Genomic DNA, 72,089 nt, shown 5'->3' with positions numbered 1-72,089 from the left:
CAGCTGAAAGCAGAATAAAAAATAATTGCTTTATAATGATGAAATATGAGTTTCGTTAAACCTACCAGAAAGTATCGCTGTTTCTTTTTTCCAACCACTTAGGTGAAAACATTTTAAATCCTTGGACTATTAAAAACAAAATGAAACAATACAAACAAAAACAAAAACCACAGACCAACTCAACAGTAGTTTGCTGAGCCAAAATCATACCCTGCAGTGAGCTCATTTATAGAATTCAGATCATTCCATTCTTGAAATTAAGTTGTGTGTGGTGTAAGGTCAGAGAACTTCTCCATCTTACGCTTGCCTTGGAGGGAGAATTCCGGAGTTTTGGGTTGTTTTGTTTTGTTGTTTTTGGTTTGTTTGTTTGTTTGTTTGTTTTTGTTTTGTTGGAGGTTTTTTCCCCCTGCTTACATGTCGAAGTTGGAAATGATTATTGCAGCTGATTTATTCAGCAGACATCTGCTATTTCTAGTAGCAGTGAGCAGTGTTCTCCATGCTAGGAGTTCACTGGTAAACATGACACATGCTTCCTGCCCTTCTGACACTTATATTCTGGGGGAAGGAGAAAAAAGAACTAATAAGATGAAAGGGGAATTTATAGCTTGTTGGTTAGTGATAAATGCTAGAAACAAAGTTAGGGGAGGGGTTGAAGGGCAAGACATAGCTGTGGCTCTAAACTTTGGAGACAGTTAGGGAAGTGAGGATGGACTGTGAGTGAAGCAGATCTGAGGTGGGAGCCAGGGCCACATTAGCACATAAGCGTCAGTGAAACACGGAGGGAACACCAGAGAAGCTGAACTATGACAGGAAATCAGGGGGCCATGCACTTTGTGAGCCTCATTTCCATGAAAGGAAAAGCCAGGAGAAGGGAGAGGTCACCCCCAAACTAGGTTGTTCATGAGTGAGAAGCCTGCACGGATTTGTACCATGGAAGTCTGTGGTCGTCTTGATAGCTGTGGTAGATGAGGGAGGTGAAGGGTTGAATAAAGAGTTTCATGAGTTACAGAGACATCAGGAGGATATAGGCCAATGTAATATAACAGAATATCATCTTAAAGGTTTTTCCTTATAAGGCAAAGGTTTTTTCTCATATAGACCTTCACAATTTTTACTGGGAGGGAAGTAAAGGGGGCATGGGAGGGGTGACAGCATTGTTTGTTAATACAAAAATGGAAAAGATCCACCAGAGAGGGTAGAATTGATACTAAGAGGCAAAGTTACTTTCAGGACCCCATGATCTTCTGTGTAGATGGTAGGAAGGCTGCCCTTGGGCCAGGAGAACAGAGAGAACAGCCCTAGTAACAGGAGTGGGGCCGGAAGAAACCGGCCTCTTGATGTATGTGTGGCTTGAAACTTCCCAAAGAACTTTGATACTTATTTCTGTTTTCTCAGTTAAACTCAGTTCCTCTGGGGGTGACAATGGGTGCCTGGCACTGGAGGGGAGAAGAGATGTAGGAGTAACAATGTACTGTGGGTGGTGGACAGAATCCAGGCTGAGTTCCTGACATGCAACACACTGGAATAGACTATGGGCAGCTCTTTAGGTGTCCATAGGTTCATTACAGTTCAGTAGTGGTTTCTTCCAAATACACATTTTTCTGCAAAGGATTTCTTAGTGTGCTTTAGTTTAACTCATGGGTTCACAACCAGATCAAAGAGACAACAAAATCACAACAAACAAACTGCTCAAGAAAGTCTGTAGTCCCAACTGAGTCTGGAGGACTCCTGCTTCCTATATGGCTGGCAGGGCAGGCACAGAGCCGTCATGCCTGGATGGGTGCAAGAAAAGGAACACTGGCCAGCACCCCAAAGCTAAGCTCCATAGAACCATTTTCAAGATGAGTCTTAGGTATCAAGAGTTGCCAACTCAAACAAGAACTGTGAAAAGGCCAGCCCAAGGGAGGAGGTAGAAGGATGGACCAAGCAATGGCTCAGACCTGTTCTCTGGCAAAATGCTGTCTCTATACCTGCTCCCCAAACGTCTGCTACCTTTGGATGTAATCAGTGAAACAAGCTTCAAGTGTCAAGCTCAGGTGCCATTAAGAGGACTTAGGGATAAAGACACGTGTTGCTGAGCCTGATTATCTGAATTATTATCTCCAGAATCCACATCTTTGAAGAAGATAATCACCTCCTATAATTTGTTCTTTGGCCTCTACATACTAGTATCCATGTATTTACACAGGTGTGTGGACACACAAACACACACACTCTGAAATAAATTTTCTGAGTTGCCATTTGATACATTTAAAGTTTTCATTATGACTTTTAATGTTTTCATGCTTGTATTTCCAAAAGGTATGTTATAACTGCCATGTAGATTGGAATAAAAATCTCATTCATGATGATGATAAATCATGTCACACGTCAATAACTCTGGGCTTAACTGCAGTCTCTCTCTAAAACTAGAAACACAATGATCACGAAGACTAAAGGAAAACAGCTTAACCGATATTCAAGAAGGGCAAAAATAACTCTGGAACACCTTTCTCTGTGACTCTGGAGCAATCTCCATAGCATTTACTTCAAAGCTAAGGGGGCGGGGAGCTGGTTCGCCTGATTTTGCCTTTGGTAATATTGAAAGGTGGGGCAAAGGTCTCTTCCAGACAGGGAAGCTATTTACCAAGCCGAAGGCCAAAGCTGACCATCATATCCAAGTTATAAAGCCTTGTAAAAACAGGGACTTAGGGTGGAAATTCTGACCCTGCTCTGCCTCTGGTGAGCAGACACGATTCAACAATAAGAACAATAATAATAAATCTGGTTTTCCTATACCCCGCCTCACACCACATTCTCTCTGAGAGGAAAATCAATTTATATTTCCAGGCAGGAATTCCAAAGTAGAACTGGGTATTTATCATGACTGAGCTGAACTGACAACCTCTTTGCATTCTATTTTAAAGACTTTTCCTCTGTGTTTATGTTTGAGAGGGTTAAAGCAACCAAGGAAACTAAAAACACTCCATGTGAAACGGGCCTTTCTGCAGAGCCCGGGAGTCACCCATTCTAATCAAATTAAGGTATGACTGCAATTTGTTTTATTAAATATTCCATTAAAAATGAACTCCTACAAAGTATGCACTTGCTTCGCTCTGGAAGCTGCCTTTTTAGCTGCCGTCATTGGGTTGAAGCATTTTCTTTGAAATGCCTGCCAACTATTTTTGCCCCATACCACAGTAACAATGCAGTAATGTAGGAGTGATTTATCCAAGTGAGTTTATAACTGGGGAAGGAGGGGGTCATGGAATGCTCTTTGAATTTCAAACAGGCTCCTAAATTACAAGTGAACCCTTATATGCTCTGTGCCCTTTGCAGGTGGAAGTGCCACAAAGCAATTAACTGCTTTCACTGCAAACAAAATCAGAGGTTGGAAAACACATATGTAAGTACAGGTCCATCAGCTGCTAGCTCTGCCTGAAACTACTTGTCTATGCCAATCACTTTCCTTTTTTTTTAATTTATTATAATTTATTCACTTCGTATCCCAGCTATAGCCTCCTCCCTCATCCCTTCCCAATCCAGCCATTCCTTCCTCTTCTTCTCCCATGCCCCTTCCCCAGTCCACTGATAGGGGAGGTCCTCCTCTCCTTCCATGTCACCCTGGTATATCAGGTTTCATCAGAACTGGCTGCATTGTCTTCCTCTGTGGCCTGGTAAGGCTGTTTACCCCTTGGGCGGGGGGTGATCAAAGAGTCAGCCACTGAGTTCATGTCAGAGACAGCCCCTGTTCCCATTACTAGGGATCCCAATTGGACAATGAGCTGCCATGAGCTACATCTGTGCAGGGGTTCTAGGTTATCCACATGAATGGTTCTTGATTGGGGTATCAGTCTCAGAAAGACCCCTGTGTCCAGATTTTTTGGTTCTGTTGCTCTCCTTGTGGAACTCCTGTCCCCTCCAGGTCTTTCTATCTCCTCTTTCTCTCATAAGATTCCCTGCACTCTGCCCAAAGTTTGGCTACGAGTCTCAGCATCTGCTTTGATACCCTGCTGGACAGTCTTTCAGACGCCCTCTGTGGTAGGCTCCTGTCCTGTAACCTGTTTTCTCCATCTTCTGATATCTATCCCATTTGCCTTTCTAAATGAGGATTGAGCATTTTACCCAGGGTCCTTCTTGTTTAGCTTCTTTAGGTGTACAAATTTTAGTATGATTATCATATATTATATGTCTGATATCCACTTATAAGTGAGTATATACCATGTGTGTCTTTCTGCTTCTGGAATACCTCACTCAGGATGATCTTTTCTAGTTCCCACCATGTGGGAAAATACAAATTTCATTATTTCCTTGTTTTAATTGCTAAGTAGTATTCAATTGTGTAAATGTGCCACACTTTCTGTATCCATTCCTCCACTGAGGGACATCTGGGTTGTTTTCAAATTTTTGGTATTATGAATAAAGCTGCTATGAACATGGTTGAGCAAATGTCTTGGTTGTATACTTGAGCATATTTTGGATATATGCCTAGGAGTGGTATAGCTGGATCTTAAGGTAGCACTATTCCTAATTGTCTGAGAAAGAGCCAGATTGATTTCCAAAGTGGTTGTACAAATTCACATTTCCACTAGCAATGGAGGAGGGTTCCCCTTTCTCCACATCCTCTCCAGCATGTGTTGTCACTTGAGTTTTTGAGCTTAGCCACTCTGATGGATATAAGGTGAAATCTCAGGGTCATTTTGATTTACATTTCCCTGATGACTAAGAATGTTGAAGTGTTTCTCTGCCATTCGATAATCCTTTATTGAGAATTCTCTGTTTAGCCTGTACCCCATTTTTTAATTGGGTTACTTGATTTATTGCTGTTTAACTTCTTTAGTTCTTTATATATTCTGGATATTAGCCCTCTGTCAGATATAGGGTTGGTGAAGATCCTTTCCCAGTCTGTAGGCTGTTGTTTTGTTCTGTTGACAGTATCCTTTCCTTTATAGAAGGAGGTCCCATTTATTGAGTGTTGATCTTAGAGCCTGTGCTGTTGGTGTTCTATAGGAAGTTTTCTCCTATGCCTGTGAGCACAAGTCTCTTTCCCACTTTTTCTTCTAACAGGTTTAGTGTGCCTGGTTTTATGTTGAAGTCTTTGATCCACTTGGGCTTTAGTTTTGTGCAAGGTGATAAGTATGGATCTATTTGCATTTTTCTACATGTACACATCCAGTTAGACCAGCACCATTTGTTGAAGTTGCTATCTTTTATCCATTTTTGTGGGTTTGGAATCTTTGTCAAAGATCAGGTGTCCATAAGTGTGTGGGTTTATTTCTTCGTCTTCTATTTGATTCCATTGACCCACCATTCTGTTTCTATGCCAGTACCATGCAATTTTTATTACTGTTACTGTATAATACAGCTTGGGTTCGGGGATGGAGATACCTCCAGAAGATCTTTTATTGGAGAGGATTTTTTTTTAGCTCTTCTGGGTTTCTTGTTATTCCATGTAAAGTTGAGAATTTTTCTTTCAAAGTCTGTAAAGAATTTTGTTGTTAATTTGATGGGAATTGCATTGAATCTGTAGATTGCTTTTGGTAAGATGGCCATTTTTACTATGTTAATTCTGCCAAGCCATGAGCATGGGAGATCTTTTCATCTTCTGATATCATCTTCTATTTCTTTCTTCAGAGATCTGAAGTTTTGTTTTTTTTTTTTTCATACAAGTCTTTGACTTGTTTGGTTAGTGTTACACAAAGATACCTTATGTCATTTGTGGCTATTGTGAAGGGTGTTGTTTCCCTAATTTCTTTCTCAGCCCATTTATGTTTTGTATATAGGATGGATACTGATTTTTTTTTAGTTAATTTTGTAACCAGCCAGTTTGTTTAAGGTGTTTATCAGCTGTAGGAGTTCCCTGGTAGAATTTTTGTGGTCACTCATATATGCTATTATATCATCTGCAAATAGTGATACTTTGACTTCTTCCTTTCTGATTTGAATCCCCTTGATTTTCCTTTAATTGTTTTATTGCTCTAGCAAGGACTTCAAGTACTATGTCGAAGATATACGGAGAAAATGGGCAGCCTTGCCTTGTCCCTGACTTCAGTGGGATTGATTTAAGTCTCTGTCCATTTAGTTTGATGTTGACTATAGGCTTGCTGTATATTGCCTTTACTATGTTTAGGTAAATGCTTTGGATCCCTAACACTTTCCTGTTTCAATTCAGGCATTTATTAAGGACACACTTTAAAAGTGAAGTCAACACAAGTGGCTTTGCTTCCACAGTTACACCCTGAATTTCTATCCACATCTCTCCATGCCAAATAGCTTCGCTGAATTGCCTGACAATCAGACTTTACTCAAAATAACTACATGAAGGAGGCTTTCGCTAATTTGTCTCTGGTTTCACATCTGTGTGTGGCTTTTTCTTTTCTTTTCTCTTCTTTTTTAAAGACCCACAACAAAGCGGGGAAACTGCTGTTTGCTGTGGCTGCAGAAGCTCGATGCTCATTTAGAAAGGCCACTGTGTCTAAAGGACAGGTTGGCAGCTCTTTTGAGTTTTCCTTACTTGGGCATTCTGTGGGAAAGAAAGACATGAGTCATGAGGCAGTATAGGTAGGGACCACCCAAGATTGAGCTTGTTTAGTGGAGGTGACCTACTGTTAAATGCTGCAGGGCGGCAAGGAAAAGCCCCAAATGCAGTCCCTATGGATCCTGAAGGATTTTCTGCCTCATCCTGCTCTGTGGGGCCTTCAAGAACACAGAAGGGGCTGATTATTTTTAAAACAATGGGGGACTACACTGGGCCTGACCCTGCACAGAGCCCCAGCCGGTTTCTTCTGACCTCCTTTCTCCTACGTTCCTCTTCTTTTTATGGAGGACTATCATCAGTTTTCTTTTCTGAAAGACCTGTCAAGAACGTGGTCTGTGGGAAACAGTCACAAATGCAGGCTTTTAAGACATTAAAGCGCATGCCTGGGCCACCTCTGTCCTCCAAGGCTAGGACCGGCAAACAGCAGCGTCCACTTGCTGCAGAGACTTTACAGGGCACAGGGGAGAGCTCAGACTTGAGCTCCCTTTGTCATCTGAGCCACTTCTCACCTCAAGATGAGGGGACACCAGGCCAGGGAGGTGACTAGACAGTTAGAGCGGAAGTCTGGCTCGAGAGTTTGGCAGCACCTTTCACAGTAATAAAGCAATTGGGTGATTGCAAACACATATATTTCCAGACTGTTTTTGCAGGGACAGTAAAAACTTTGGTTCTGTGTGTCTGTGCTAGTAGCGACGTTTAATTTTTTCTTTCCTATCTAGTCCAGAGCTTAATAGACTTCTTTGTAAAGGACTGGCTTGAGGTGAAGAATTAATTAATAATACAGAAAGGAAAAACTTGGAGGGAGGGCAAAGAAGGAGCCATCAGATCAGCAGAGTGTAAAACCATTCTTGGGACTTGCTGACAATGCAGAGGAAGATGTTTATGTTACACAATTTATTCGCAACAGGGCTTGAATACTTGACTCTAGTTAGGTTGGATAAATGCTCAGAACTTCAAATCTACACAAGATGGAGTCTCTGTCTACAGAAAGACTTGAGTCCAATACAAAAGATCTGCCTAGAAATCAGTAGATGAGTATCTTGAATGCAGTTAATACCTACTGCCTATTAAGTGGCCTGGAAAAGAGTAGGTCAGTAAGAAATGCTTGTTGGATAAATGACTGGTCTTCCACAGTGCTGCCCTCAGTAGACAGCTAATATATGTGCTCTCCAAGTAGCTCAATATGTGTTTTGTAAATTATTTCATGTGTGGTTCAAAAGTGCTTTCATTAGCTGTTTTGTTGTTGTTCCCACCAGAGTTGACGAGTTCCCTGAAGCCCATTTCTTGTCTGGGGCTTGGCATGGCCACTGAGGCCTGGAAGGGAGGGTCACATCTTGGAAAATGAGAAGCCTCTTGTCCGTTTCACTGTGTGTCTTGAAAGTCATGAAGGTTTTGTAAAAATGACTGTTTTAATATGAAAATATTTTTATTGACAGCGGAATGCTGAGTGAGCCGTACGCCGTTATCTTGTGTCCTTTGATTTGGAAAATCAGGCAAAATTAAAGCTCACTAACAGTGTGGATTAGACCCGGCGTGAGCAGTTTTCCTTCCTGGATCTCCTGCGTCTACAGTTAGGAATTCAAGCCTGCTCAGCAGACATAAGCAAGGCATGCTCCTTTACGGCTTTCTCAGGCTTCTGTGGAATCACCACACACTTCCGGGAACGGACCCAGATAGCTCGAGGGGAGCGTTTAAGAGTCCCCAGTGTCTCTTCTTACACGGGCACCAATTATCAGATCAGGGCCCATCCTTACAGCCTTGCTTAGCCTTCATTTCTTACTCAGAATACTCAGATTGGAGGCTGAGGTTTTGACACATGAGTCCATTAAACCCATAAGCATTAATTGAGAAACTTGTGCCACCTGAAGTTTGTTCCCTTAACATGGAAACATAAATGAAGCAGCATCTTTTCGGGATTTTAGATTTATTTGGAAATTAAGGAAAATAAGGTAGTTTGAGAGGGTAAAAATTCTTTATTCTGAGGTGCATTATGACTGGCAATACTTAGGATACACAAAAATTTTATCAATTTACTAATTTTTAATTTTTTATTTATTCTTTGTGAAGTCCACTCATGAATAAAACGCATTTTGATACTATCATCCTTCATTTTCCCCATACAACCCCTCCCAGATACCCCCATATCTTCCTCTACACTTCATGTCTACTTATGTTTTTTTAAAATCAAAGAGCCTAATTAGTGTTGCCTGTATACTTATGAGTAGGACTGACCACTGACACATGGGCGACATACCAGGAATCATATCATTGAAGAAAACTGATTCTTTTTCCCCCAACAGTCATTTACTGCCCTTAGATCCTCACGTAGGAGTGAGGATCCTATCCATGCAGACAGAGAGTGCTGACTATTTGGTCCTGTGCAAGTCTTGTGAAGATAATCACAGAAGCTGCCAGTTCATGTCTGTGTAGCATGCCTGCCATAACCCCTTGTTATTACAGACCCTGTGTGAGGGTCCCACTGTGGATGAGTTCTCTGCAGCCATTATCTTCTGTACTTTGACCAATTCTGAGCCTTTGGATTAACCCTTATCTACTGCAAATAGAAGTTTCTCTGAGCAAGTCTGAAAGCAAAACTAAGCTATGGGGTATAAGAATAAGAATTTAGAGAGCTGACTGTTGTGTACTATGTCAATTTGTCAAAATGTAGTTATAGATTCTCCTCTAGGGTCTATGACCCATAAGCCATGGTTTGGGGCCACTTAGATAGTACCAAGCATAGGTGCCCTTCTAAGGAGTTGTCTTAAATCCACTCAGACAGCTGTTGTTTACTCCAAAGACGCTTGTACCACTACATCACCACTAGGTGTCTTTATTGTAGCTCACAAGAAGTTTATGATTTTTTGCTCTTCAACAGTCTGCATAGTACTTTCTGCACTACAGAGGCTAGCTGTCAGGGGCAAGAGTTTCAGTCAGGAGCAGCTTCTTAATCTCTTGAGACTCTTTACCTGAAGTGTGTGCTGTCTTCAGAAATAGGGTCTTTCCCTCAAGTTCTGTCAGCAACCAAAAGCAATAGCAACAACTTGTGTTGTTTTAGGGTCTCTTGAAGCTTCATCTCCTGACCAATAACTTGGATGGAAGCTGACACTGGATTTTTTGTCAGACAGTCTATGAGTCCCGAGGAAAACAGTATCCTCCAATTTAAGGTGGTTCCGATTAAATTATTTCTTACAATTTTTTTAGACCATACAGCTTTTCAAGCATCCTTAGCATTATTTACTCCTGCCCAAACCTGTCTGCTTTACGCTCTCGCCAACCTCTCTATTTAATCTTCCCATCCCTATTTTTCCCCTTTCTACTTCATGCCACCACTGCTCTGTTCTTTCCCTCCTTTAAACTATTTCTCCTTTCATCCTTGATGGGTCTTTCTATTTCCCTGCCTTCTCCAGGATCTCCAAGTGATACACACAAATTGAAAGACGCGGAGCTTGGATCTGCACAGAAGAGAGAACATGCAGCATTTGTCTTACTGAGTTTCAGCCACCAAACTTAGTGTAACTTTTTTCATTTCCATCCTTTCACCTGGAGAGTTCATGATTTCATTTTTTTCTTTACTGATGAATAATATTCTACTGTGTATATGTACTGCATTTTCATTATCTGTTCATCAGTTATTGGAACTTCTAGGCTGTTTCCATTTCTGGCTCTTGTGACTAAAGCGCAATGAATATGGATGAGCAAGTGTTTCTGTAGTAGAATATAGTCTTGAATGTAAATGCACAAGAGTGGCAGAGCTGTGTCATATGAGACATATGGGTCAAACAGAGCAGATCTATATCCATTTCTAGCTTCTTGAGGAACCTCCACGTTGATTTTCATAATAGCTACACACATTTGCATCCTTACCAACAGTGAATAAGGGTCCACCACATTGTCATCAGCATTAGTTGTCATTTGTTTTCTGACTGGGTCAAAATAAAATCTCAAAATGGTCTGAATTTGCCTTGCCTTGATTGTAAGGATGGTCAACATTTTAAAATGTATTTTTTAGTCATTTTTATTTCTTCTTTTGACAACTCTCTGTTCATATCTAAAGACCATTATATGATTAAATTGTTTGTTTTATTGATGCTTTCTTTGGGGGGTTGTTTTATTTTGTTTTTGTTCTTCTAAATAAATCTTCTATAGGATGTATAGCTGGCAAATATTTTCTCCCACTTTGGGCTTTCTCATCACTTGATGTATTCCTTTCTTTGTTGTACTGAAAAGGCTGTTTTGTTTCACAGGGTCCCACTTGTCAACCTTTGGCATTAATTCCTGAGTGAATAGAGTTTTGTTGAGAAGTCCTTTTCTGTGCCCCAGTGTATCCCCTATGTTTTGTCTGCTAATTCAAAAGTTCAGGTTTTACATTGAGGTCTTTGATCCATGTGGATCTGATTGTTGTGCAGGATGAGGGATAGTGGTCTAATTGGCATGTTCACTCTTCCACATGTGAGGCAAAGGCAGAGGGGCTTACTAGAAAAGCCTAGAAGTATCACTTGTTGCTGAAGCTAAGTTCAAGGTGAAAAGCTGTGTCATTTTTACTTTTTTTAGGTGTTGAGGGTGGAAGCCAAGGCCTTATGTATGCTAGGCAATTGCTCTTCTAACTGGTGTCTAGGCCCAGCCTCTAGTTTTCTCATTTGTGAAATCAGAGATTCCATGCTGAATAATTAGAGTAACAGTAAGGATGACCGGGGATCTGAAGGTAAAGAGTGTATGTCAGCTTGATCTTCATGGCACTCACAAAACCTTAATATGCAATAACCATAAGACACAAACTTGGAAGAAGCACCAAAAAAAGTGCATCATTCTCTCACTGCAGTGTGAAAACAATAGGTGTAAAACATCTATAAAACTTCAAATACTTAGATATTAATTAACATTTTGAAAGTAACTCATTTGTAGATGACAACAGACAAATTCAAAAGAGTTTTTGATTTTATTGAAAAGGAAAATATTCTATAACATATGCCCTTGCCCTTGGATTGCAGCTAAAGCCATTCTTGTAAGTCAACTGAAAGCTGTTCATGCTTATGTAAAAAAAAAAAAAAAAAAAAAAGTGAGAAGAAATGCTGACTCGGACATGGGTAGATAGGTGGGCATTGATTGACTATTGGTAGAGAAAATGCTGACTCGGACATGGGTAGATAGGTGGGCGCTGACTGACTATTGGTGGCAGCACCCCTGGTCCAGCCACTAGGGAAGTCAGAAACACAGTGACAGATCTATATCATTCTTGAGTGTATACCCCCAAATTTAGAAAGTTTTAAAGAATCACTGAAATCTAAGTTTTCAGGTACAGATGGAATGAATGAGCATAGCAAAAACAATTGTGAGGAATGAGAGAGCCAGGCATTGTGACATATGACTTTAATCCCAGCACTGAGGAGGCAGAGGCAGGTGAATCTCTGTGAGTCTAAGGCCAGACTGGTCTACATAGTGAGTTTTAGGACAGACCACCGAGGCTTAAATAGTGAAATGTTTTCTCAAAGAGACAGAGATGGAGGGGAGGAAAAGGGTGAGGAAAACAGAGACAGAGACAGAGAATGTTAGAGGAAGAATGGAAATAATAGCAGGCAGGGTAGGAATCAATAAAGTGAAAACATAAGCAAGTTAAGGGTCCTCATGTTGGACCGTAGTAAAAATCAGTAAGGTGGCCAAATCCCTGCAAGGTTGAATGTTTAAATGGTCCTAATATACAGTCTGTATTATCAGGAAATGGTATAGAGATTGTCACAAAGGTGAGAAAGATACAGAGGATATTATAGAAATATGTAGCAGTTTAAAAACTTTGTCAAAACGTAGCTTCTTAAAGAATAAAGTTTAAATGATGGAAAAGAAATAAAAAATCTGAATGTCTAACAATGTAAGAAACTGAATTAATAAACCAAAAACTAAAAAGGGCCCTCAGGCATGTGATTTCCTTGTTTTTTAAAAAGTCTCCTACAGTCTTATCCCAGTTAACTAGCCTGAACTAAGACCAGAATAAAACAGAAAGTTAAATGTTTAAGGAATTCTCCTCATGATGCAAAAGTCTTCCACAGAACCTTGGCAAACTTTCACAGATTTATAAAAAGAAAAGAAAACCATATCCAAGCCACATGGAGCTATTCTAGAAAAGTCATTGAGTATTGATAATATAATAAAACAGTAGGTATAGAAGCATAAAGAAACTTCAGCACCTACTTCTGCAAAAGTCCCCAGTCCCCAGGACTCACAGGAAGTGAGTCCATGAGCACTGAGAAACAAACACCAAGCAAGCAGTGGACAGAATGGCAAAGAATCTGGGTCACCCTTGAAATTGAGGTCAAAGCTAGCTGCTCTTTTGCAAGTTCTACAGTGCAATATAACAGGAAAAAATTAAGAGGAATACATAAAATAGGTAAGGAAGGGTGAAAGCTAACATTTTGAAAACAGACTTTAAGTAAGGAGACAGTCTTAAGTGTTTCTTTAAAAAGCACTTTAAAAAGAATATAACAAACAAAATCAATAAAAATAACAGTTAAATTATATGTGATAGCAACAAAAGCTTGACAAGTGCAATTTTAAAATTAACATTTGAATTAACTTCAAAGCATGAAAGTCTTAGTAATAATTTTAATTGAAATATTAAATGTTTAAAAATAATTTTCAAAATAAATTCATAAGAAATCTACAGTAAAAATTAAAGAACAAGATTATGCTAAATTAAGAAAGTTCTTAATAACTTAAAGGTGATTTGAAATAGAATTATTAAGACAGTAATCAGCCTTCAGCTTCAATACAATTTTCATAAAACCCAGTGGTCGTTTTGAAACATTGATGACAAATTTTCATCAGTACAGCAGAACTTAAAGCATTGAACATTATTTTGAAGAGAAAGAATCAAGTTAAAGTATTTAAGTTACCTGATTTGATAACTCAACATAATACTCCTGAAGTTAAGACTGTAGAATTTTACATAGAGGTAGATTGAGAGATCTGTGGGGCAGGGTGGAGCTGCTCTGCTCAATACGCAGCCATCACTCTGTCTGATAAGGAGCACATACAACTCAACCCAGAGATACAAGTAGCCTGATTATAATGTGGGCAAAGAACCTAAATGGACACATCAAAACCCAGCCCTTAGGCATGCACTAGGTACGCACACCACTAATCATCACAGTGCTGAAGAGATACCAGCTTACAGCTAGCTGCTAGGACGACTACAATCAAAAGTTAAGTGCTGGCAGGGATGTGGGGAACAGAGAGGTCCTGCTGGCAGGATTACAAACTAGAACAGAAATAGTGAATAACAGACTTTTCTCAGTACACTAAAGGAGGGATTGCCATCCATCTGATCCCTCCATCTCCTGAGAGGGAACATGGGACCACACAGAGACATCTGCTCTTGTGTGATCTAAGAATCATCATTCACAAGAGCCAATGTGTAGAAAGAGCCTACCTGCCCTTTTAGAAACTTAACTGGTAAGGGAACTGCTGTTGCATATGCATATGGAATAGAATATTATTCTGTCTTTAAATAAGGTGACTCTTGCCCTCTGACATAGCATGGATAGAGTTGGAAGATGGTGGATGGAGATGCTAAGTGAAATAAGCGAGGCACAAAAGTTGAAGCACAGTATGATTCTATTTGCATGAAGTATCTACAGTGGTCAATGTCACAGAATCAGAAACCAGGGTTTTTGCTAGTCACAGGAGGTGCTTGTGCATAGCAGTATGTAGGTAGCAGCACCATACTGTATACTTGTAATCTGGTGGAAAGAAAGGGGATTTGGGGAGTGGGTTACTTGCTTTATTTTATGCTTATAAATGTTCTGCTTTTATAAACATATGTGTACCATGTCACTGCTGGTGCTTGAAGAGGTCAGAAGACATTGGATCCCCTGGGAATGTAGTTACAGACAGTTGGGAGCCACCAAGTGGGTTGTTGGAACCAAACGCAGGTTTTCTGCAAAAGCACCAAGTACAAATATTCTCACCTGATAAGCTGTCTCTCCAATCCCATGATAGGTTTGTGTTACATCTCTACACACACGTGCACGCACACACATACAATGGCAGTTCTGTAAAGAAGTAGACATTCTAACATCGCAGTCACGGTGACCATCTCACTCTGTGCCGGTACTAGAAGACAGATGTACTGTATATGTGTGCTTTCACATGTATCAGCTAGCCATTCTAGGCTGTGATAGCTCAATGAAGGGATCCAAGAATACGCTGGAATAGAAACAAGTCCAGAGAAAATGGGAGAGAGAATCGGGGTTGACAGTAGATACAGTGGTTGTATTGTCTTCCCTCATGAACTTTCCTTGAACTGGACATATTCAGGCCGATGTTAGAATTATTTTATGATTGAGCTGGACTGGATGGTGAAGGCCTGAAGCCACTTTGATCTCTGAAGTAGGAGGGATCACAAATTCAAGTCCTGCCTGGACTACACGAGTGAGTTCAAGGACAGCAAGAGCAACTTACATCCTATTGTGAAGTAAAAAAAACAGATAGAAGGTGGAGACAGAGCTCAAAGCAGGGCTTAGAGTACTTGACTAGTACATGTAAGGGCCTAAATTCAGTCCACAGTGCAAAAAACGGGAAGGATGTAATTATTTCCTGGTCTGTCTCACAAAAATCTGGCATTACAGTTTGTTACAAAGTTAAGAGTTGGAGGAAGCATGTGCTTTCTTATAAAAACTAGAGCAGAACTAGGGTGAGTCAAGAAGATGTGGACAAGGAAACATTTTCTCCCAAGCCTTCCTAGGTAAGGAGCAAGTGATGGCTGCTAGGGAGGGAGAATCACTGTTCTTTGTAGCAACTTGAAGGCTGCCCATGCCCCATTGGATGGATGACGCCACACCCATTCACACACAGGCAGCATTCACTGGACTTAATGGTTTAACATTTAAAAGGCTTGAAGTTGGGAGGAAGAATACTAAGGTAACTGAGGGGAGAGAGTGGGTGGGTGAATATGATAAAGATGCATGTACACATGCATGAACTTTTCAAAGACTAAATAGACGTGGCCATACAAAAAGAACTCAAGAGTAGAGCGCAGCTTGTAGGCATGAAACAACCACCAAAAGGCAGGATTCTTGCTGTTGTTGCTTGATCAGAACTGAAGCTGCAGTTTGTGATGGATGAAGATAGCAGCATCACGCAGGGATTTAGTCCCAACCATTGGAGAGCTCAAGATTCCATGGTCTCACTTGTGTAAACATAAGTTATTATACATACTTCTTTTCCTATGGAGATATCAACTATTCCTTGCTGCAGGAGCATGCTACATTATATTGCAGTACATTTCACCCAGTGGTTGGCAGTAAGAAGGCGTTGGTTGGCACAGAGCCTGAAGCCGTAGCCACAGGCCCACACAGTCTTCACCAGTCTCCTGCATATATCCTATACTTTATATATGTATATACCTACAGCTTTCAGTTTGGTACTTTTACAGGACCCAGGAAGGTGCAAATAAGTGGGCCTCTGATTCTTTTGACTTCTCTTGGGGTTCTTTAATTTTTCTGTTGGTTTGTATTATCCAGCCTTGATAAGGTGGTGTTTGTTTTATCTTATAATATTTTGTCTTGTTACATTATGTTGTTATCTCTTAGAAGCCTGTTCTTTTCTAATCAGAGATAGAAAGGGAGTAAATCCAGATGGGAGATGGTATATTTAATTTACATTAAAAGAGAAGAAAATAGTTGATGCTATTTGTATCAAAAAATGAGAAAATTTAAAAATGTTTTTATTACATTTCTCCCATAATTATTAATTTATTTTTGTGTGTGCAGATGCCTGTGTGTGTCCAGGTGCCTGTGTGTGCAGGTGCCTGTGTGTGCAGATGCCTGTGTGTGTGCAGGTGCCTGTGTGTGCAGATGCCTGTGTGTGTGCAGGTGCCTGTGTGTGTCCAGGTGCCTGTGTGTGCAGGTGCCTGTGTGTGCAGATGCCTGTGTGTGTGCAGGTGTCTGTGTGTGTGCAGATGCCTGTGTGTGTGCAGATGCCTGTGTGTGTGCAGGTGCCTGTGTGTGTCCAGGTGCCTGTGTGTGTGCAGATGCCTGTGTGTGTAGATGCCTGTGTGTGTCCAGGTGCCTGTGTGTGTGCAGGTGCCTGTGTGTGTGCAGGTGCCTGTGTGTGCAGATGCCTGTGTGTGTGCAGATGCCTGTGTGTGTAGATGCCTGTGTGTGTCCAGGTGCCTGTGTGTGTGCAGGTGCCTGTGTGTGTGCAGGTGCCTGTGTGTGCAGATGCCTGTGTGTGTGCAGATGCCTGTGTGTGTGCAGGTGCCTGTGTGTGTGCAGGTGCCTGTGTGTGTGTGCAGATGCCTGTGTGTGTGCAGGTGCCTGTGTGTGTGCAGGTGCCTGTGTGTGTGCAGGTGCCTGTGTGTACAGGTGCCTGTGTGTGTGCAGGTGCCTGTGTGTGTGCAGGTGCCTGTGTGTGTGCAGGTGCCTGTGTGTACAGGTGCCTGTGTGTGTGCAGGTGCCTGTGTGTGTGCAGGTGCCTGTGTGTGTGCAGATGCCTGTGTGTGTGCAGGTGCCTGTGTGTACAGGTACCTGTGTGTGTGTGCAGGTGCCTGTGTGTGTCCAGGTGCCTGTGTGTGTCCAGGTGCCTGTGTGTGTGCAGGTGCCTGTGTGTGTCCGGGTGTCTGTGTGTGTGCAGGTGCCTGTGTGTGTGCAGGTGCCTGTGTGTGTCCAGGTGCCTGTGTGTGTGCAGGTGCCTGTGTAATCTTGGTATAGAGACTGATGAGAGTAAAACTTGTATTTTTTATTTTATTTTATGTTTTATAATATTTTTTTATATTAATCACAGGTTATTTACTTTAGCCCCCTCCTTCATTCCCTCCCAATCCGACCATCCCTCCCTCATCTCCTCCCTGCCCCTTTCTAAATCCACTGATAGGGGAGGACCTCTTCCCCTTCCATCTGACCCTAGCTTATCAGGTATCTTCAGGACTGGCTGCAATGACCTCTTCTGTGGCCTAGCAAGGCTGCTCCTCCCTCAGGGGCAGGGTGTCAAAGAGCCAGACCATTGAGTTCATGTCAGAAATAGTCCCTGTTCCCCTTACTAGGGAACCCACTTGAATACTGAGCTACCATGGGCTATATCTGAGCAGGGGTTCTAGATTATTTCCATACATGGTCCTTGGTTGGAGAACCAGTCTCATAAAAGACCCCTATGCCCTGATATATTTGGTCCTTGTGGAGCTCCTATCCTCTCCAGGTCTTACTAACTCCCCCTTCTTTCATATGATTCCTTGCACTCTGCCGAAGGTTTGGTCATAAGTCTTGATATCTGCTTTGATACACTGCTAGGTAGAGTCTTTCAGAGGCCCTCTGTGATGGGCTCCTGTCCTGTTACTTGTAAAACTTGTATTTTTTTATATACTTGAAGTTTCAAGACAAATTTAATTGTGTATTTAAAAAAACTTAAGGTGGTTCATTAAAAAATAAAATAAAAATGAGAAGCAAGAACCACAGGCTGATCTAGAAGCTCAACCTGTGATGTTGAAAAAGTCCATAATGAAATGAATAACAAATTAGCAGGCAGAGTATCCAGTAAACCTGACCCTTGGGAAACATCAGTAAAAAGAAATATATCTACCCAGGGCACAGGTAAGGTGATTCCAGTACTACACATGGACTATGAAGAAAAATACAAATACAATTTGATGAGAAAAGTAAACTGAGAAAAAGAACCGGGAAAAATCTAGAGCAAAAGCAGTAAGTAAAGAGTGAATATTTCAGCGGACATACTTTCGGTGCGGAGTGAGCCAATAGCTGGTTTGAAAGGTGTGCAACCATAACCCCCAACCCTAAGAACAGAGAAAAAGAATTTTTAAAAACAGAGAATTGGGGCTGGAGAGACAGCACAGCAGTTCGGAGCACTGGCTGCTCTTACAGGGACCTAGGTTTGATTCCTAACAACCCATGGCTACCCTCAGCTATCCATAACTGCAATTCCAGGTGATCTAACACCCTCTCGGGCCTCTCTGGGCACCAGACACACAGGGCGCACCGACAGATAGCAGGTGAAACCCTCCTGTCCATAAAGTATTTTTAAAATAAAGATTTACTGGTCCTTGGTAGAGTCAATCCTGTGTTTAACAGGAGGATGGATAAAAAGTCAAAGAAATGAGGCTCTGGCATGCTCCAGTTGGATAAAATATAACTGAAACTCAGTGGAGGACAATCCTGGTCAACTCAAATGACACCACAATACAGTACCACAAGAAAACACTGCAGAAATGCAAGGGGATATCATAACACCAAATGAATCCCACAGGAAGATGTATTTCAGTCAGGGAAGCAAAGGCCAGATTGATTTCTGACATCATGAGGAGAGAAATTGTCGAGGAATGAACTTAACCGTAGCACCATTATAGCAGACACTGTGAGAAATGACTTTCAGATAGATAAACAAGATGAGTGTTCTGTCACTGGCACACACTCCCCACATGAGCTGCTGTAAGAATTTTCTCAGACATTAAAAAAAAAATGATGGCAATTCAGTCTCCAATACAGACAAGGACACGGGAGAAGCAACAGAGATTGTGAGAAATTGTGGCAGGCTTTTGGTACTGCCACATTTTCTTTTCTTTCTTTCTATTTCTTTTACATTTTTATTTTATTTCAGTTTATTTACTTTACATCCCAAGGGTAGCCCTCTCTCCTTTTCTTCCAGCCTACCCCTCCCCATACTTCCCCCTCCCCTCACCCTTTCCCCCAGAAAAGTGGAGCCTCCCCTCCCCTTCTATCAACCCTCCCCAGCACATCAAGTCACACCATGACAGAGCATACCCTCATCCACTGAGGCCAGGCAAAGTAACCCTGCCAGGGGAAGTGATCCAAAAGCAAGCAATGGAGTCCATATTAGAGACAGCGCCCGCCCCTTCCCCCCATCTTGGCGGGGAACCCACATGAAGACCAAGTCACCCGTTGGCCACATGGTTGGAGGCTGCCTAGGTCTAGACAATGCATGCTCCTTAGTTGATGTCTCAGTCTCTGTAGGCCCCTGTGCGTCTGGGTTAGTTGTCGCTGTTGGTGTTCTTGTGAGGTTCCTGTCCCCTCCAGGTCCTTCCGTCTTTCCCCCAACACTTCCACAGGACCCCCAGAGCTCCACCCTTGTTTGGCTGCAAGTTCCAGCATCTGTCCGGATCTGCTGCTGGCTGGAGCCTCCCAGAGGACAGTCATGTTAGGCTCCTGTCTGCAAGCAGAGCAGAGCATTATTAGTAGTGTCAGGGGCTGGCTCTCTAGGGTGGGGTGGATCTCACGTTGGGCCAGTCATTGGTTGGACGTTCCGTCAATGTCTTTTCCCTCTTTATCTCTGCACTTTTTGTAGGTAAGGTAATTTTTAGATCAAAGGTTTTGTCAATGGGTTGTTATTTCCCTCCCTCCATTAGTGCTGCCTGGCTAGGACATTATTTTGTATTCATATTACAAATACTACCTAAATCCTGAACACAGTAGAATACAGTTCCTGTTTTCTCCTCAGTTGGTCTGAGGCAGTAGAGCAGCTTTTGCCCACTCAGAGCCTGCATCTTACTGGGCAGACGACAGGCTTCACAGCCACCTCAGTACAAGCCTCAGTAGACAAAGCCGAACCTTCCTTCTCTTGGTCCACCTGCTTTACGCTTCTTTGGCTCTGTTGTAGCTCTGGCATTCTTCCTCCTGTCTCTGTTTCATTCTTTGTGAACGTGATGGTGAATTTCTAGTTATAGAGCTACAGCAATTAAGACGTAATAGAACCAGTAGAAGGATACCACACACACACACACACACACACACACAGTTGAGAAATAACCCCCAGACACATGGGAGTTATTTGTTTTTTACTGACTTTGCCAATGACATTCAGTAGAAAAAAATAGCTTTTTTTCAGCAAATACTGTAAATGTTTTAATTTAATTGTAAATAACAAACTTTAAATAACAAACTTTAAACCATACTGTAAATTTAAAAAAAAAAAACTACAGAAGATTTCAACCTTAAGTATAAAAGATAGAGGTTTACAAAAAAAAAAAAATGGGGATAAGAAAAAGTTGTACAGTGATGGCACAAAAAGTACAAACCATAAAAGTAAAATAAGACGCTAATCTATTAATTCAAAGTGACAGATACTTTTTCCTCGAGAGAAACACAGTTAAAAATAATAAAAGGCAAGCCAACTACATGGGGAGGGCTATCAATCAATTCACACATTTGAATGGCCTTATCCCCTATTTGGCAAAGATTTTACCTGGCATAAATAATGAATAAGCTACATCTGAATCAATTTTACAAAAGAGCTTGAAAAGATTATATCCACCTGCTAAATACATGAATATGGACAGGGTGTGTAGGAAAAATGATCAATGTTAAAACTCACGGGGAATTACAAAGGCCTAGTTGAGATGTCACTGTCTTTCAAGAACACCTGAAGTTAAGAAGGCCACAGCTGCCCCTTCTGATGAAGAAACAGGCAGCGTTCATTCTCCTCAGGGAACAGAAATGTTACACCTACCTTTAGCTGCTTTCTACAGGTGCTTTCTACAGAGTTTAATAAACAGATGTTGTGTGGCCTGGAGCTCCACACACTCCATTATTTACCTGAGAGGCATAATGTCACTCGTAAATAAATAATTTCTATATGAATGCTTATGGAGGATCTATGAATAACAGCCGCAGACTGAGAACAAGGCAATGCCACCAAGCAGGGAATTGGGATACTTGCTATAAGTGTCACCAAGAAATGCTAGTCAGCGCTTACAAAGAACAGCCTCTGGACACATTCACCACTGCAAATGTTGACAATTGCATGCAGAACACAAGAAGTCCCACGAAGTCATTTACACAGGAAAACACAGCACGCATACTGCTTGGTTCTGTGCACAGGAAGAGAACAAACAAAACAGAGCACAGGAATGCCTCATGTCAGGGCCAGGGCAAGGACTTGATTGCTGCAGACACCAGGAATCTTCTGGCAAGGATGGCAATGCCCCATGTCCTTCCTGGGGTGGCATTTTTTTCAGTGTAAGTGTGTGAACATTTTTCAGATCTCACCAAATACAAAATTTAAAGTGATTATAAACTATTGCATGACGGGTATATCTAGATGTAAGTTATTTGAAAAGACAGCATACAAAGGACTGTTTTAAGTGCGTACCTAGGACATAAAGTAAACATATTATGAGATCCATGGTTTGATGATTTATTTTAACACCACATCTTGATGAATCTGTTACTTTGTAACTTCTAACGAATCTGCTTAATTTCTATAATTTGACCTCTATGGTTCACATTACAAACCATGAGCTATAAGTACTTGGTAAAATATGTTTGACTAGAAGCCCTACATGAAGTAAGACTTACATGCGTGTATGATAAAATCAGGCTGAATTTTATATAGTTATGAACATAGGAACATTCTTTGTTATGCAAGTATAAAATATTACTCAAATGTTTTAAAGTGGTTTTTTTTTTTAATATGGTTTCTCTATGCAGTCCCGGATGCCTGCCCTGGAACTCACAGCATAGAACAGTCTGGCTTCAAAGTCACAGAGATCCACCTGCCTCTGCCTCCCAAGTGCTAAGATCAAAAGTATGTGCCACCACACCGGGCCTAAAATATTACTCATTTTTTGTGTAAAGACCTCATTTTTATTAGTTTACTTTCTAGATGTCAGAGGCAGATGTGGGATTGGCTTGCTAAATTTACAGCATCCTTGTGGCTGTGTGCCCTCACACTCCTGACAGGTGGGCACTAGGGACAGGGAGATATCGCAGCTCTCACACTTACTTGTTTTCTTCAGCCACGGCTCCATGCCACTATCCTCAAAGCAAGAGCATCTTTGTTGGTTGTGTTGAGATGATAAACATAACTGTACCTTTTTGGCTTTATGATATTTTCTAATTGCACATACAGTCCTTTCATAATGCGAGAAAGGGAAATCATTTATTAATTTTTGCTGTATGGAAAAATGAGTTTCATTACAGGATTTTTATGCATATATGTGGTTGCTCATATTTGCCCCCAACTCTCTTTTCCGAACACTCCTCCCCACTCTGGTTCTGCTTTCTTGTCACATATGTATACATAAATGTCACATATATGTATATATGTAAATAATTTATAATTATGCAGATAGAGAGTCTATGCATGAGAAAAACATGAAATATTTTTGACAAAAAATAGCTATTAAGTTCCAGTAAGTCACTCAATAACAATGGCTTCCTGTGGTAAAATTTATTATTATGTCTAATCTCTTTAGAGAAAGAATGCAATTGTCATCAGCAATTATAACTCAAAAGAAAAAAAAAGTAATGAAAAAAGAAGCAAATTGTTCTCTGTTGCTGGGACAGCTTTTTGCTACAGTTAAATGAAAAGGGTTGATGGATTTTCATTTCATGATAGTCCTTGGGTTCTACAGTAAATAATTAATCTTTCTGATGAAATGCTGTCATGTTTAATAATTCTGTCCTTGTCTTTCACTGTAGCTCTGAGTCGTAAAGCCTTTTGATCCTTAGATTAGGCCTCTGCAAATGTTCCTTATGCTTGTGGACAGACGTCTTTCATCAGAGGTGGGATTAATAGGGTTTAGCAAGCTTCCCAAACTTTGGATTCCAGAGTTTGGTACCAATCTTTCTCTGTGGATTATAAGGATGTGTAATATACTAAGTGGAGTGATTCCTTTGATGTATACTTTTTAAAACCTGAGAAGGTGGGGAGGGACAGTGAAAATGTTTTTAAAGCTAAGTAAGAAGGAGGACCCTGGGTAAGATGCTCAATGCTCATTCAGAAAGGCAAGCAGGATGGACATCTGAAGAGGGAGAAAACAGGGAACAGGACAGGAGCCTACCACAGAGAGCCTCTGAAAGACTCTACTCAGCAAGTTATCAAAGCAGATGCTGAGGCTCATAGCCAAACTTTGGGCAGAGTGCAGGGAATCTTATGAAAGAAGGGAGAGATAGTAAGACCTAGAGGGGACAGGAGCTCCACAAGGAGAACAACAGAAGCAAAAAATCTGGGCCCAGAGGTCTTTTCTGAGACTAATACTTCAACCAAGGACCATTCATGGAGATGACCTAGAACCCCTGCACAAATGTAGCCCATGGCAGTTCAGTATCCAAGAGGGTTCCCTAGTAAGAGGAATAAGGGTTGTCTCTGACATGAACTTAGTGGCTGGCTCTTTGATCATCTCCCCCTGAGGAAGACAATGCAGCCAGTCCTGATGAGACCTGATAGGCTAGGGTCAGAGGGAAGGGGAGGAGGACCTCCCCTATCAGTGGACTTGGAGAGGGACATGGGGGGAGAAAAGGGAGAGGGAGGGGCTACATCTGGGATACAAAGTGAATAAATTATAATAAATAACAAATTAATTAATTAATTTAAAAAAGAAAGCTAAAACAAACTCCACTGATAGGGGAAGACCTCCTTCCCTTTCATCTGACCCTGGTTTATCAGGTATCTTCAGGACTGGCTGCAAAGTTCTCCTCTGTGGCCTAGCAGGGCTGTTCCTCCCTTGGGGTGGGGGGGGGGAGTCAAAGAGCCAGCCATTGAGTTCCTGTCAGCAACACTCCCTGTTCCCCTTCCTATGGGAAACCAATTGGTTACTGAGCTACCACGGGCTACATTCGAGCAGGGATTCTAGGTTATAACCATACATGGTCCTTGGTTAGAGAGACAGTCTCATAAAAGACCCCTGTGCCCAGATATATTTGGTCCTTGTGGAGCATGTGTTGTCCTATACATAAACTGCTCTGATTGGGTCAGCATGTAAAAAATCGACCCTGTCTGCAACACGGGACTCCTGTTCAGCAAAAGAGGATACATAATCTTTAACAAAGTTCAAAAGACCCCAAATAACTATTTATTAACCCTCTGAACTGCTTAGTCTTTATTGTCAACTTCACACAAACTAGAGTCACCTGAGAACTGATTAAGTCAATGTGGCAATGTCTCTGAGAGACTGTCTTGATTCATGCCTGGCGTGGCAGACTGCTGTGGACAGAACCATCCCTAGGCAGGTGTGCTTCTGCTGAATAAGCCTGTGAATAACCAAGTAGACAGCGTCTGTCCCTGGAATATTTAGACACCCATAAACAGTGTCTTCCTTGACACAGTTACAGAGAAAAACACACTGAGGAAGTCAGTTACATCAAAAGTTTGCATTTAGTTTCTGTGTTGTGCTTATCGAGTTATTTTTCACTCAAATTATTTACAGGAAAACATACACTTTAAAATTTGATTCTTTCTTGTCCTCTGAGAAGTCTGAGATTTGGTCACAAGTGTGTCACCTCGGGCAAGTTTTCATTTCCTTTATTTTTACTTAAAATTTTAATTTTAATGAAAGTTTTAATTTTCTGGTATCCATAAGAAAAATTAGAAAAGAAATCAATTTTCACAATGTATTTTATTAATTCACCATCTCCCAATCATAATGCCACCACAAAACGTAGTACAAATGATTTTAACAAAATAATTGACTTTTTTTTCCCACATTCTAGCTTTGAAATCTGGTGTGGACTTTAAACTTACAGAGCAGCTTAATCTGAGAGATAGATTTTTCTTGAAATACTTAATATCTACTTAAGTTGCATAATATCGGCAGCTTTATAAGTAGAGTGAGACATCCAAGTTGGTCTGAATGAAAGTTTTTCAACAATTTAAATGAGAACCATTTTTTAAATATACGTGAAAGTTAATCAGTTCAGCTCTGGGTCCCTGGGTCTCTGCAGCTGCAGGTCCAGGGCTGGGAGCCATGTGCCACTGGTGGCTGCCGTGTGGGAGAGCTCAGACAGTGCCGTGGTTTTTGCGGCGATGAAGAGGAAGTTTGACTAACACAAGTTTATATTGCACATTTTTAAGGAAAAAAAATGGGGAAAATGAAACTGTTCCAGACTAACCTGCCACAAAACAGCCAGCTGTGACTTCATCATTCTTATGTAAAACCACCGTAGGTAAAAGGCACAGAAGAATCCCAGGGCGTCTGCTACTTACTACTACAGTTTTAGTTTAGGAAGTTTATCATCTTGCATATGAAATGTTTGTTTCTGAATGAACCCGTTTTGTAGTTGTTTCTTTCAAAAATACAATAAAAAAATGCTCTAGTAAATAACTTTGGCATCTGTAGTTGTATTTTCTGGCTCTGGGTTTGTTTCAGGCTATAAAACCTAACATTGATGACTTTTGCTGCAGATGTCTTAACCAAATACACTGCCCGTGGCTTTATGGTACAGTCTGCCAGTTATGGGATCCTTTCTTCACGCTTCCCATTATAAGATAAAATCCTTCCCATGCAGGCCCCCCTCGCTGCTGTCTTCACATTTTTCATTCACTTATTCTAACTAAAACTTTATGCCACTCCACCTGGGTCCCTGGGGACTACCAACGCTTCTGAATTATAGTCTGGACTCACTAACTTTCTACAGCTTGAAATAAAAGGCAGGCACTTATGGGGCAGGTAGAAGAGGCTTGAATTTTTCCAGGGGTGCCCCTGCTCTGTTCTAGCCCATCCTCCATCACCTCTGCAAGGCAGGTGTCTTCCCCGTGTAATACACAGAGCAGATACGCACCTACGGTCCCTGAGGCTGTAGAAGACGGAGAGGCCGTGAGCCTCGGGGACTGTGAAGTTGCCGTAAACACAGGTGCCACGTACCTACAGGGACCATGCACCCGCAAGGGCTATGAGGCTGCAGTCGATGCAGAAGCCGTGCGCCCACAGTAGCCATGACGCCCAGATGGCTGCAGGAACCATGAGGCTGCCGTGTCGATCCCAGCCCCTGGCCACCCTGAACTGATTTCTTCAATGATTTTAGCCAATGTCTTGATGGCACAGCCCGCCATCACCTTATTTCTTCAAAATGACATTCCATTTGCAGCTGTAAGTGTCGTTGCAGGAAACATAAGCAGATCTGTTATATCTGGACTGTCTGAAGTCCAGCTTCCTCTTAGCTCAGGTGAGGGTGCCCAAGTCAAGCGCCAGAGCAGCCATATCACTGCCAGGGGACCCTGAACTTTCTCTTTCCTTCATGTAGGAATCTCATTCCCATACTGAGCTACAGAAGAAAGCTTTCGCCCTTTCACCACCAGGTTTTTGGGTCTGTGGCTGTCTTGGATTGAAGTCCTACTGAAAGTCACCCTGTCTTCAGGGCTTATTTGTCTCATTATCATGAAAAGACGTTCAACTACATGTCCTCAGATTGCTAAAGTGTGAAGAGACCAGCTACGGAAATTCAGAATAGGTAGTGACGCCATAGACAGAATCTGATGCCTCATTGTGTGGAGCAGGAGTTCGCAACCTGCCTGATGCTGCAGCCCTTTAACACAGCACCTCATATTGTGGTGACACCCCAACCCAAAAAATACTTTCTGTGCTACTTCATAACTATAATTTTGCGACTATTATGAATCATAACATAAATTTTGTATTTTCCTGTGGTCTTAGGTGACCCCTGTGAAAGGGTTGTTTGACCCCTTAAAGGGATCACAAGCCACAGGTTGAGAAACACTGGTTTAGAAAAACAGCACAGTAATAGCTGCTTAGAGGACGGACGGTATGGAAGCAAAACCACCTCCTCAGATAGACGACAATGTAAGCAAATAAAGGTGTCATTACGGTTTAATGTGGGGAGCCCTGTGGAGAGGGCTGGCAGAGCTGCAATTGTCGAGTTCTCCTAAGAAAAGAGAAATAAGGCCAGTGGAGGTAATATTAAAAGTAGGACAAGGGAACAAAGGGTATCTTTAATTTTATACTGTAGGACGAATAAAAACATTTCTGAGTTACAAGTTATTCCTGATGGATTGTTTGACCCTGTTTCACGGAAGAATAAGACAGACAGGACAAAGGGGTTGTTGAATGATAGAATACAATGGTGAGCAAAAGCTTGTGTAGGGTGGCTTTTGTTTCACCTGAACCTTCCCTTCTTAGCTTCCTTCTATTAGGTTAGCGTCACTCCAGGGAAACACTGAGAAGTTGGTAATAATGGCTGCCTCCTCCCAAGGATATATGCTTTCTGCTAGCATGTAATCTATAAAAGCTGTAGCTATTACCATACGTAGTAATATAATTCTGATAACCAGATTTATTACTGTTATTATAATATTATCGTTAATTTTAAGTACAACTTCCATTTTATTTTTCCAGGGTGTTTTCTGTCATGATGAACCCGCCTTTTGGTGGTGGTCATGGCACAGCACCAGCAGGTCTAAATCGTGGTGGATATGTTTGGTCCTTCTGGTTTCATGAGATCAATTCCTGACTACCTGGCACAGCTCATGCAGTAATGCAATGTTACGGAGATGTATTTGTTTACGTTATATGTATATGTGTGTCTGTTAGTGGGTACCTACACTCATGTCCACAGAGTTCAGAAAAAAAGGCTTCTGATCCTCTGGAGATGGAATAACTAACACACAGTTTGGAGATGCCCCATGAGGGTTCTGGGAACTGAACTCAGGCCCTTAGCAAAAGCAGCAAGTGCTCTTAACCACAGAGCCAGCTCTCCAGGCCAAACTTCAGATTTCTTGAGACAGCATATAAGGGATTCTACAGACATCAACCGACACATGAAATAAGTGGGGGAAGAGCATGGATGTTCTGTTTGTGTGATGGCATATCAGGCAATTCGGCCCAAAATTCTATCTCCACAGGTACATGTAACAGATGAGAATCAGTGCATCCAGTGAAACAGCCCAATGGCAATCTGCAGGAGTAGCCAAAACCCTATGGGGAGTGACAAACTCATCTTTCTGGGACACTAGATGGACTTGGTAAAGCAACAAATGAGTTGACTGGGTAATGATCTTAATCAAGAGGTGAGTTTCTTCACATGTTGGTCAATAAAGTCCACAATACAATAACGGTGTTTCATATCATTTGTCATTGCTTAATTCCATATGTAAATTATGACACATTCTTCGTTTTATGTTTAAAAATTTCTTTTATTTCTTTTTAATCATTCTGTGTGTGCACATGCACACACGTGTAGGCAGAAGAAAGTAAAACAGCTATGCAATTAAGTCATCTTTTCTAATGACTTAAATGATAGCCATTAGCCCTGTCCTGCTATGTGGGGAGTGAAATTGTCATATGAGACAATTTGTTCTCAGCACCGGAAGCATCTGTAAATACCCTCTGCAATGTGAGGTACTTCCAGTAACTTCTCTCCATATCTGGGCATCTGGAGAGAGCATTGTCATGGGAACTGTCACTCAGAACAGGGTCAGTTATCCTTATGTAGACTATATTGAGCCTAGGAAATACATCTCACTTTCATACACAAAATGCAGGAAAATAGCCAAGAATGAAGGCAGAAAAAAAGCTAAGAGAGGCATGTAGCCTACAAATCAACTTCTTGAAAAGGCAGGCTTTGGAAGAAAGGCTGCCTATTCAGTTAAGTGCTATAGGTAGATAGAGGTATATCCATGCAAAGTACTTGCAGTATTTGTCATGTCTAGTAGGGGTATATCAGGAGTAGCTGTAAACCACCTGCTGTCATTTGTTAAAATTATCTCAAACCGTTTTTATTCTGGCCAAAAATCGAAAACAAAAACAAAAACAATCTTCTTGTCTTTTCTGTTACCTGAAATGATGTCAGATGTTTGAACTAGGTGATAACAAATCTGTCTGTACATGAGGTGCTACTGGCCTTCTACTACTCCTCTTCCATACTTCTGAGTGTCTTTATGGCTTTCTGAACCAATACACATAACTCTCCAGACCAGTGTTTATTGGAAGACAGGGAGGCAAAGGGAAGAAGGATTATGAGTAACTTCCAGCTGGCTAGCACAACCAATTGAGCAGATGAGTCTGAATATTTACTGGAATTCTTGAACAAGGATTAGGAAGATTATACCATGAGAAAGAAGCTCTGTCTTGAAGCCATGTCGACTCTGTTGAGAATGTCCTGAGGGAGTGCATGCCAGGGATCAGGGCAAGGCAGTGGCCAGAAGAAATGTTGATGAAAATGGTGATGATGGAGATGAAGATGGTGGGGGTGATGGTGATAGAAATGATGATGGACAGGGGTTGTGGAAATGGTGGGAATGAACAAAGGGAGTGGGATGGGGGATAAGGATGGTAGAGATGGTAGAGATGGTAGAGATGGTGGAGATGGTGGAGATGGTGGAGATGGTGGAGATGGTGGAGATAGTAGTGGTAGTGAGGATAGGGATGATGGGGTCCAACCTAGCAGTCATGAACTTCACTGGGCACAAATATCCGGGAATCTCTCCTGCTACCTTCAGCTATGTATTAAACACTGCCAAAATGTTTCTTGTTTGCTAGCACATGTTTTGGCCGTAAATATAAATGTTAATGTTAATTTTGTTTCATTCCCTAGCATCTCAGTCTTCAGCCTTTTTTAATTTCACTTGGATAAACACAGCCAAGTATTTTCTTCCAAAATACATCTACAGTACATCCAAGGGTTTTCCTGCAGACGGATTCCCAGAACACCAAGCAAAAACGAAAAGCTGTAGTATAAACAAAAGCAACATTATTTACAAAAACTCAACTGGAGATTGAACAGAGGAAGAATGAGTCAGCCCCACTCCCCACCAACAGGCGTTCCCTGTGGTCACTGTGGTTCTCTTTTAAGCTCTGTCAGTTGTTTTCAAGTTTAATGTGCATAAGAATCACCTGGTGGGCTTCCCGAGCTGCAGGTTCCTGGGACCCACCTCCAGAGAACCTAATTCAGCACCTAGAATGAGTCACCGGAAATTGCTTTTTAAAGTCTTTGTAAGATAATGAAGATGTAATTTATTCTGTGGAGCACACGTGGAGAAAATGGCCATCACAGTGACCATTAGCACCGAGCAGCTTACTGTCTCTCTTCTTACTTTTGGGGCTGAAATTCTGAAATTAAGGTTCCATTGTGCCTATTGCTACAGCTGTGCATGGGACACCCCTACCCTCAATATCTGCAGTGTTCAGTCTGTCCCCTCCTACTATGGCCCCTGCTCACTGCTTGCTTTAGGGATGCCGAGTTCCTAGACATAGAGAATCACTGAGCAATGTTTCCAATTAGCAGATGTGATGATCAGTTGTTTTAGAAGCATTTCATAATGGCCTACCAGGGGCCATGTGGAGACTGCAGTGCTCACAGCACCGGGCATCAGGGCCAACATGGACGTCAGGGTTTAGGATTGCCTTCTGAGGTGCTCAGCTGTGGCCTCTTTGAAGCAGGCTCATATGCCAAAGACTCCAGTTCATATACTCCAGTCTCCTGTGCGTTCCTTCTCATGTCTCAGCAGCGGAGAGATCCAGAGATCTCTCATAATAATGTGAGAGTTCTACAGTCAGGGGAGCACACTCCATTTACAAGTGTTCCTCACATCCTGTGTGAACATGATGTATTGAAGTCTCTGCCAAATAAGGGATGAAGATGCAGCTTTTGAAAGACTGAAAAGAATTTTAAAATATCACATAAATTGACGGTCAAGGAGACTTACACACCCTTTCATAATTCAAGCTTTTAATTAGAGGAGTTTTTAGATTATATTAATTTTAACACAATTAATGTCCTTTTATCTTTGTTTTATTCTAGCCTCCTCCATATGGCTAATTGCATCTCAGAGGTAATTTCTAAGACCAGTACCAGCTTTTAGATGAGGAATCTTATAAGAACATAGACAGAATATTCTTGGGTGGGTATATACATATACACACATATATCAATGATAAAAATTTTATCAGACTAACTATTATAGCTGGAAAGCAACACAAAATTGATAAAACTAAATATATATGTGTACATGTGTCCTTTATAAGCATATATACGGATAAATATATTTATAAAATATTAGATGTTCTATAATATTTGGACAAACAAATAGACTATGTTTTATAATAAAACATTTTAGAAGTACATCAAAAGGTGAGAGAGACAGTTCTATTGGAAGACACATATAAAGCCTTTATTTTGATTCTGGAAGTCTATTTCTTGCTCATTACTTATGGCTCATTTAATTATTACATGAGAGACAAAAGGAGAAGTCAGCAATAGCTCCAAGGTGATGATGTTACAGAGAAGGAGATTCAAACAGACAGATTATAGACAAGCAGCTCTCACAGGCCACTGGCATCTACTTAAGACTCTGTGTGGATCCTGTGGTGAGAATGCACACACACAAACGCCTTTTAATAATATCAGTAAGAATTTTATGAATAATCTGAAATACAGAAAGACGTATTAAGTAAAACTAGAACAGCATAGGAACAAGGGCACCTTGAAGGATATAGAGTATGTAACCGAAGTGCTAAAGAGTCTATTGAACAAAAGGATTTAAAGTTAATAGCTGAAAAATTTCAAAAGTGGCAAAAGACCGGAGTCAAAGACTACCTAGAAACTATGAATCACCAGCAAATTAAAAGAAAACGAAAAGGCAAAGCATGTTCGCACATTTGGCACATGGCAAAACTGCTAAAGCAAAGAGACAAAGGGGACTGTTTTCGAAATGTCCAAGGGAAAACACACGTTTTCTAACAAAGAACAATGCTGAAAGCTAATTCTTCAACTGAAATGACCCAAAGATGCCAAAAATGAAAGAACAAATTTGACAGGCTGAAAGAAAACAATTTCAAACCCAGAATCTTTTATAAACAATCCTTTGAAAATAAAGAGCTTCGCACAGACTGGAGGGATGATCGGCAGCAAAATGCACAATGAAAGAAATAAGCAGAGCTCTTCAGCCACGGAGGAAAAAGAAACGTGAAAGCACAGAGCAGATTGAGAGTGGGAAAAGTGAAGTGGCCAGTTTGAGGGTGGGTTGGCCTTTGTTTTCTGTGTGACAGAAACAGTGTCATGGTGTTATAACATGGTGTCAACAGTAAAATGGACCTGAACGGACATGGGGACTTGAAGAGCACAAGACTGATGGTGCCAACAGCAGGGCAGGTGCCGTTGGTGAAGACATTATTACCAGTAGCTAATGCAGGGGTGCCCAGCCAATCAGGAACTCTGCTCCTATCTTGGGGGGAGTCACGGTACCAGTCACGAAAGGCAATATCTGTACTAAACTAATAGGACACGTGGGACAAAAAAAAAAGAGAGAACCATAAGTATTTTAGTTATAAAATTCAAGAGAGAAATAATTCCAAGGTGCAGGGTCATAAAATGAACTCATGGAGGCAATGGTGAGATTTAAAGTCAAACATGCTGGGACATGATTTAACTGAAAACCAATGACATTTCAAAATCCCAAACTTGCATGGTGTAGAAGGCAGGCCCCATGGTAAGGACACTGAAGCTTACAGGCATGAACCACCACAATCAACCCTTCAAAGCTTTTTAAACCCTTCAAATTTTAGCCTCATGAAAAGTAGGAACGAGGAGAGCTTTGAGTGGTAGAAGGTGAAGATCATAGATTCCATGAAGCTGGAAATCCAAGTGGTTAAGGTGTAAGGTAGACAGATACCAGGAGGAATGATGTTGTTGTGGGCAACAGAGAGTAGGGCAGAGGGATGAGATGTGTATTCGTGCATGAGTGCATGTGTGTGTGCGTGTATCTGATAATTTTAGAATCACTTATAGCTCAGAAAAAAAGAAACAAGCTAAAAAATATTCTATAGGATAATCACATCAGTTACCACAAGAACAAAAATAGAACCCTTATAAATATCAGGACGCCACCAAAAGATCAGAGACATGAGATCATATTGTGTGGTATAAGGGTTACAATTACAGATCTGGACCAAGAGGCAGTGGCCACAGCAGTACTGTAGCAAAAATGAGCACAAGCGAGCTATGCTCACATACCAAATAAAAATGAGTTCTTAAGGATCAATACAAAAACCAAAGTTATTCGATGGCTTCCACATAAAAAGATAGCAAAGTGATGCCAGATAAGTGGTACTGAAAACGAAGCAGTAGATTTATAATGTTAAGTGGCCTGTGCTCAGTGCCAGGCACAGAGTAGAGAAAGACTTTTTGACGCTAGCAAAAAAAAAAAGTCTAGGCATCAAAAACAATAGAAGTTAGTAATAGTTAAGAACAAAATTTTAGGTAATGCAAAGAGAATTTGATAGAACACACCAGCAATGCAAAGTTTAGATAAAATTTTCTCAGTCTGATACATCAGGGTGTTAGTCAGCTTTCTGTCATTGTGATAAAACGCCTCAGGAGATTAACTTAAATGGAAGAAAGGTTTATTTTGGCTTCCAGTCTCAGAACACACAGCTCCTAATTGCTTGGCCCTGAGGGCCTGCAGTAGATAGTGTATCATGATGGAAGGATGCAGTAGACAGCTGCTTACCTCAGGACAGCCAGGAAGCAAAGACAGCTGAAAAAACAGGGGAGGGCCAAATATCCTGTTCAAGAGCATGCCACCAACTACCTAACTTCCTTCAACTAGGGCCTACCTCCCAAAAGTTCCATCACTCCCAGCAACACCAGGTTGATGGCCAAGCCTACAACAGGTGGGCTTTGAGGCCACTTCAGATCCAAACTGCTGCATGTGATGAAGGAAAAGTTCAGCTCCAAGAAACATAACAAAGCAATTTAAACACCAATACCATCAATTGATCCATTCAGCCAGTTGTGGCATGACCTCTGAATTGCCACAATACTTTACACCTCTAGTCAAAGCGAGAAATCAAACTAAAGTAAGATGGCACAATCGCACAGTCCAATATAGTGAGTATATATGACTCATAATATTAATGGAACTAAGAAAATGTCATTGTGTTTTTGGATGCTAAAAGGAAAGTTGAAAACAATCATCCTATATAAAATATACATATAAAATTATATATATTATATAATATGTCATATACTTATATATGAATTATATAATAAAAATATATTAAATAATATATAAAATACATGTATATATATATATATTAGTTAAGAAGAATCATACCAATGAGTATGTCCTTAACAAGACAAATACTAGAAACAGCACCTCATCTCAGAGTGAGCATACTCTTGCAAGAATCGAAGACAAAGACCTTCTCACCAAAATTACTATTGCAATGGGCATATTTCTCAATTTAATATGAGAAAATCATAGAAGTAGGTAAGCACCAAGGCTCAAACCTCAAAGGCCCACCCCAGGGGGAGGACCCACTTTCTTCTAATAAAACAGCTCCACCAACCAAGGACCAAGGGTCCAAACACATCATGTCTTCTGAAGGGCTCACATTTAAATCACAAGAATACATGGGGAGAAAAGTTAATATTGTAACCACAAGCCAGAGCAAGCAAGACAGAAGCCAAACTATAGAGGATGTAAGCATACAACAGCAAAAAAGATCTAAAGCTATCAAAAATTTAAAATCCAAGAAGAGGGGCCTCATCACAGTCTGTGATTGGGAAGGCTTTCTCACTCCAACTCAAAACAAAATGAAACTAGACCCTACACAGGTGATAAGCTTGGGAACCTTCATTAATTGTAAAGTGAAAATAGAGATAAAAAAAAAAAAAACTGAAAAACTGCTTGTCGCCTGTGCCATTGTTGATAAAGACTCAACGAATCCATTGTTTAGACCATATACACCTGAACCACGGGATACAGCTAGAAAATTAAAAAAAAAAAAAAAAAAAAAAACAATGAAGGCAATTCCTAACCGCACACTTTGAAAGAGGATTGCAAAATAAACAGCATCAAGGTACCAGTTTTTATATCTGATGGATGACAAAATCTAAGACCTCGACGACACATGGTGAGGATGGGTAGAAGTTAGTACCCTCTGCGCTGAGCGGCTTGCTCGCCGGGGTGACCACCTATCTACCAAATTCCCTCCATGTCCCCCCGACACCATCAACGTCACCTCTGCGGATGTGTTTCAAGTGCGCCGTTTGCTTATGGTGCTGTGTCTACGGGCCTTCACTCGCGGCAGCGCCATTTACATGAGCAGAAGATGGGCCTCACCTGTGAGTGCATCCGGTGCGCTAAAGCAGAGAAGTGAGAGATGGGCTCTCTTCGTGCCCAAGTGTGCCTGCCAAGGGCACTGCCAGTGAGGGGAGGGGCGGGAACTCACGCTAGGCAGGCTGCGTGTGGGGAAAGGAGAAGGAGGCATTGCCAAGGAGGGGAGCTAGCGGCACATGTCTTTTCATGTGCGAACATCTCCGGAGGGGCTGGGGACACGGCACTCAGGTGATTTTGAGTATGAGATGCAGAGAATGCTTTTCTTGGTTCTGAGTGTATGTATGCCGTGGAGTTCTCGGGGTATGTTCCTACTGAAATGTGTCCATTGTTGAGCTGGAATTTAAACTAGACTTGAGCCTTGGATCTGGCAATGGTAGGGGAAGTGGATCTGGAGGATGACCAGGGACGAAGGTGGAGAGAACCAGGTATTTATGGGTAAAACCTGAGTGTGAAGCAGGCTGCTGACATTTTCCTCTATGTGTTTTAGACTTTAAACCATGTAACTTTAATACCTTTTAGTATCATATAGGCAAATAAAACCAAATATGAATAAAGCTAACCTTCACACAGTAGGACTACTGCAGCCATGTGTCCTTAGTTGGGATTTTATTTCTATAATGCTTACAGTGAAACCAGCCACAATGATTGCTTTATTATCTGAAACTATAAATGTCTACAGCTCAATGAGAGCCGTTGCAGTCTGTGATTTTTATGCTTTTAAAGCATTCTAAGTCTGAGGGACTCTTGTTGCTCCCATTTTACAATGAAAAAAAAAATCAAACATCTGAGGTTTGGGATAGAGAATAAAAGTGTCATGAAGTATTATTCTTGAGAAAGCAGGCTCAGTGAGGCTTTTGAAGTCTTCCCAAATCTTCTCAGCCTTTTGACAGCTTCTCAGATAACTCAAATGGCCAGTCAGACATGTTGCCGTGGTGAGCACCAGGTGGGGAAAAATCAAAGGCGGGGGTGGCAGGGGACTCGTTACTGTGACAGGCTCCAACGCACACCTGGCAGGCGTGCGCACACACACACAAACACACCCTCTCACTCACACAGATGCCCGTGCACGTGAGCCAGGCACTGAAGTAAGTCAAGGTTTTCCTAATGCCTAGGAACATGAGTGCTTATTCTAACATAATAAAGACAATGTAATCCAAGTGCCGGGGGAAATGAGATGATAATATTGAGTATCTCCATGGACTCATAGTCAGTCTCTCTCTAAATAACAATGGAAATGAATACAGTGAATTAATAACCTATAACACGAATATGTGCATGGTGCTGTTTACTTTAAATTTGACTTTGATTTACCCAACTCTTGGTTTTCCAATAAAAATATGACAAAATTTCAGTCTCTTTAATTAAAGTGTCAACATCTTAACTGTTTTTCCTCTCTGTCTGTCTGTCTTTCTGTCTCTGTCTGTCTCCCTGTTTTTCTCTGTGTGTTTCTTCCTCTCTCTCTCTCTCTCTCTCTCTCTCTCTCTCTCTCTCTCTCTCTCTCTCTGCTAGTGCTAGGGATTGGACCCAAGGGCATTGAATGTGTTTCCACGGAGCCACACCACCACTTTTTACTTTTTTAGCATAATCAAATAGCTCACTTTAAGAGGTCTTGTAATATGAATCAGAGGAGATATTTCTAAGGAGCAAACTATGTCTGAAGATATTACTGCTTGGCAAAATTGTAGGGCAGCCAAAATTGTCATTTTGAAAGTGGAGTTTATAAAAACATCTTCAGCCATAGTCCTAATCAGCTGAGAGATTCCCAACCTGATGCCAGCTGGCTCGGGTAGCCACAGATTTTTTTTTAACTTTTTTTTTGGCAAGTGGTCAAATACAACATACATTTTGAGCAGCTGGATTAACCTAACAGCTCTTATGAGAGCCCTTTCATCTGTTTTACGGAGATAGAAGGCTCCAATTTAATTATCGTCTAACTGGAAAACACACTCACACTTCTTCCTGATCGATAGAGTTCCAGCTGAAACGTGCAACTCAGATTCTAAATGCAAGCTTTTTAGTAAGAGTGAATGAACTCTCTCACATTTATCATTTCCTTTTGTAGATATATATTTATTGTTCAATATTTTTAATGTACTCAGTGGCTGCATTTTCATTAAAAGCAAGACTCAGAGTCACAACATGACACAAGATAGACAGTCCTGTAATGAAGCACTGAAATTCGTAGCTTAGCATGCAGTGGGTATTTTGGTTGTTTTTATTTTTTTCTTCTGTCTGAGTTCATAATCAAAACAGTACTGGACTTTTTTAAATGTTCACAGTCACCACGATGATGGTATTTGCAGTGTTTTAAATGAGAACCATATGCTTTCCCCTAACCTATTTAACAGTGGTGGCCAGATGTTTGAACAAATTATGAGAGACAGCTCCTAGCTTATCCTAACAGTTAAGCCCAGTGCTGGCCACTCACTGGCTCTCACAATCTGTCCTCACTTCAACTAACAGGGAAAAATGTCTACCTTTAGCAGTTATGTGTCTGGGACTTGCTTTTTTTACTCAGTTTTAAATGCTGAAAAACATTTTGGGAAGTGAGACAGGTACCTTTAAAAAGGGAACCAGAAATCCCAGCACTCAAGAGATTAAGGTGAGAGGACCATGAGTTCAAGGCCAGACTTGGACTACATGGAAAGTTCCAAAAAGGCCTGGGCTATAAGAAAGAAAAAGAAAAGAAAAAGAAAGAAAGGAAGGAAGGAAGGAAGGAAGGAAGGAAGGAAGGAAGGAAAGAAAGAAAGAAAGAAAGAAAGAAAGAAAGAAAGAAAGAAAGAAAGAAAGAAGGAAGGTAGGAAAGAAAGAAAGAAAGACCATAAAAACAATAATCACAACAAAATTTAAATGGTAATTGATTTTTTAAAGCACAAAATACTATGAGATGGTTGTACACTGCATAGAAGCTCATCTGATGTTATGGGCATAACATTAAGTAAAAGAAGACTGTGACGAGCTAACATTACACGTGAAGAATAAGTTACAGAAAATAATATGGAGCTCCAACAAGCTAGCAAGATAGGATAGAATGCTAAAAATTTTCAAAGAAAAGATGGGGTGGGAGAGAATGAATGAGTAGTGGTGCCAGTAGTAAGGAATGCAGTAAATTTAAACCTAACCATATTCATTTCTGCATTAAATGTAACTAGTCAAAAACTGCAGTTAACAAAACAAAAACAGGAAACAGAAACTGAAGCTGGGAGATTCTCCAGTGGATAAAGTGCTTGTCACAGCGTTATAATCAGAGTTCACATCCCCAGAACCTACATAAATGGCAGGTGGTCATGAACTCCTGTCTACAATTCTTGCACTAGGAAGGAAGCAAGCTATCCAGCTAGACTAGCCATATCAGTGAGCTCTGGGCTCAACTGAGACCCCTCCTTCCTCAATAAATAAGCTAAAAAGACTCAGTGTCAGTCTGGGGCCTCCACATGCAACAGCACTGAACGCACAATTTCGTTATTAGGCAACTTGCTGATCCAGTCAGCAACCGGGGGCACAGCCGTCTACCTAAGAGCACAGCCATTCTATGTTCAAGGGCACAGGAAGATTCAGCGAGCTAGACCAAGCAATGAGCATACCAAGTCTTTTTTTTTCAGTCAAACAAAATGTTCTATTCTTTTTTTCACTTTTAATTGATTAATTAGTTAATTAACATTAGAGCCCAGTCCCTCCCTTTCTCCTCCCCTCCCCTTCATCCCTTTCACCTCAGAAATGGGGAGGCCTCCACTGGATAACAAGCTGCCTTGGCATGTCAAATTGCAAGAGATCTAGGGGCATTTTCTCCTATTGAGGCAAGACAAGGCACCCCCATTAGGAGAATTAGGAGAGAGGGATCCAAAGGCAGGCCACAGAGTCAGAGACTGCTGTCAGGAGTCCCGAATGAAGATCAAGCTGCACAACTGTTACATACATGCAGAGGGCCCAGGTCCATCCCATGGATGCTCTCTAGTTGGTGTTCAGTCTCTGTGGGTCCCTACAGACCCAAGTTAGTTGATTCTGTGGGTTTTCTTGTGGTGTTCTTCACCTCTCTGGCTCCTTCAACCCTTCCTCCCACTTTTCCACAGGATTCCCCAAGCTCTGCCTAATGTTTGCCTGCAGGTCTCTGCATCTGTTTCCATTAGTTGCTGGGTGAAGCCTCCCAGATGACAGTTATGCTAGGCTCCTGTCTGCAGCACAGCAGAGCATCATTAATAGCGTCAGGGCTGGGCTCTCTCTCATGATATGGGTCTCAAGCTGGACCAGGCACAGGTTGGACATTTTCTCAATTTCTGTTTCATCTTAACCCTGCACGTCTTTGCAGCAGGAAAAATTGTGGGTCTGAGCTTTTGTGGCTGGGTTGGTGTCTCAGTCCTTCCACTGGAAGTCTTGCCTGGGTACAGCAGATGGCTGGTCCAGCCTCCATTTCCTCCATTCCTGGGAGTCTCAGCGAGGGTCACCCTCATCTCTTTCTGGGAGTTTCCATTGTTCTAGATTTCTAACTCATCTCAGTGATGTCACCCCAATTCCAGTGCTCTCTCCCTCAGTCCTCCCTCTACTTGAGCCCTCCTGTTCCCCTCTCCATCCCCTTCCCCACCCAGAGTCGGCTCTTAATACCTGTAAATTGATCCAAACTGCACAGCTGATGTTCTCTGATGAAAACAGGATAAAATTAAAGAGAAATGACAGAAAAAGTACAAATGTATTCAAAATAGTTTGAAAACTAAGGAAAACCTTTCTCGGTTGCTCATAGGGAAAATAAGAAACAGCCAGGCTGAAGAAATGTCTCATGAGTTACAATGAGAGCCTGAGTCTACCCTCTGGCAGCCATGTTAAAATACAGCATGGCTGTTCGCTCCTGTAACCTCAGCGTTGGTAGACAGAGCCCACTGTGAATTCAGAAACCTACCAGCCAAGCCTGAACTATGAGCTTTGGGTGAGTGATAGAGGAAGACACGTGACATCCTCCTCTGCCCTCAGTATGTGTGCACATGAGTACATGCAGCTGCACAATCACGTATGTAACTCCACCCCCGAAACACACGCAAAGTAAAAAAAAAAAAAAAAATCACAGAAGAAAAAGTAAGAAAACCCTGTGTAATGCTGTTAAGCATGTTCCTAAACAGAAAGATATGACATCAAAATTGGCACTTTCACCTTCAGGACTTAGAAGAAATACAACAATATAAGCACAAATAAAAAGAAACAGATTATAAATCTGACACCAATGCAACAGGGAAACAAGATATTTCTGAAAAGAGCCAATAAAAACCAATGAAGCCGACCAGAAAAACAGAAGAGTTGAAATGAATTATTAATAACAGAAACATTTATGCCAGCAAACTTGACAACTGGGATAGAGTAAACAAATGGCTTGAAAGGCACAGTTACCTCAGCGGACAGAGGGAAATCCAGGAATCTAATCAGCTTATCTCCACTAAAGGAAATAAATGTGTCAATGAAAAAATACGTAAAGAAAAATTCTAGCACCAAATAGTAACATAGGCAAAGGAAAGCTACTTCAAGCTTCCAAAATAAAGTGATCCTGTAGGACCTACACACACAGACACACACACACACACACACACACACACACACCTCTTAATACTTAAAAGTGGCAAGAACCTTCCAGAGTTTGGAAACTGTAGAGGCCAAAAATGAGGAAACAAGCTTTTGTAGCTGCTGGTGTTGGGTGCCTAGCACCCTTTGCAAAAATACCTAAAGAGATCAATGGAGGAGCAGGGCAGATGGCTCAGTGTTTAAGAAGATCCAGGTTTGATTCCAGAATCCACATGCTAGCTCCAGAGCATTCAGTACCCTCTTCTCAGCATTTCTGGTACTAAGCAAAACACTGACACATAAAATGAGTAAATATAAATTTTAAAAATGTAATAGAAAGTTAACAATGAAAACACACACACACACAGCAAGGACTGGTCCAGGTGTGGGAGATCAAAGGTTAAACTTTCTGAGTAAGGGAGAGTTTAATGACCAAAGAACTTCGGAAGGAAAAAGACCCCAAATCTGCCTAAGTTCCTGACTGTCAAGAAAATCAGTGGTGCTTAGCAGGAAAGGTGCCAACGGTCCAGCACACATGTAGAAATAAACAGAGAATGACTTACTCTCCCAAAGAACTGTGGGGCTAGGAACTATTTTCTGTGGTTTAACCCAGTCCATTCTGGTGTACTTCATGGCTTATGAAGCAGACAGAGGAACCTGACAACCTGAAGCAGCAGGAACAGAGCATGAGCCTTGCAGAATGGCATCATGTGACAAGGAAACCACAGAGAGGAAGTGAGGAGAACCCTAATCACATCCTCTGGTGACCACCAAGGATCAACAGACACCCCCACCCCACCCCCACACAGGGATCAAGCTGAAACTTAGCTCTTGGGAACCAGAGGGGGAGGGATGTGGTACAGTATCTTCTGTATAACAGCAGGAAGCATTTGAACCCAGAACTTTGAGAAGCTGAACAACCAAAAGACACCACAACTTTGAATCATAAGCCATGCAGTAAGACAGGTGAACTGGCCCAGGTAGGCTCACACACTTAGAGCAGGCACTGGGCAGAGCATACATGTACCCACACAGTTACAAGGAGCTGAGAGGAGGGTCCACTGCATGGCCTTACTGCAGGCGAGAATAGGAAGAGAGAGACTCACACTTCTGACGGTAGAAACTATCCACTAACACAGGTTTTAATTGAAGAAAAGTGAGCAGAGCTTCAAAAACTGCTAGCATTAACTTTTCAGAAAATGTAAATTAGGGAAACAGGAACAGTGAAAGGGAAGGAACAAAAGGCAAAGTACTGAAAATATGGACAAAACTGAAAAGGTTTTCTGTGTACAGGAAGCAGCCTGTGGTCTCCTGCGGTAACCATGGGAACAGATGTATAAGTGTAGCCATTGAAATATTACAAGAAAAGAGTTCAGAACCCTATATTCAATCACAGTTCACTTTACCAATAAAGGCTACTTAATTAAAACATTTCCAGACAGAATATTCATGTTAAAAGAAATTCTAAAATAAGTTCTTTGGACTGAACTGTTATTAAACAGAAAAATGGCAAACAGAAAGCAAAATGTGAAAGCCAGCAAGTGTAACAGATTTTAAAGAAACTTGTTCCCCCAAAATTGTTATGGATAATAAGTGCCCTGGAGGAAACCATCCACCGCAAACACATGGAGCCTAGAAACCAAACAAGACAACACAGAGACTACAGGCAGAGACCCGACACAGGCCAAAGGGCCAGTGTTTATAGGTTTCTAAAAAGAAAAAAAAGGGGAGAAAGGAGGAAGAGAGGAGAAGATGGGAAGATTTTACATGGCCTTTGTTTCCCAAGGTTCTAACTAATGTCAACTATGAAACAAGCAACACTGACTCCAGAAAGTGCCAGCTAATCCATACAAGTAATGTCTTGGAGCTGAGGACTTCCAATGAGGACAAGAGAGGGTGTGGGGAACTGGCGGTTTTATGTCTTCATTTTTGTATAGTTTCTCTATTATAAACACTTGTAAAATAGACATTAAGTGGTCACTTAGTCATGCATAAATTATTTCTCAATCAATTTTTTTTAAAATAGAGCAATGAATAGGGTCTTGGTGCCAGAACCCTCATTCCCAAAAGGTGGTTAATTGTGAGAAACACCACCGCTGATGTCAGCTGGGGGTCTGTGTGAGTCTACCGTAAGGGGCAAGGATAAACCGACACTATGCCTTGACCACACAGACTGACTTCCATCCTTGAATTCACACTATCTGTGTGACAGTTGAAGCAACTTTTTCAGCCAAAAATTCAAGAAAATAGCCATCAAAGCTATCATCAGGACCTCTGTGGTTTTTCAAACAGAGTGTCCAGTATTTGGTTTAAAAAAATTATTACAGTAAGTGCCAAGGCTAGAGGGAAAAAATATCACTATCACAAAAGACCAATGACTGATATTATTGTGATTCATTGTGATTTGATGTGACTTTTAATTTTGAATATGTTTGTTGGGCCTGGGGAGATGGTTCAGTGGCCAAGAGCTCTTGCAGAGGATTTCAGGTTTGGTTCCCAGCACTTGTGTAATGGTTCACAACCACCTGAAACCTGTTCCAGCATATCTGATGCCCTCTTCTGGGCTCTTTTCGTCTACTGCAGGCATACAATACACAATAAACTCAAACAAAAACACACATACACCTAAATGAAATAAGTTTACAAGCATCAAAAATAAATTAAAATAGGACAGAAGAGTTGCAGAATATAAGTGGCTGTATAGTGTAGACTATCACCAGAGAACTGGGCTCTTAATTTCTGCTGATGAGAATATAAAGTAACTGAAATGTATAGTTGTGCCAATGAGTGCAAAAGCAGATTAGTCGCAGCAAAGGAGAGAATGTGGTGTGCACACCTGTGAGAAACAATACTCAAGTGCAGGACTTGTTTGTTTTTCCTTTTTAAGTACACAAAAACAGAAGATGAAATGAAGTGGGGCAGGGTGAAGATGACATACATGGAGTCAACGAAGGAAGTCAAGAGAGATCTGAGAAGAAGCAACATTGAAAATCATGAGATTTGAAAGTCATGAGATTCCCTGCACTCTGCCCAAGGTTTGGCTCTGAGTCTCAGCATCTGCCTCAACACCCTGCTGGGTAGAGTCTTTCAGAGGCCCTCTGTGATAGGCTCCTGTCCTGTTCCCTGTTTTCTCCTTTTTCCAATATCCATCCCCTTTGTCTTTCTAAGTGAAGATTGATCATCTTATCCAAGAAGGTCCTCCTTCTTGATTAGCTTCTTTAGGTGTGCAGATTTTGGTATGTTTATCCTATCTTATAGGTCTTGTATCCACATATAAGTGAGTATAGTGTGTGTGTGTGTGTGTGTGTGTGTGTGTGTGTGTGTGTGTTTCTGCTTCTGGGAGACTTCGCTCAGGATGATCTTTTCTAGATCCCACCATTTGCCTGAAGATTTCATGATTTCCCTGTTTTTAATTGCTGAATAGTATTCCATTGTGTAAATGTACCACAGTTTCTGTATCCAGTCCTTCACTGAGTAGCCTTGTCAGGCCACAGAGGAGGACATTGCAGCCAGTCCTGATGAGACCTGAAAAGCTAGGGTCAGATGGAAGGGGAGGAAGATCTCCCCTATCTGTGGATTTGGAGAGGGGCATGGGAGGAGATGAGGAAGGGAGGGTGGGATTGGGAGAGAATAAGGGAGGGGGCCACTGCTGGGATACAAAGTGAATAAAATGTAATTAATGTAAAAAATAAAAATTTACTTAAAAAAAAAGAAAATGTAAGTCAAGTATGCTTCAAGACTGATAAAGGCTGATGTCATGAGATAGACAACATTCTAACATGGCTTCCAACTGCCTCCTTGAGAATACAAGCCTTGTAGATCATCCCTTTAATGCATGTTGTGTCTTTCTTTCCCTTGACTTTTGAGCATTTCATTATGAGTGTGTACTAGGACAAGATAAACACTGGGGCATGAGTTTTGACAAATTGTGTCTTACCATATCAATATTCAAATTGTAGAACATCGCCATCACTCCAGAAGAACTGGGTGTCTTCCAAACTACCCATTTGTGATCAGGTCCTTCCCTTACCCTTTGTCCCTATTTTTAAATCCTTATTTTAAATGCATATTTAAGATAGCTGTATACTCCATGAATTGTCTTCATTGTCACTGAGATATGCTTGTTTCTATCCATCATGACATATGTAACATATCTGATTCTCAAACCCACTTGTTCTGTTATCAGACTAGCTTCATAAGCTTCCTTTCACTTAGCACTTACGGCTATCTCAACTCTTAAACATTTTTGTTTGTACTTAGTGGATTTCTGGCATAGTGCATAGCTAATCCTGTTAGCATCACTTTGGATAGTAATTCAGTTTTACTTCATACACATTAAATTCACATTAAATGAAATTACTGATTCTTTTCATTTCTAGAGATTGAACTCAGGTCCCTGTGAATGCTAAACAGGCACTCCACCACTGAGGTACATTCTTACCTCTTGGTTCTCTGAGACAAGGTCTCACAGGTAGCCAGCATTGGCCAGAATGCCTATGTAGCCCAGGGTGGCTTTAATCTTGGAGTCTCCCTGCTCTTGACTCTAGGGTGGTCAAATGACAAGCATTACAACCCTATGCTCACATACCTATCTTGTTAGGTTATTTTGGCTTTCTGTTTCACTTTTTTTTAGAACAAATATCTTTAGAATCATTATTGTTTTGTCCCTAATAATTACATATCCCATTTCCCTGGGGTTTTGGACTAGTTTCGCTTAGGCATACCACATGGACTTCTTAGGTTACAAATGCCTGCACTATTCACATATGGTATAGGAACCTTGAAGTGATACTATTTACATTCCCATGATCCTTCTCTTGAGTTATTTTTTATTTTCATTTTCATTTTGATGTACTCTGTAAGTCACACAGTATTCCTGTGTTTGTTGAGCTTGTTTTAAAGATTTATTAATTTTTATTTTAATATTTTTATTTTTGTTATTATTTATTACAATTTATTCACTTTGTATCCCAGCTGTAGCCCCCTCCCTCATCTCCTCCCATTCTCACCCTTTCTCCCTCTTCTCCTCCCATGCCCCTCTCCAAGTCCACTGATAAGGAAGGTCCTCCTCCCTTTCCATTTGATCCTAGCCTATCAGGTCTCATCAGGACTGGCTGTATTATCTTCTTCTGTGGCCTGGCAAGGCTGTACCCCTCTCAGGGGGAGGAGATCAAAGAACCAGCCACTGAGTTCATATCAGAGACAGCCTCTGTTCCCCTTACTAGGAAACCCAATGCATACAGAATCTGAGGAGGCCAGAAGAGAACACCGAGACTGGAGCTAGGAGTGGTTGTGAGCCACCATGCCATCTCTCCAGTGTTCCCTCTGCTCTGTGTCTGTTTTAAGCTATTAATTGTTCTTACAATAAACATAAAGTTGTGGCAAGTACGATGTGCATTTCTGCTTACTGGATTTGAATTTTGCAGTGCACTTGAAGTCCTCAAACACAATTCTGCTTATAAGGCCATGATTCTAGAACTCTAAGTGCACATCTGCTTGATCTCTTGTCACAGTAACTGATGATTTTTGGAGGTTTTTTTTCTTTCTTTCTTTCTTTTTGCTTTTTAGTTTTTATTTCTCCTAACTTGCATTTTCAAGTGATACTATTTTTTTTTATCACGAAGGTCACTCATCTATAGTCAAAATATCAAGTTCCTGATAACTCAATTGAGGGAATTTTTGTTTGTGATATTGTATTTTTACCTCTGGATTCTGAAAGGCTTTTTTCATGCCTTTCATTTTTCTTATGGCCCGGTTCATGTTTCCCTTCACTCCATTTTCCAATTCTAAGATGTGGCTCGTCGTCTATCTCCTGTGTCATCTAGAGTTACATTTCTAATGACTGTCTTCTCCCCTGGTTATTAGTCAGATCTTTCTTGGTGGTTTTTCATCAAATTGTAGGTATTATGGATGTGTGTGGTGCTTGCGAGATTTTGTTTGTTCTCTCAAATAGTATTTTTTTAAGCATGTAAATAAATTACTTAGAAGCAGGTTTGATCTCTTTAAGCCTTTTCAGTTAGGACTAGAGCAGACATCAGTCTACAACTAATTTAGACACACAGGTGATGTGTCAGACTTGAAAGGAGAGCACCCTTGTCCTGTGTCACAGTGTGGTGGAACCAGAAATGGCTCTCAGCTCGGTGTGAATGCTAGAGATCTTCCTAAGACTCCTCTTGTGCCTGAGGGAAGTTATCATTCAGTCAGAGACTCAGGCTTCCCTTTCTGGAGCCTTCGGGGTCTTCAATCATGTCATTTTCTTTGTTATGCCCCTCCCTGTAAATTGTAGGAATGGAACCTCCTTGGATTTCCACTTCAGTCTTCTTCATGAAGACAGAACACCACACTCTGTTTAGATTCTCCTTTCCCTCTGTGGTCCATAAGCTGTCTCTGAGCTTTAGGCAACAAAGCCATGGGTTTCTTTATTTTCTTCTCCTTTGGTCCAGTTTATACTTAAGTTGTGAGTGTGTGGTTGGAAGAGGCTGTTAATTCCAAGTTCTCTCACTATGTCTTTATTGAAACGTACTTGAATCCATTTTAAAGTAATAAAACTACAATTCTAAAACCACAAAAATTCTATAATTTGGTCTCTACAATTCAGAGCAATCTCCATTCATTTATAGATTCTTACATTTTTTTTTCCTTTGTGTTTTTGAAATGTGATATTCTTCTTTGCTGATGGTACTAACACAGGCACATCCATTAATGTACTGACCTGGGGCATCATATTTATTTGGAACTAAGAACCAAGCTGAAGTTAAAACTATGCACCATTAAATTCCTGTAGACTCACTTTTACAGCTGTGGTGTATCCCACATACTAGCTTCATAGAAAGCCATCATCACAAAAGAAAAGCTGGAAAAGTGAAGGAATGGGAGGCAAGGAACCCCAGGAAAGCTAATAGGGTCAGAATGTGGCAGAATCACATGAGATAAAATACAGCACATGTGCTTTCTGTTCTGAGTGGTTTTCCACATCCTGTGTGTTCTGTACCATGGAGGTGACAGGACCACCCTCTAGTGGGATAAAGAAGCATGCCAGTTAGCCAAAGCCAGTGTGCATTGCCTTCAGAAGAAGGGAATAAAATATTATACAGAAATGTTTTCCTCAAGAAATATTACTTAAAATATAATCATTAATATAATATAAAACTTCTCAAAGTTTTCCAAAATCCTTAGTATTTCCTTTTTATAATCTTGATAAAATAGATAAAGCACAGATTCATAATCCTTCTTACAAACACTAAAGCCAAGGTTTGGGTGCCTCCCTGGTCAGCTCTGTATCGAGTACCATGATTAGGAATCACAGGGCTGATTTAGCTTACCTTGCTTCATGGTAGCAACGGTGGAAGTCAGTACAGCACCAAGCACCCTTTCTCCTTAATCACCACCTCATTGCAGTGCTCGTGTTTCCATTGCTAAAGCTAATTGCTACTAGTTTGAGAGAAATGTTTTTAAACCTAATTTTCTATGTATTTTTACATCTCAAATTAACAAAAGCAAATAACATAGATAAACTCCTTTATAATAAAATTGCTAAAAGATTTTGAGAAGTGTCCTTAAATTAAAAAGAAAAAGAAAATCACTACCCCAGCTTCTTCTGAATGACACCATGATTCCAGGGAGCTTTAGAACCCTTCTATTGGGGATGGGGGAGGGGTCTTAGGGAAATTCCTGAGGGAAATGCCTGTTTGCTTTCACAGTGTGAATTTACTCAGAGATGCCAGCCACTTTTTCTATCTTCCCAAAGACGCCTCTGGGCCTAATTGTTCCCTTGTGGTTTTTTTTGTTGTTGTTGTTGTTTGTTTGTTTTTTGTTTTGTTTTGTTTTATTTTAGTGGCTAAGACAAATATTAAGAACAAACCAATCACCTAACTTCTAATTTTATCTCAACACCTCAAAGACATATTTTTACACCTATTACCTAACAGGTAATTAGAAGGAATGGCAGTGTGGTTTAGTGGTTAGACGCTTGGCTGGAGGATTAAAGAACTTGATCTCTTCACTCCCACCACTTGAGCTGACTCCATGCCATTGGGTTAACACTTGAACCCGTACAAATGCAACACTTCCAAAAGGAAACCCAGCCCTTGATCAGAGGTGAGAGGGGAGCAGTCCCAGAATAGAGCCATTGTGTAATTGCCTTGAATGCCTTATTTTGAGATTTTATAATCAATGGTAGAGTTTTGACAGCAGCCATTAAGAGACTGTGCCCTGGAGTGAGCAAGAGGCATATTCTCTGGCTGGCCTTGGCTGACTTGCATGCCAGTGACTCTGGAAGACTTACTGAACTTCTGAAAACAACTTACTTTCTAAAAAAAAAAAAAAAGAAGTTGAAGGTATCAACTTTATTTTACTTTTGACTAAATCAATAATGATCTTTGGCTGGTGGCACCCTAATAAATTTTATCCAGTCTTAAATGCTAGCAGATTTGGAGAGAAGGGGAAGAATACCATGTTTGTACTACTGCCCAGGATCCACCAAAAATGTATTGGAAAATTTTTAAAGAAATAAACATAGATCATACCTCATCTGTACTAGAATTAGAATATGAGCCAAGTTCATACTTTGAACTCAAGATGATATTAATCATTAATAAAATAATTTGAACCAAGTTGAGAAAGAACATTGTGAACTTGTCAAGTAACTATTTTTGAACAAAGTAAACATAATGAGTATAGAAATTCTGATAGATGCTATTTGTGTTCTCAAAAATACTTTATATTATGGAATTTCACTCATGGAAAATCATAAAAAATACACTTCCTATGTAGGATATAAGACAATGTATTTTTATAAAAAGAAGGGACATGATTAAACAACAAAACCACAGAGAAGAAAATATCAACCATAAAACAAGACCAAAACTGATCTTAGAGAAAATAAAAATAATACTGAGGAGATGTGAAGCAATCAGAATATAAAGAAAGCTCAAAAAAACCATAAACAGATTTTAAGAAACCCAACCACAGCTTCAAAGTAAGCAAAGAATTCTGATAGACCTCCTCCAAAGATGATGACTGTATGGCCAGAGAAGATGCTCCAACGTAGTTAGTCATTATGGACACATAATGAAAACCACAGAAAGATTCCACACACATAAGGACGCTAAAAAAAAAAAAAAAGAAAAAAAGAAAGAGAGATGAGTGTTAATGGGGACATGGGAACCTTGGAATCCTTATACATTGCCTATCAGACTTTTAACCATTACAGGAAAACAGAAGAGCTGAAAATATCTAACCCTGCAAAATGTGTGCATAAATGTTCATAGAAATGTAATAAAAAAATGGAAGCAAGACAAGTGCCAATAAATGATGAATACATATACATGTTTTCCTAAATATAACCTACTAGTCTGTCTAGTGTTACTTTTATGTGTTTTCATATACATATATGTGTGTGTTTTATATATGTTTTCTGTTTGGCATTAGAAAACCATTGGTGTGCTCCCCCGTAGAAACGACCACCTCTCCTGATCACAGCTTTCCTCATTTGCCTATAATTCTTTCTGTAGGGGTGAGGCCTTTGGGATTTTTTTCCTGTACACTTTGGCATGTCCATAGGTGTCATCCTCGTTCGGCTCACATTTCTACTGTCATGTTAGTGAGACTGCAAGGTATAGATTCTGATGTTACTAGAAAAACAGTTTCCCAGCAAACTCCCTGATTCTCTGACCCTTAGATCTCTCAGTTCCCTCTTCCACAATGTTCCCTGAGCCTTGGGTGTGAAGATGTTTTGTAGATGTGTCCATTGGAGCCACAGCTCTGAACTCTGATTCATTGTGGTTTTCTATAAGGGTCTCTGTCTATTTTTTCAAAAAAGTTTCCTTTATGAGGACTACACTTATCTGTGTGTATAAAGTCAAATTTTTATAGGTTGTTGTTAGGGGTTATGCTAGTTTAGTAAATTAAAGGTGGTAGATACTCCTCCAATATCGATGATTTCACTAGCATTGAGTACTTAGCCACATTTCCACTGTCAGGAATGATTTCCTCTTGTTGAGTTAGTCTAAAGTCCCAACTAGAGAGTTAATGGTTACCAAAAAATATGTGTGCCACCCCTGCATAATCTCCTGGAGATTATCGTGGCATGCGAATCATCGATGGGACGCACTGGCAACATACCTGGGTAGGACTCTGGATGTCTGCTTCCTTTGGAAGCTTACTGAGATTACTTACAGATTACTTCTGGTACCATGAAGTAATCCCAGAGAGTGACCTTTCATGTCAGTTCCATCTCAGAAGTCTGTGGACCCTATTTCTGAAGTTCATAAGGTCTCCAGCAATAGGAACTTGTTTCTGCCTCTGGGACATAAGCAAGGGCAACAGCAAGAGGCTCTAGGTTTGGGGGAATCTCTTGGATAGCTCTGGCCAACAACTCAAAAGACGGCTTCCTGAGTCAAGTATTGGGGGTTTTGTTAGATGGTCTTTCGCTATTGACTAGAGCACCATGAGGAATGTTCACTATATATATGTGTGTGTGTGTGTGTGTGTGTGTGTGTGTGTGTGTGTGTGCATGTGTGTGTGTTTATGTTTGTGTGTATACATATAAATACATATGTTTGTTTACATATATATGTACATGTACACAATAAATATAAGTGCATGGAATTGTTTATATTATAGGTTTTTTTATTTTAGGTAAATAAGTAATAGTATCATTCCTTGTGACTTTTTCAGATAATTGTTTTACCTACTTCCCACCTTCTCCTGTATTAGCCTCCTACTTCCTAAAAACCACCCCTTTGCCCACTTCTCTAATGAGATAACTTATACCCTGCTAGTCCTCCTTCTATTGCTATCCAACCCCTATATCCTGAAAATGGTCCCATTTCCTTTTGTGATTTCTGTATTACTACAGGCTATGTACTTACATTTGTAGATTGGCTACCTTACTCAAAGTGATCTCCCCTAGTTCCATTCATTTATCTTCAATTTTCATTATTTCATTTTCCTTTGCAGTTTAATTATAGATAGACAGACAGGCAGACAGATAAATAAATAGGTGGATAGATAGATAGATAGATACATACATACATACATACGTACATACATACATAGAATCTCTCATTTTTACCATCCAGTCATCAGTTGCAGGATATTTTAGGCTGTTCCATTTCTAGGTACTGTGAACAGAGCAGCAATGAACATGGCCAACCAAGGATCTGTGAAATGGGATGTTGAGTCCTCTGAGCATGTCCCAAGACAAGTGGTATAACTGGGTCCTATGATAGATTTCGTCTTAATTTTTTTAGAATTCTCAACACTGATTTCCATAGTGGCTGCACTAGGTTGTGATCCACCAATGGTGAATAAGGTTTCCTTTCCTGTACTCTCTTCGGAATTTATTGGTTCTTTCATTGATCTTTGGAGAGACTCAGTTCTTTGTGAGTATGTCTGCGCTGATCATAATTCAAAGTCCCACCCTTGAAACATAACTGCCATCTTTAAGACCTCTGTGAGTCAAAAATGGAAGGAGATATGGGCAAGAAAAAAAATGTCAAATGCTTTCCTATTCATTTTCGGTTGTTGTTTGTATGATTCAGATATCAATCAGATACTATACATTTTTTATTGTTTTTTAGAATTCAAAACAATTTGGCCTTGACTTCTTCTACACATTTTTTATATGTTCATGGAGGTGTGATCACACCTGGAATGCACTAAGAGATTAAAGAAGGATCCAGGGCTATGGAGATTTTATTCAATTTAATTCCATAAAATTTCTAAGGAATAAATTATCCTGAACATATTCAATATGAATTATTTGTTTAATGTTTCTCTTTACCAAGATTTTCAAGGAATTTGAAAGCACACTCAGAAAGCTCATCATGAGTGGAACAACACGGATCAGTATAAGATGCTTCATGCAAACTATTGTGCATACTAGTGGGTCATGTTAGAGAAAACCACTTAATTGACACATCTAGCACCCAACATCTGAGTCTTAGCTAGCTCAGTCCCAATAAATATACATATTTACCCAGTAAATTATAAGATGGTGAATAATACATGCCTGATCTAAAAGTCATCAAGTATAATCCTCACATACCAGAAACGGAAAGAGGAAACTTCTAGTCTAAGAATAAAGCAACAAGCAATTGATTCAGTGTTGCAAAGGTGTGCTGCCTAGATGGTGGTGAGTTGTTTGTGTGTGTATAACTGGATTGATTATTGAGACATTTTCAGATGAGGAAAAGCAAAAGATATATGACTAGTGATAGTTCAACACACTGGCTTCAAAAGCCTAAAGAACTCCATACTCCGATTGAGGTGGGAAATTCCCACTCTCGAAAGAGCAAGAGGTTTGCTGTAGAGCAGGAGAGTTGAACACAGAGGCAGTGGATGGGACATGGGAAAGAAAAAGAGGTGGCGCATCCCTGGGGTAGGGATGAATGTTCTCCAAAGCTCCGTGCATATGCTGGTTAGCTTAATTGAGAATGTGACTCAGCCTAGCATCATCTGAGAGGAAAGCCTTGGTGGAGGAATTGCCCAGACCAGCTTGACCTGTGGGCATGTCTGTGGAGGCTTATCTTCACTTTTAATTAATGTACGAGGCTCCAGCCCTCTGTGGGCAGGATCATTTATAGTCAGGTGGCTCTGGGCTATAGAAGAATTAACAGGAGCCTGTGAGTGAACCAGCAATCAACAGAGCTCCATGGTTTCTACTTCAGATTCCTGCCCTCGGTTTTATTCCTGACCTGACTTCCCTCAATGATGGGCTTTGACCTGAAAGTATAAGCCAAATAAACTCTTTTCCCCCTTTACATTTATTTTGGTCAGCTTGTTTCACAATAGCAACAGAGAGGAAATGAAAACAATGGGTTAAAGTGCCATTTGGAGGTGGTACAACCATTAGGAGGTAGAGCCCGGTGAGAGACACTTATCTGTACTGGACACTTTCCTATTGCTGAGACACAATTCCTGAGTGAAGAAATTTGAGGGGAAAAACAGTTTGTTTGCTCACACAGCCCATTATGTACCCATTCAGAGGGAAAACATGCTGACTGAGTAATTCCATATCAGGAGCATGCAGAGGGGGGTTGTTCACGTAGTGTGGCCTAGGACATGAGAAACTAGATCAGAGCCAAGGCAGGATGAAGCTTCAAGACCCACACCTCATGGCTTACTTCCACCAGCCATGAAGTTATATAATACACAAAGGTTACATAAATTCCCCAAACAAAGCCACCTGTTGGATACCACATGTTCAAACACGGGAACAAATGGGGAACACTTTCCCCTCAAACCAAAACATTAGGTCATTGCCATTGTGACCTCAAAGGAGACCATGGAGCTCAGTCCTCATCTTTCTGTCCTCTGTGTCCTTAGTCATGCATTTTCTGTCTCATGATCCCACCACTTCCCTCATCAGAGGTCCAAAGCAATACACAGCTGCTTATTTTTGGACCAGAACTTCCAAACCACCAGCTAAACAAATGCAAGAGGAAAATATATACAGACTCCCATTACATTTTATTATTCCCTAAGTAAAACAACAGTTATTTCCATAGTATCACTACTGCATGAGGTATAGCTAGCCATCTAAAGATGATTTAAAGTCTGTAGGAGGGTGTGTTGTATGTATTTGTCTATGCAAATGTGACTCCATTTTGTAAAATTCTTGGGCATCCATGGATTTCTGCACTTTCCTGGATTCCTGAAATCAACTCTTTGTGACACTGAAAAATGGCTGGATGGATTTTTAAGATTTCAAGATGGACAGAAAAATAACCGGAGGCCATTGTTGAAGGAGCTTACCTCTTCTCACCCAGTCTCAAGCAAGTGCAATTTAAGCACAGAGTGGATCTTTGCACACAGAGGAAACAGGCCTTGAGGAAATGTCATTCAGTGAAGGACAGGTGCACATATTCTAAAGATTTCCAGCTTCTTTCCTGGAGGTATGTGCATCCATTTCCCAAGAAGCTCTGGGAAAAGAACAAACCTGGTGGTTTAGGGCATGGATATTGAAGGACCCAAAAAATCACTGCGAGTCAGCGGCTATAGGAGTCTTCACCTGAGCCTGCTTCTCATGCAGCACATCCATGAACCATTTCAGGTTTCTGTTGAAATGTGACCTAAGGTGTCACTGTTTGTCCTGGTGTCCCTGTGAGCACCACAACAGTCCACTGCCTCACTGACATTGCAGTAACTAAAGAAATAAATTGAAGAAGACATCAGAAGATAATGGAAAGAATTAATAAAGTAAAAACAGCCACCCTATCAAAAGCAATCTATAGATTCAATGCAATCTCCATAAAAAAATTCAGCACAATTCTTCATAGAACTTGAAAGGACAATTTTCAGCTTCATATAGTAACACATACACACACCAAAACCCAAAACCAAAGGAACAAAAAACAGGATAGTTAAAACAATCCTCAATAATAAAAGAACTGCAGGAGATATCACCATTCCTAACCTCAAATTGTACTACAGAGCTATGCCACTACAAAGAGTATGATACTTACAAAAATTAGACATGTAGATTATTGGAATCAAATTGAAGATCCAGACAATCCACATGCCTATAGACCCTGACAGAGAAACCAGAAATACACACTGGGAAAAAGACAACATCTTCAACAAATGGTTCTGGTCAAACTGGACAGCTGCATGTAGACAAATCCAAATAGAGCCATTTGGGTTTGTGTAGAACTCAACTCCCAGTGCATCAAAGACATCAACAGATGCAGTGAACCTGATAGAAAAGAAACTGGGCAATAGTCCTGAACTTGTTAGCACAGGAGACAACTTGAACAGGACACCAATAGTGCAGTCACTAAGATCAACAATTAATAAATGCGACTTTATGAAACTAAAAAGTTTCTAAATGGCAAAAGGCACCACCAAAGAGAAAAAAAGGTGGCAGCCTATAGAAATTACACATCCAACAGATGGCTAATGCCCAAATATATAAAGAACTATAAAAAAAGAACTAGCTATCAAGAAAACAAATAACTCAATTAAAAATGGAGTACAGAGAGTTCTCAAAAGAGGAATCTTAAACGGCTAAGAAATACTCAAGAAAAGTTCAACATAGTCATCAGGGAAATGCAGATCAAAACTACTCGGAGATTTCATTTTATATCTGTCAGAATGGCTCAGATCAATAAAACAAGTGAAAGCTCATGCTGATGCAGAGGTGAAGTAAGGTGCACATTCATCCATTTCTGGTAGGAGTGCAAACTTAGCAGTACGGTCACTGTGTAAATCAGCGTGATGATTCCCCAGGAAGATGGGGATAGAGCTACATCAACATCTCATTATAACACTCTTGGGCATATAGTCAAAGGATGACTGATCCTACCACAGAGACGATTCTCAGCCATGCTCATTGTTGCTATATTCATAATAGCCTGAAATTGGAAACAACTGTCTGTTGAGGTCTCTCAACAAATGAATGGATAAAGAATAGGTGGTAGTTTTACATAACAGGATATTATTCAGCCATTAAAAAATTAAATCATTAAATTTGCAGATACACAGTGGAACTTAAAAAAAAAGAATCATCCTGAATGAGGTAACCCAGAAAGACAATCCTGGTATCCATTTGCTTGTATGTGGATAGTAGCTGTTAACTCAATGATAAGCGAGCAACAATTAGCAGAACTACTGACATTAGGTGTAGAGTAAGAGACGGGGGTAGGGAAGATAGAGCTCACTGGGAAGGGGAAATAGAAGAGATGGTTATGGATTAATGAAGAGGACTGGAGCAGGAGGATAAAGTAGGGAGGGGAGTTAATGGGGGGATTTGGGAAGGAATACAGGAAGAGACAGCTAAAATTGAGTACCATTTCAGTAGTAATATGGAAACATAACATAGTAGGGGTTTCCTAAGATATATAAGTTATATATATAAGATATATCGGGTTTCTGTTGAGATGTGCCCTAAGGTTTCACTGTTTGTCCTGGTGTCCCTGAATGTGATCTAAATAAAGTCTCCAAATAACAGGAGAGACACAGCCCCAAATCAAGCTTCCAGTACTGGGTCCCTTTGGGAACCCCCAAACAACCCATGCCATTGCCAAAAATGTAAGTTGTTCTCCACAAACTGACAGCAAGGCCCCATTGCACAAGACAAAACAGACACAGCTCATTGAACATGAAGAAGCAGAGCTGGTGTCAACCTGGAGCCTTTAGCCTTATGGGCCACTGTTCTTGGTACTGTTCTGTAAGGTACCAAAGGAAAAACACAGACACCAACCTAGCCACAAACCCCCTGATCTACAATGGTGTCCTGACTGCGAGATATGCTAGTGTAATGGTGACACAAAACTGTGGGTGCAACCAACCAACATCTGATTTTACTTAAGGCCCATTTTATGAGATGTAACTCATACCTGATTCTGCCTGGGTGACCAAGAACCCGCTACTAGATAGCCTAGGGACTTGAGGTAAAACCAGATACTAGTGTTCTAAAAACAAGCAAACAAAACCAGACAGCAATGGTATAGCTCCTAATGACATTCTGCCACAGTCATAGGTCAATGCCTTGCTCAGCTGTCATCAAAGAAGCTTCCTCCTTCCTGGACGAGATGGGAATGAATATGGAAACCCGTAGCCAGATAATAGGCAAAGAGTGAAAGATCTCAGAACACCAGACCCTAAATGGGATACCTCTATAAAAATCTTCACCTAAGGCTCAGGGAACCTTGTAGAGGAGGAGGTGGAAAGAGTGGAAGAGCCATCAGGGATGGAGGACACCAAGGAAAACGCCTTCTAAAGCAACAGGACTGATGCATGAATGAACTCCCAGAGACTGCAGGGCCTGCACCAGATGGCGTCCAAGCACTGAGAGAAGTAGGAACATGCCCTCAGTTCTAGCTCAGAGGCCGTCTCCAGCCGACAACCACTTGCAAATGAAGAATTCGTTTTCTCCAAAGGAGTCCCATCGAACAAACAAACTACTCAAGATCGGCCCCATGCCCAGCAGCAGATGGCCAACACAAAACAAGTTCAACAGCATCTTGTGAAGGTTCCTTGTCTCATCAAGCCATGCCAAGCCTTTTGTTTCTTTTTCCTTTCCTTTCTTTCTTTTGGAGGATTTATTTATTTTTATTTTTTTACTTTTATTTTATCCTACAGGTCCTCTATGTGTATAATATGGATTGTAGTTTTCGTGCTTTTACAGAATTTCTGAGTGTGCTCAGGAGAGGCACTCTGCATCTGTATTTGTTTCTTGTATCTTTCCTTGAGCTCTTTTCCTTCTGTTTATTTGTTTTGTCCTGTTCTGGTGTCTGGTTTTGTCCTATCTTATTTTATTTTATTTTTATCCCTTAGATGCCTGGTGGTTGTTGTTGTTGTTTTGTTTGTTTGTTTGTTTTCCTAAGGAAGGATGGAAAGGGGATTGATCCAGATAAGGGGGTATATGCAGAGGAACTTGGAGGAGCTTGAGGAGAAAAAGCCATAATCAGAATATATTATATGTAAAAAATCTATTTTCAGTGAAAGAAAAGAAAAATGGATACCTGCTTCTAAAAGCATTTAAAGTGACATGAAAACTCATGTTTAACATGTAGATAAAATATGTCAGAGTGACAGTCTGTGCTTTTATTTTCTACTACCAATTTCTATAAATTAGTTCCTCTAATTGTTGGTCTTTTAAAAATATTGATGGATGAATAGATAGATAGATAGATGACACAGATAAACAATCCGTAGATGATAGATATAGATACATACATACATATACACAGATACATACATACATTTGTGTGTGTGTGTGTGTGTGTGTGTGTGTGTGTTCATTCTTTTGATGCAGGATCTCACTCTGTGTCCCAGCCTAGCCTTGGACTTTCTATGCTACAAAATATGACCTTGAACTTCTAACCCTCCTGTGTTTACCTCTAGAGTCCAGTGATTACAGAGCATGCTGATAATTAAACCCAAAGTTTTGTGTATGCTGGGCATACACACACACACACACACACACACACACACACTTTACTAAGCTATGTTCCTTCCCCAGTCTTTTAAATTTTTCTTGTAGGTATAAGGGAATTTTACCTGCATGGAAGTCTGTGTACAACTTGCATGCCTGGTGCCCATGGAAGACCAGAAATGACCAGAAGAGGGTATTGGATTTCCTAGAATTACAAGATGCCATCCAGGTGCTGTGGGTCAAACCCAGGTCCTCTGAAAGACCATCCAATGCTCTTAAACATGAGCCATGTCTCCAAATCCCTTGTGTAAGCAAACAAGAGTGTTGTGTAAGGGATTGCTAGTGAGGACCAGTCCATAAAAAGCTCTGTCCTCTAGCCTAAGCTAGACTTCATCCTAGGGGAAAGGCGGCCAGACTATTTCTTTTTCCAGCAATCAGTCACACTGTGATAGAAAGGACACATCTGAGATGTGTAAAAGTTCTCTGTGGGGCAGTACAGAATGGGGTCTGGGCCGTGCAGAGGAGCAGGAAGACCTAGAAAGGACAAATACAACAGTACCTGTCAGTAGTGAGAGGACAGACACTCCACACAGCTCAAGTAGTCCCCCTAAGCCTTTAGGGACCTCAGCTCAAGTCAAACTAGCATTTGATGAGAAAAGAATTTTAGAACCAGCCAGTATGAAGCAGTGTTAGAAATATTATTAAAGGTATCCTAATATAGCAGGGAATCATATGAAAGAAAGGGGAGATAGTAAGACCTGGAGGGGACAGAGGCTCCACAAAGAGAGCAACAGAAACAAAATATCTGGACACAGGGGCCTTTTCTGAGACTGATACTCCAAACAAGGACCACTCATGGAGATAACCTAGAACCCTTGCACAGATGTAACCCATGGCAGCTCAGTGTCCAAGTGGGTTCCCTCGTAAGGGAACAGGGGCTGTCTCTGACATGAACTCAGTGGCAGGCTCTTTGACCACCCCCCTCTGAGGTGGGAGAAGCCTTGACCACAGAGGAGGACAATGCAGCTAGTCCTGATGAGACCTGATAAGCTGGGGTCAGATGAAAGGGGAGGAGGACCTCCCTTCTCAGTGGACTTGGAGAGGGGCATGGCAGGAAATGAAGGAGGGAGGGTAGAATTGGGAGGGGATGAGGGAGAAGGCTACAGCTCAGATACAAAGTAAATAAACTGTAATTAATATTAAAAATTAAAATTTAATTTAAAAAGATATGCTAATGTAGACTAAGCATGAGGGTTAGGAGAAAGAGGGATTCAGACAGAAAGATGAAACCAAACATGAACCATGAACAGGTCGCAACTGTCTAAACACTGGCCATATTCTTTGAGTGGCTCTCAAGTTGCACCTCAAATGATTGCTAAGAAACTTTATTCTCTCTCTCTCTCTCTCTCTCTCTCTCTCTCTCTCTCTCTCTCTCTCAGCAATATGAGAGGGTGGTTCTGGAGATGTCTTGGGTGGAATTACAATCTGATAGGGTAAAACCCAAAGCCACAAAGATTGCACTGGAGGTTTGGTGCTGTGTCACTGCTGTTTCTGGTGAGATTCCTAGAAAACTAACATTATAACTGTGAAGGGAGAAGGCATCAAGCAGTCATTAATTCCTACTCTACCTCTGAAGAGAGGCTGTAAGCAGATTCATGGGGGAGGGCTCCTGTCCAGCTCATCTTTCATGACCCTGGGCTTTTGCTAGTTGTTTCTGTGGCATAACTGAACAAATAGAATGGAATGATGAATTCAGTCATCTGCACCATGACTAAATGCTTGATCTGGCTCAATGCACACGCGTTTTGATCTGCATGTGCAGCAGCAAGACCATGAGAATGCAGGAGACACTGGCCTCCATCAAAACCCACAACTTAAAGACTGCATAGCTGCAGTCTTTGGATGAAAAAACTGTTGCTTGTTATTATTCCTGGAAGCCCAAGACAATCCACCAAAGATACTGGCAAACTTCACCTAAGATATAGTGCACCTTCTTAAAACCATATCGCCATCTAGGAAAAGAACTCAGTATGTACCTGTGCATACATCTTACTGATCAGCAGTCACACCATGTTGGGCTTCACTTTCAAGTCTGTGTAGGAACTAGATGCAAGTATAGCATGGTTATTCACAGTTAAGAGAGAAAAGGCCTTCAAGATTGCTCGGTGTGTAAAAGTGACAGCGGTGCAAGCATCATGACCTGAGTTCAAGTCCAAGGTTCCATGGTGGAAGGAGACAATTCACGCCTAAAAGTTGCCCTCTGATCTCCATTCCCATGCCATACTTGTACCTGATCCACACACAGCACAAAACACACACACGCATGCACACACACACATTCACTATTAATAAGAATGCAAAATATCACTAATAAGTAACCAAAAGCTAAATAAAAGTAGTGTTTCTCATCATTTAAAAAAATTCAAATTCTGATTCAGATACTAATAATGCACTGTCAAGTGTGGGCATATTTGCCAGTTACTTATGAAGTCACCGGTTTTTATATTTTCAAAATCCCAATTTTATCATTATTAAATGTTACTTATATAAGTAAAATATAATCATAACAAAATGATAAACAATTTAGAGGGGACATATATCCATGCACAGTTAAAATGTGCATAATAATCTTCAAGATTATTCTGAATGGTGGCGTGTGCGGTTGGTCTGACTCCTGTGTCTATAAAGGCCAAAGACATGCTGCTGTGCTTTAATTAACCCAGAGGTCACTGAGGCTAAACAGAAGTCCGTGGAGAGTGACAGTGATGAATGGCACCCTTGGCACCCTGGTGTTCTAGTAGTGGCAATCAAGTGCTCATGGCTGGCCTCTTTCCCGGAGCCCGTGTCTGAAATTCCTCACATAAGAAGCTATGAAGCAGTGTGTCATGTGCCTTAGGAAGAAAAGCAATAAACATCCTTGAAATATTAACTAACTCCAGTGATTCATAACTCCCCCAAGCAGGAGAAGAGAGAAAAGCTACAGTTCAAAAACATGATCATATTCTTCATCCAAAAATCTGAAAGCACCGTGTTTGCAGCATTTGTTAAGAGAATAGGAACCTGGTGAACAGCCAAGTATTGACATATCTTTACTTATACTGAAAGCAGAACTCGAAGGGTGCAATCCTTGAAACTCAAGGTGCTGAGAGTGCCAGTTCCAAGGTCTCTTCCCATCTGAGCCACACTAGAGAAACAATGGGGTCATTTCACAGGTATAATCAGAGGTGATTGCCTCTGTTTGTGTGCATGCTGGCTGCGGTTCAGGGGTGCCCAGCCTGCAGAGGGGTGGGGGTGAGTGACACCCCCAGGAGCTCAAGTGAATAGCACCCAAGGAAGCTGGGAAACCTTCCAGGGTTGTTTGCAATGGTACCTGATGTGCAGATACCATTCCCTACTTCCTTGAATCACCAAAGAATGCATGGAATGGACCTAGGTCCTTTCATGCATTGTCCTTGGTTGGTACTTCAGTCTCCCTAGCCCTCCTCCCCCACAACACTCCTGAGCCCTGGTTAGTTGGCTCTGCTGGTCCTCTTGAGGAGCTCTTATCCCTTCTAGGTCCTTGTGACCTTCATCCCCACTCTTCCACAAGACTCCTTGTGCTCCACCCAATGTTTGGTTGTGGGCCTCTGCATGTTTCCATCAGGTGCTGGGTGGAACCACTCAGAGGAGATAGCTACGCTAGGCTCCTGCCTGCAAGCATCACAGAGTATTACTGATTGTCTCAAGGGCTGGCTGTCTCCCACCAGGTGAGTCTCAGGGGTGGGCCAGTCATTGGCTGGACAGTCCCCCAATCTCTGCTCTATTTCTTTTGTCCATGAACAACTTGTGGACAGGGTAAATTTTGGGTTGAAGTTTTTGTGGGTGGGTTAGTTGTTTCTCTCCCTCCACTAGGAGCCCTGTATAGCTAGAAGGTAGCCTCTTCAGTTTGCATGACCCCTGTTGCTAGGAGTCTCAGCTAGAGTCACCCTCACAACCTCCCAGGAGCCTACCCTATGATAGATCTGCAGCTTGTCACAGAGAAGTCCCCACCCAAAGTTTCTCTTGCTTTGAATCACATTTTAAACACCTTGTCATGGCTGTTTTAAACAGCAAGGTGACACTACGGAAGGTGCATGTTCTCTTTTCAAGACACATGTTGTTCCCAACCTAGCATTCCCCCAGACAGAGCTGCTAGAGTCAACCTCCTGAGAAGCCATGACTTAGCACCAATGATTTTAGTACTGAAGGCAGGTGCCACCCTTTGCCAAAGTCAGTGCAGGCAGCACAGCCTCAGATGCGAGGACAACCTGTCCTTGGGTCAAGGCAGAGCTGCAGAGTACACCATGATAGTGTGCCCCGAGCTAGACGTGCCTCTCAGAACTGCTCTCGGGATGTGCTGTGTGGTCCAGCCTACTGAAGCAAACCTTCTAGCCTCCTCTATGTTCTTGTCACCTGGAGGAACACATCGGGCCCACCCTAGCATAGGGTCTGAGCCCTGAATCAGACAAGAGCTGCTCAGTGCCCATCCCTGGGGAGCTGAGAACCAGCTTGATTTGGAAGTTTGGCCACTGTCACCCTTGGCATCCATAAGTCAGTTCCTGACTTCAGCAAGTGTGCCGCTTCTGGGTTTCTGTGACTCCATCCCACCTCAGCAGTGGTCATTGCTAATCCTTTGCCTTTGGAGAGGAGCCAAAACCAGGTCTCAGCTCAAGCTGAGGTGGGCCCAGTGAGTGGCTCTCCCCTGCCATTCTGAGTCTATTTGCATATCAATCAAAGTTTTCCCAAGAAATTGAACTTTCTTCATTTTTCACAGGAGTCCAGTGAGACAAAGCAAGGAAATAGCACACTGATAACTTTGTCTAGACTACCAACCAAGCACAAGGGGCCTCACACATTCTAACAAATCAACAATATGCAGCAAGCTAATAGCAGCAGTCTATTGTGGAGTAGTCAACATGGCTGTTTCAGACTTCTCTTAAACCGATCTTTACTAGGGCAAACTGCAGCCTGATCTAGCTGAGAATCTACCCAGCAGGGCACAAGCTGCCATGGAAGGTTTCCCAACTTCCCAGGTTGGTGTACGTATCTGAGCTTCAAAGCCAGGGTGTGCACAGCCCACATTCCAGCAGGAAGTAAGGGATCTGAAAAAACAGAAATTGAAAGGCAGTTAGTTACCTGGCACCAGGCTGGCACAATCTGTTCAAAGGACTGTGCGCAAGCATGGGGTCAGTGCAGAGAAAGCCCAGCTGATGAGACAGGCTTCCTCCAGCCTCAGTGGTCACCAGCTAGCCAGTGGCACCTGCCAAGCTCAGAGAGCTGCCACATTTGAGAGCTATTAAATGTATATATATGAAATATAAATATATGTGTGTATATATATTACAAAGCTGCATGTTTTGAAGATGCTTGTAATCAGTCACCCCTCTCTGCCAGCTCCGAGATAGCCATTACTGTGATACCCAGAATCAAGGCAAGAAGGAAGGGACCGCACATCGCACAAGGCTACCATCTGAATTAAAAGGTAGGGATCCTGCTTTTCTCTGGGAGTAGAGTTCTGATTTTCAACTCCAAATATTTGTCTCTGTTTCAGAAATCTGACAATATAGGTTGGATATCTGTAATCTCAAAGTCTAACCTCCAAACTTTTCCCAGCTGTGAAACTTTATACACACACACACACACAAGCATCACACTTGGGAAATCCCACACCCGACCTCCTTGTAAGGCCTCTCTGCAAATGTGCTGATGATACCAAATAAGATTACTGTCCTAGCTCATTTACTGTTGCTGTGATAAACACCACAGTCATCAACAACTATTTGGTTAGGAAAAGGTTTATTTTATCTTAAATTTCCTGGCAGGAGTCCCTCACTGGGGGAAGTCAGGGCAGGAGCCCAAGCAAGAATTGAAGCAGAAATAATGAAAGAATCCTGATTACTGGCTTATTCTTCATAGCTTGTTCACTTTGCTTTCTTACACAATCCAGAAACACCTGCCTAATGGTCACACTGACCACAGTGACCTGGGCCTTCCCACATCAATCATTAATCAAGGAAAATCCTCACAGATGTGCCTACAGGCCAACTTGATGGTGGCAGTTCCTTGATTGAGGCTTCTTATTGCATGTGACTCTAGTTTGTGTCAAGCTGACAAAAAGAACCAGCACAATTAACTTTTCTTAATAAAATGAATCTAAGTTGTAGATCAAACATAAGTGAACTTTGGGTTTAGATTTGGGCTCATTCCCAAAGCACTGTATTAAAAGATGCAAATATCCCCAACTCTCAAATCACCTCTGATGCCAAGCATTTCTAATACAGGCCTGTATTTTGAAGAGTGAATGTTGGTCTTTCTTAGTATCATTTTATGTTCTGTATGGCTAAGAAACATTAAAATGTGCCTAAAGATATGGCTTCAGGAGGGATTTCCATATCAACAAATATAGAAAGCAATCCAGAGCTTTCGAGTGATGATTTTGGACTCTTCCTGACATGATACTCAGCCTGAGGTGTGAACTCCTGGTCTCCATTGTATGTCTCCATTGCAGACATAAAGTCTTCAGATAACTCTTAGCATAGAGAGCAGTGTGTAAGAATGCAATGTACAGAACATATCATGTATTTTATTTCCAGTAGTAAAGGCAGGTAAACGAGATAAAAGGCAAACACCCAAAGACTGGTTCAGTTTTGACATTCAAGTTTTACCTCTCTTCGGCACAATAGAAAAATAGAAGTCAGGTGACTCAACATTATTATATCTGACTACACCAATATATTCCATAATAAAAATGAACAGTTATGAACTTGAGAACTGGCATCCCCAGCCATCAGAAAAATGCAAGAAAATTACATAGGGATTCCATCTTACCACAGTCAGGAGAGCTCTCATTAAGAAACCAAACAACAAAAAATGCTGTCGAGGATGCAGGAAAAGTGAACCCTTATACATGTTGGAAAATGTAAACTTGATCAGCCATCATAGAAATCAGTGTGGATGCTCCTGAGAAAATTAAAATTAGAAAGGCCATGTGATCCAGATACACAGCTCTTGGGGCCATAGCCAAAGGAATCAAAGACAGCATACCACAGAGACACTGGTTCATCTGCATTCATCACAACAGCAAGCTCTGCATTCAGCCCAGACATCCATAAACTGAGGGATGGAGAAAGAAACTAGAGTATATATTAACAATGAATTCCAATTCAGCCATGAAGAAAAATGAACATTATAACATTAGTGAGAAAATGGTGGACTGGAGATAATTGTGTTAAGTGAAAGGATCCAGACCCAGAAAGACAATGATTGCAGAACATAGACTTAGAATTGGAGGATTTATATGGGAGGAAGAGAGGGACCAGTGAGAAGAAGGGGGCAGTCAGGGATACTGCGAATGGGATCAAAAAACACCACACACATATGAGAATGCCATGATGACACCTGTCATCTCTATCAATGAAGGATCACCTTTTCAGAAAGAGCTGTGTGTCAGACTGTAGCCCAGCAGTTTGGCAGAGGAAATTGGAGGATAGAGATTTTATGGCCAACCTGGACTACAGAGTCCCTGTCTCAAAAAAGAATAAAAGACTTCCTATATCATAAGCACATCTGCCCCATCACTATGTATAACAACAACAACAAAAAGATTCTGTTTTTCTTACAGTGGTGGAGCTGGGATCCAGGACCTTATGCTGGGCAAGTTCTGTCCACTAAGTTGCCTTTCCTGCCCAGGACAGATTCTCCTTTTCCTATAGCCAGCTGAAGCTTTGGATTCATTTAACCAAACAAGCCCAACTGGAACATCCATACCTGTTGCTGATTCAAAATACAGATTTTTTAGAAAAGGAGAAGTAACATGGCCTTGTCTTATAAGATAGGAGATGTGTTAGCACATGAAGTGGAAATGGACATTTCTCTTGCACAAACCTTTTGTGCTTTAAAAAAGCAAAGTGGTAGGAAAAGGCCTTTTTCTTAGGATAGAACTTGACACAAGGTTGAGACCCCTGTAGCTCAAGCTGGCCTCAAAGTAGTGCTACCCTGCCACAGCCTCCCAGATACTAGGATTACCAGTATAACACCACCACATCCAGCTTGAGTAAAGGCTTTGAGAAATCATTTGAATGAGAGTTGATTCACTTATTATAATATACTCAGAATCAAAGGTAGATCAATAATTTAAGAAGCCTACAGGACAACATGGCAGGCTTTGTCATCTCAGAGGTCAACCATGGCAGCAGCACACTGCTAACACACTCAGCTTTGGATGATGCTTTTTCCTTTTGTTTTCCTGTTTTCAACCTCTCAGTAAATCTCTGCTTTGAAACATATTAGAACAAAAAGAATGAAAACTTTTGACCTTTCAGAGAAAGTGTTAGGCTTTCAACACGGGGAAAGTCTAATTTAGAAAGAGTGACCAACCCAGCCTCGGTCATGAACAGAAACAAACTCTGGTATGACTGGGCATATCTCAGCCAAGGCAGCTTTATGGTTTTCAAGGTCACAGTCCTTCTGAAGTATCCCCAGGACATCAAGTTTTATCAAACCATTGGGTTAGTCATATTGTTCTCTGAGAGAACGAACTGCTTTCCAACACAATTCTGGGCAGAAAGTAATCTACTTTCCCCTTGATATTTCCTGAGACTGATGTTCTCCAAGTTACCAAGGCAAAGGGCAGACATAGATGAGATGTTTACAAGAATACCAAAATTTGGGGTGGAAATTCTTAGTGTAAGAGCCTTTGAAGATAAGAGGAGATGGAGGCCAACATTCCTGGAAGCTCACTCAGACTCCTTTGGAGATGCCATTGAAAGGTTGAATGACCACAGTCACGGCCACGGCCATCGTTGTCCCACATTCAAAGCTGTTTTGCCGTGTTTAAACCTTCTGAGAACAAGAACTTGTCTCTCCCAGCTGCTTCCATGGCAATTTCAAGTTGAACTTCGGCTAGTGCCCTTTGGTTTTACCATTAGTACACAGATTCAGCTCTCTATATAAGATTCTGGAAGAGGAAAAAGAAGAAGAAGAAGAAGAAGAAGAAGAAGAAGAAGAAGAAGAAGAAGAAGAAGAAGAAGAAGAAGAAGAAGAAGAAGAAGAAGAAGGATGAAGAAGGAAGATGAAGGAAGGAAGGAAGGAAGGAAGGAAGGAAGGAAGGAAGGAAGGAAGGAAGGATGAAGAAGAAACTTAATTGTTAGCTGAGTATTCTAAGCCATAAATTTGGGAAATCTGTGAGCAACATGCAGGATTCTGGTTTATGCATTGGTATAAATTGGTAGCCCTTCACTCCCAACACTTTGTGAAATCAAATCACTGGGCTCTATGAGAAGTAAACAAATGTTTGGTTTTATTGTTGTTTATGCTTTTAGTTGAACAAAGTATTTGTTTTGTTAATATTTTTATTTATTCTTTGAAAATTTCAGACACTTTTGCAATATGTTTTGATCATATCCATCCATCATGAATACCTTTATTGGAATAAACAAAGACCAAGGACACAGTTGTCAAAGCATTTCCTCCTGTGACAGCTGGGAGAGCTTGGAAGGGCTGTGAGGCTCCTGGAAGCAAGAGGGAAACCCCCTTGGTTTTCTCCAGGCTCACAGTAAGTATGCCAGGTTCTCTGTCTTCCCCAAGCTTGACTCAGGTTTAATATTGTTCCACAAAGTTTTTCTTACCTAACACCTGGGAAAGGCTTTATTTTACATGTTAAAATGCATCTCACCAGCTATGAGCACTAGTGGAATATCTCAAGATATCAATTACTGTAAAGGAGGCACAATAAAAAAGACTGGTCTGTGGCTCCTGTTACAGACATAAAAAGAGGTAAGACACGCCAGGCAGTCAGTCAGGACCAAACTGCTGTCACAAGCCCACTGCACTGCGGACAGATAGGTGGCAGCTGGCCGCAGCCCACACGGACACTCAGCCTTTTCAGACTTTTGATATAATCTCTTCTGTACTAGAGGCCTCAAGACCATACCACAAACTTCACATTTATTTCATTTGCTAGAGAAATTAGAATAATATTATTGCTAGGAATGAAACAAGTCCAAGAATGGAATAGATGAGCAGCGTGTCTGCACTCTCCCTTTGGGCTTTCATAGCTCTCCGGCAGAAAATTCTGTAATTGAAAGCAGGATTTCGTGATCCTTTTTCCCTAGACTATTAGTTTTCTAAATAATTATATAATTACTATTTAACATGCCATAACGCCAATTAATAAGATGATGAATTATGCTGCAATATGAATATTGATACTAATATTAAATATTCTAAATATAAAGTCATCTTACATGTGACTAGTGAAGACAGATGCCCACAAAACTGAAAACAGAACTTCACAAAGCAAGGTTTACTTGCCTTTGATGCTATTCTGGTCATTTAATTTGTTTTTCTTTAAAACGTAGACTGCTAGTTGGCCTCACTAATTGATCACTCAGCTCTCCAATGTGTCTAGACATTCAGACCAGAGCACATTATATTAAATAAACTAGGTTCTCATGCACAACACACCTTTCTGGGGATGTAATATCCCACAATCAGTTTTCGCTGCTCTCACGGCCATTTCTAACACTTCCACTTGGACTTGGATCTAACTAAACAGTTGTTGAGCTGTGAAATTCCTCCCAGTGGTATTTGTTGGTCAAAGGCTTGGTTTTCACCAACATTGCCAGTGCGTGACACTGTCGTGATGGAGAGCAGCTAAGAGAGGGGTTGACCTGACCTTGTTTTCGAGAGCTGTTGCCAGCCCTTGGTGTCACGCACTTGGGGCCATAGAAGCAGATCTCTAAAAAACCGAACTTGGCCAATGGAAGAAAGCTAGCTATTCCTTCAGCCAGAAATAATAATTTTAAAATGTCAAAAGCAAATTTTCCTGAGAAATGTTTAATATGAAGCTGTCAGGGCAGCTAGCAGATCCATCCCTAAATCTGCTCAGGGCTGTCAACCCCTGCCATCCAAAAGAGCAGCCCCCGGCCGCAAGATCCATCAGGCATCTGAAACGTGCCTGGTGCGAACAGCCACTGTGAGTTTTTAATTTCCTTTGTTTTCTATTATTTTCAATTTAAACTTGGAATCCGATGCTCAACTGGGTATTGGAAAACTGAGAAGTGTATTTGAACATACTGGGATTTATGAGTCTATTTTTAATAAAATCAAGTCCTAAAACCTTCCAATGAAAACGTAGTCTCTTGATGGCGATGTGTGGGATGTACAAAACATACCTGGCTTAAAACACTGAAAAATGTACGATTTGTGATGAATACATTTTTTATGCGGAGTTCATATGGAAAGGAAAATATTTTGGCAATGTGGAGTCAAATGAGGTATATGTCACAGTTTATTTGTCAGATGTAGTTGCCAGTCAACTAAATGACTCATTCAGATCACGTGAGAACAGTTTGGATGGAGCTGACCTGGGTTTGTCCCACTTTCCCAGCCCTCACACATGTCCAGACATCAGTAGAACAAAGTCAGGAATGAAGACACCTTCCAAAGTTCAGCCACCTTCAAGCTGCCTGATGTCACTGCCAGGTCCAGGTCAAGGAAGTATGAACCTTGGCAGCCAATGCTGAACAAAACTTAGGTTCAACCATACTTGATAATTCTTTATTTTATTTGCACTTAAATATTTAAATTTCCATCTTTCCTATGCTTCTATTTTAAATTTTTCAACTACATTTTTTCTGTCAAACACACACATACAAACACACATTCACACACCAGACCTAGTACCACTTTAAAATGTCTGAAAATTTAGGCAACAATTATCTGTGTATGGACTATATGATTATCAAAGCCATAGTTAATAATTTTAGAATATATAGAGATAAATGGAAAGAACTTAAGTAACCAAAGGATGTCCTATTTCCTATCTATCAGGCTTAGTTTATTTTCTATATAGAAACACTGACATTAATAATACTTGCCAGGACACAGAGGAGGACAATGCAGCTAGTCTTGATGAGACCTGATAAGCTGGGGTCAGATGGAAGGGGAGGAGGACCTCCCCTATCAGTGGACTTGTAGAGGGGCATGGGAGGAGATGAGGGAGGGAAGGTGGGATTGGGAGGGAATGAGGAAGGGGGCTACAGCTGGGATACAAAGTGAATAAACTGTAATTAATATAAAAAATAAAAATGTAATTAAAGAAAAAGAAGCAGAAAAAAAAACAATATTTATTATACAATGGGTGCCAGCTCTGTTAGTAATTGCCTTTTAATGCTTTAAACCAGAGGTCACCTAAGACCATTAGAAAACACAGATTGTAATGAGAGTTTTGGTTACTTTAAAAACTCAGTTATGTTATGTAACTATGTTTTTGGTTTTATCCCACATGTGAGATTTTAGTTTGGGCTTCAGTTTGTCCACAGCTGATAACTGCACCTTCCAGAGCATGGTCTTTGCCAGCTGCAGCTTGGAGAGGAGCACAGCCTAGGACGCTGAGGAAGATAAATAGGAGAGTTAGGAGAGAGAAAGGGGGTTATGTAGCAGTTTGTCGAGACCAGAGAAACACGTTTCAGTGCAGCGGCTTGGAGGAGACTGCTTGCTGCATTTGCTGTTGGCGGAGATTCGCGTAGCCCAAAAGAAGCCATCGACCATAAACAGCGAAGAGAAGTAAAAGGGTCTGCACCCCCTCTCCAAACTAACCTCTCTCCTACTTAGAGTTGGGGGATTGGAAGGGAGAAGCTTTAAGGAACTCCAAATCAAAGAGTTTAAAAATGAGCACAACAGGTATTCCCATGCTGATTCATAGCAGTAGCATAATTACAGTGATGAGGTAGCAAGGAAAATGATTTTATGCTTGGGGGTCGCCATAACATGCGCAACTGTATTAAAGGGTCTCGGCATTAGGAAGGTTGAGAACAACTGCTTTATTTCCTTTAATCCTCAAAGCGGTTAGCCATTCGACACCAACTCCGTGATTGTATCTGGAGTTTTATATGCAATGTGAGATATGAAGAAGTCCAGTGCTTAATGACTTGATTCGGGTAGACAACTCAAGAGCAGAATGGGCCAGGCTTTCTTCTGTCTTTCTGCCTACTGTGTGCACTGTGTTTCCTCAACAAAATATCTAAGGACATTCAAGTTCCATGCCTGTGCCTTCGTTACTCATAGACCCATAAAACCAGTAGGAGAAAAGAAAATGGGTACAGAAAAGAACCTAATTTCCCACGAAACCTCAACAATATGCTTGCCTAAGCAAGACTACATAATGGCACCATCAGTTGACACGCCGACATAAATGGGGAAATTTCACAGGCCCCATACCTGTGAGCTACAGGCAGTTAGTGGATGATGAGAGAGGGAGAATAATCTCCTCCATTGATGAGACCTCAATAGGATCCTCAAGCCCAAGTTTTCAGCAACATG

The sequence above is a fragment of the Meriones unguiculatus genome, chromosome 9, assembly GCF_030254825.1.
Source record: "Meriones unguiculatus strain TT.TT164.6M chromosome 9, Bangor_MerUng_6.1, whole genome shotgun sequence".
NCBI lineage: Eukaryota > Metazoa > Chordata > Mammalia > Rodentia > Muridae > Meriones > Meriones unguiculatus.
Note: the sequence above shows the minus strand (reverse complement) of the source record.